The 71,069-nt window shown below is 44.6% G+C and overlaps 5 protein-coding genes and 1 long non-coding RNA gene across 7 annotated transcripts in view; 5 read left to right on the top strand and 1 right to left on the bottom strand.

The window, feature by feature from the left end:
* The window catches only part of LOC311312370 (retinoic acid receptor RXR-beta-A-like), an 8,258-nt gene extending 5,406 nt beyond the window's left edge, over positions 1-2,852 (bottom strand). The window contains exons 1-4 of the mRNA XM_084442304.1: positions 2,733-2,852; positions 987-1,186; positions 659-812; positions 170-349 (exon numbers count right to left, since the gene is read on the bottom strand). Of these exons, the coding sequence (XP_084298430.1) occupies positions 170-349; positions 659-812; positions 987-1,130 (478 nt within the window). The 5' untranslated portion in view covers positions 1,131-1,186; positions 2,733-2,852. The remainder of the gene's footprint in view (positions 1-169; positions 350-658; positions 813-986; positions 1,187-2,732) is intronic.
* Positions 2,853-13,942: 11,090 nt separating this feature from the next.
* Positions 13,943-26,779, top strand: c4b (complement C4B (Chido/Rodgers blood group)). The gene is made up of 41 exons (XM_084442140.1): positions 13,943-14,078; positions 14,312-14,501; positions 14,598-14,793; positions 14,972-15,042; positions 15,199-15,287; positions 15,417-15,499; positions 15,590-15,677; positions 15,804-15,933; positions 16,056-16,197; positions 16,847-16,959; positions 17,063-17,224; positions 17,348-17,518; positions 17,777-17,974; positions 18,130-18,276; positions 18,375-18,504; positions 18,603-18,674; positions 18,775-18,987; positions 19,395-19,509; positions 19,585-19,655; positions 20,013-20,152; positions 20,243-20,458; positions 20,813-20,864; positions 20,979-21,068; positions 21,182-21,388; positions 21,629-21,704; positions 21,869-22,061; positions 22,256-22,360; positions 22,562-22,724; positions 23,377-23,588; positions 23,699-23,857; positions 24,038-24,097; positions 24,209-24,299; positions 24,384-24,561; positions 24,803-24,890; positions 24,987-25,061; positions 25,163-25,265; positions 25,378-25,467; positions 25,554-25,649; positions 25,755-25,838; positions 25,946-26,078; positions 26,194-26,779. Exons 1-41 carry the CDS (start codon positions 14,011-14,013, stop codon positions 26,333-26,335), a joined length of 5,202 nt encoding a protein of 1,733 aa, XP_084298266.1. The 5' UTR covers positions 13,943-14,010; the 3' UTR covers positions 26,336-26,779.
* Positions 26,780-27,127: 348 nt separating this feature from the next.
* On the top strand, positions 27,128-38,319 carry LOC311312660 (uncharacterized protein). Of its 2 annotated transcripts, none has more exons than XM_084442626.1 (16): positions 27,128-27,312; positions 29,601-29,671; positions 31,098-32,000; positions 32,162-32,296; positions 32,412-35,108; positions 35,257-35,379; positions 35,478-35,621; positions 35,758-35,877; positions 35,984-36,139; positions 36,240-36,352; positions 36,480-36,612; positions 36,701-36,852; positions 36,963-37,059; positions 37,170-37,331; positions 37,441-37,604; positions 37,748-38,319. In XM_084442626.1, the coding sequence occupies exons 3-16, from the start codon at positions 31,217-31,219 to the stop codon at positions 37,844-37,846; spliced, it is 5,079 nt and encodes a 1,692-aa protein (XP_084298752.1). In that variant the 5' UTR covers positions 27,128-27,312; positions 29,601-29,671; positions 31,098-31,216; the 3' UTR covers positions 37,847-38,319. The 2 variants fall into 2 exon arrangements, with proteins under 2 accessions (XP_084298752.1, XP_084298751.1); XM_084442625.1 differs by having other exon boundaries at positions 32,409-35,108.
* A 1,403-nt stretch (positions 38,320-39,722) lies between these two features.
* On the top strand, positions 39,723-43,756 carry cyp21a2 (cytochrome P450, family 21, subfamily A, polypeptide 2; the record flags this gene model as incomplete). The annotated part of the gene is made up of 11 exons (XM_084442049.1): positions 39,723-39,747; positions 40,342-40,521; positions 40,678-40,767; positions 40,924-41,078; positions 41,301-41,396; positions 42,223-42,333; positions 42,453-42,539; positions 42,859-42,972; positions 43,077-43,243; positions 43,333-43,436; positions 43,515-43,756. The coding sequence occupies 11 exons, from the start codon at positions 39,723-39,725 to the stop codon at positions 43,754-43,756; spliced, it is 1,371 nt and encodes a 456-aa protein (XP_084298175.1).
* An 8,148-nt stretch (positions 43,757-51,904) lies between these two features.
* On the top strand, positions 51,905-55,244 carry LOC311311894. Its single transcript, XR_014630553.1, has 3 exons — positions 51,905-51,993; positions 54,776-54,866; positions 55,122-55,244. It is a non-coding gene; the product is annotated as an uncharacterized lncRNA (long non-coding RNA).
* A 289-nt stretch (positions 55,245-55,533) lies between these two features.
* LOC311312178 (sterile alpha motif domain-containing protein 3-like) lies at positions 55,534-58,424 on the top strand (the record flags this gene model as incomplete). The annotated part of the gene is made up of 4 exons (XM_084442048.1): positions 55,534-56,087; positions 56,334-56,501; positions 56,605-56,700; positions 58,122-58,424. Exons 1-4 carry the CDS (start codon positions 55,584-55,586, stop codon positions 58,422-58,424), a joined length of 1,071 nt encoding a protein of 356 aa, XP_084298174.1. The 5' UTR covers positions 55,534-55,583.
* Positions 58,425-71,069: the final 12,645 nt, after the last annotated feature.

Below are 71,069 nucleotides of genomic sequence, written 5' to 3'. Positions count from 1 at the left end.
TTCTTTTCAATTTCTTGTATTTGGTGACACACTGAGCGGATAAGTCTCTCCCTCCTCCTAAGATAACATGAAACTGTCCTTTCGAAGGCATGTGTAAAAGCACTCTTCGCAGAAACTCTCTGCAAGCCCATATAATCCAGTCGGTGAGGCTTTCCAGTGCCCACCCTACCTTCCCTCTTCATGCCCATGGCCAGGCACTTCTGGTAGCGGCAGTACTGGCACCGGTTGCGCTGGCGTTTGTCAACCAGGCACTCTTTGTTATCCCTGCAGGTGTAGCTCAGGTCCTTGCGCACGGTACGCTTGAAGAAGCCTTTGCAACCCTCACAGCTGTACACCCCATAGTGCTTGCCTACAAAAGAGCAGGGAGAGGGAGAAGTGACGGGGGGGGGTGCTGCTGAGGACAGAAAATCGAGATATGCTAAGCATCAAAGAGGACCGTTTTTTTTAGTGAAGAGAAAATATGTAATGTGAAATGTTCTGTAGTGTATTGTGGTTTCGTCGCACAAATCAAGTACTCCACTGAAGATCAGTGGTTAGACTGTTGATAGGTGGGCCACAGCAGAAGACAGCTGAAAATCCCCTCTGAAATTGCCACGGATTTAAAATAAGTCCCCAGCCAGGGTTTCACCTCTACTCAACCTGCTCTTAGTGGACTCACCAGAGGAGCGGTCTCCACAGATGGCACAGAGGCGCTTCTGGGAGAGCATTATCCCAGGGCTGTGCGCAGACATGGGCCTCAAGCCAAACGGGGGCTTCACATCGTCTGAGCTGCTGATAGAGTGCATCCCTGACACAGACATTGAAGAGTTGATCTGTATAAAAAGTGGACAAAACCAAAAAATATGATAAACACTATGTGGTGGATAACTAAACCCTTTAACCTATGATGAAGCTGCATCGTGTAAATATAGAAAAGTGAGATTATTCACATCATTAATTCAGCAAAAATGTGTTTCCTTGCCCTATTCAAGGCGGACTGTTCTTACCTGATTACTGCTAATAGGCCCGAAGCCCATAGAGGGTATAATACCAGGGGAACCACCAAGTGAAGGGCTGATGACTGAGAAAGGGGAGCCCAAGGTACTGGTGGGACTGTTGGAGGCTGAGCTGGTGGGCTGCTGTGAGGACATGGCTATAGAGCTACCCAGCCAAGAGGAGAATGATGAGCTGTCTGAAGGACACAGATCTGTTGGTGCCAGAGAAGAGGTAAATGGGTCGTTTATAACAGTTAACGACACTGCTTAAATAACGTACTTAGCTACTGACTTAAGCTTATGCTCCCCCCCAGTCAACCAACCAGGGTCATGAAGAGCCTAGTAGACAAACGGCCCGGATAAGTGTGCTGGATAGCTGACTACAGTTTCTCACATTGGCATTGGTTAGCTAACTTAATAACCACATTAACCACATATTAAAAGTGGAGGTGGATATCAGCTAGGTAGTTATTCGCAAATTAAATCAGCTAACGTTAGCAAGCTAGAAAATACAAAACGCATTGCTATGCAACCGGGGGCAGTGCTAACAACTAGCTAGCGGGACGTTATCCGTCTGGCTCCAATATAATGGTGCATTCGTTTATAACTGAGAGGTGGCAAATTGCGACTTGCTACTAGGAATGATTAAATAAAACACCTCATGAACTCACACTTCCTCGTCGCAAATTCGGATATGTTTCTCACCCCCCAGTTGCTCGAATGCACTAGATATAACTAGGTAACTGTGATATAATGGTATATAGATATAACTAGGTAACTGTGATATAATGGTATATAGATATAACTAGGTAACTGTGATATAATGGTATATAGATATAACTAGGTAACTGATATAATGGTATAAAGATATAACTAGGTAACTGTGATATAATGGTATATAGATATAACTAGGTAACTGTGATATAATGGTATATAGCTCGAATGCACACAGGTCGGAGGTAGGTATTTTGCCACTTGCGACTTGCCACCTCCGACCACAAACGAACGCACCATAACTCATCAGCTAGCGTTAACATAGCTAGCCAGCGAGCTGGAATCAATTATGTGATCGCTAATGTGCGCTAGGTACTGGCCATAACAAGCTACTCACTTCGTTTACTAGTTAGTTAGCTATCTATCTAGATAACGTTAACTACAGGCATTGAACGTTAGCTCGTTAGCCAGCAGCCAAACTAAGCCCTGGTCGGTGTTACTAAATCAATATCGATGCTGGCTAACAAGTTAGACCATTAATAGCAAGCTAATTAGCTGTTTATCTAACCATGCATTTGGGCCAAAGATTCAAACAAGCCAGCTAGCCTGGCTAACTACTACCTGACGACGTATATCACTAGTTAGCTAGCTAACGTAAATCGCACTGTAGCTAACGTTAGCTAGCCCAGTAGCCATAGTTAGCTAGCCCACTAGCCATCCGGCTCATCCGTCTCAGCCAGTTGACTGGCGACAAAAATGTGTTGCACGATGTATAATAATGTAAAGCTAACTGGCAATATAGCTTGCTAATCAGGTACGCCCAGCTAGATGTCCAGAAAGCCAGTCATTAAATCGCAGTAGTTAAATATCATATCAGTTATCTGTGTGATAACGAAGCTAACGTGATCTAGCTGTCTGCTAGCGAGCAAACTAAGATACCGCGTTAGCTCGGCTAGGACTCACGAGACACATAACGTTACTCGTTTGTGTTGTCCTCGAGTGATAATTAATACATTTCAGAAAGTTTAAATGCAATATACTTACTAGACAAACCTTCAGCACATGGTTAAATGTCACATTACTATTTTTGGTGGCGTATTATTCGTCTATTTCCAGATACTCAGTGTGCGCGAGGTAACAGGCCCAAGCTCAAGTCCCGTTTACTTGATGCTGTTGTTGTTTACACACGGAAAGGAAGCCATCTTGGCTCTTTGCCAATGTCCTCTGAGCCACAATGTCTCTGATTAAAGGTAGTTGCAGAGCTACTGCCTAGTATTGTGGTGGTGTCAAGGAAACTGTCACTTACCTCAGACTGCCTTGTTAAAATTTAAATAGAATTATTTTTGATTAGGAAGATGACTAGTATAAAATTGTTGTGACCATTATGATTAGTAATTTAGATACAAATGAATGACCTACAAAGTACACCTCTAAAGAGTTGCCATCATTTTGTAACTTATGCGCCTCAAAAAACACAGTCGATATCATACCATATGGCGGAAAAAATAAATAAATATATTTTTAGTTTTAACTCTGGGTTACGTCCTTTACTTTTCTTTACTTTAACTGTTTATTTGGACGGGATAGTACACATTGATAAGACACCTCAAGCATGAGTACATGATTAAAAGCATAAAAGTGCCGGATTTAGCACAGGTCAATACACACATAAATACACACAGGTACACAACGAATAAAGATTTGGACATATTTCTTAACTAGCAGCTAACCTAGCTGCCGGTCACACTGTAAATCACTCGCAGAGCTTTCCAGATCATTTTCCACCAAAAAGATTTTCTGATTATCCTTGAAGCCTGTGCGCATGTCTGTAAATCAATTATCTCGATATGCGGTAAGTGTATTGCTCAGGACCCAATAATGTGCATGTGTCGCATGTGAAGTTGTTTGGATAAGCGGTTCGGAATTGATGGCATTGTGCCGGTAGCAAAGTAGTTCCATGTGGCAGGATATGTTCTGGTCCAGTAGGCTCTCCCAAAAGTAGCTAGATGACGTAATCAACTAATTATCATAATATACAATTCTGATAGAGGCACAAGGAATAGAAAAGGCTGGCCAGGTAGTTTACAAACGAACTATTTACATATTTACAAACAATTGTTTTGTTTCCATATAACTATAACGTTAGCTTTTTTATTTTATTTTTTACTGATATGCAGTGGCCTAATGAATGTAGACCTACAAACTATTTACATATTTGCTGTGGGGCTGCTATCTAGTCAGTCTGGCAGCGTGAGTGCTGTGTGAGTGGTGAGGAAGAGGAGACGGCAGCCCTTGCTGTAGACCTACTCTCTTGTGAGCTCGGGTGTAATGTGAACCGCGGAGCGGGATATGTTAGATGCTTTTGCAGAGCTTCGTCAACACAATCATTCCCCAAACGACCAGAAAAACTTGCTAGATTTGTCGCTAGTCGCTTTTGACTAATTAAGTCGCAGAGGGAGTCTGAAAAGTCAGCAGATATAGCGACAAAGTCCGGTCCACTGCTCACATTGTGACAACTGGCGTACAACAACAACACATTTCTGTACTTTTGGCCACCTCCAACATTGCTATTGCTAGCTAGCCGGCTAGCAATATTTCGGGAGGAGGATGTACAATACTAGGAGGAGGATGTACAGTACTGGGAGGAGGATGTACAATACCGACCCTCAATGATACAACCTCTTGTGAGTTGTACTGTACAGGCACGGGCATGCGCAGAAGGCCAAGGGCCACAACAGGCACTGCACTAGTAGAGAAAAAAGCTTCGAACCTGAATTCTTATTCGGGCACAGTTTGCACTCTTGATTTTCTTTAATCATGAAATCAATTCTCCAAATGTTTTCAGACATCTCACTGAAATTGCAGACCAGCCCTATTTCACCAAGCACTGTGTATTTAGGAAGGAGTAAAAAGCAGTAAAAATATACTTGACTGTTTTGGAATGTGTCATCCTGCAGGCAAAAACACACATGAATACTTTCACTCCTTTTTACCTCACTAATAAATGAGCTGTCAACAAACAAAATGTACACGTATGTTGTTGTTTTTTTTATGCCTTTTTGGTTTAAGTTTCACCGCCCCAGGCCTACTGTCAACAGGTTCACAGTGTTCAGTAATTACACAATATTTGTCATTGTTTCCGGGTATTCAAAAGTCATTCTTCTCCTACCATCCAGTCCAGCTTCTCCTAGTGAAAGGCCCACTGTGAACTCGAAGAACTACTTTTGGTGGATTATGACGTGTGTGCCTTTATAAACAAGCTGAGTGACATTCTTAGACACCTACAAGTAATGTGTCAGAGAGAGCCTATTCAGTATGCTGCCTGACTTGTTGGAGCATCACATTACCGAGGGGACATTACCTATTGGTCTGAATTGGATATTAGTGACAAGACTGTAACAGTGATGTATGTTTATAGTGCAAGAAGTGTGCCTGAAAACTAAATCTGTACAGTAGTGATGAGGGGTACTTCTATTTTCTGTCTGCTGTCCATATCAGGTAAGAAATATCTGTGACTAATTCAGTATGTTTTTTTTTTACATTTGTGTATGGTAGTACACTATTACTGATGTACTATTGTACTATTTTAGCATTAAAAAAATAGCAGTTGAACAATACTGTAATTTTCATCAATAAGGCATTGTAACTATGACATTATCAGAGAGTTGTTACTTTCTGTCCATAGTTCTACTATCAAAATAATGTAATTTGTTATTTTTTACAGGACTATGTTCCCTCACTTTAAGCATCTCCCCTCAGTACAACTATGTTAATCTTCGAAAGAGGTACTTAGAGGCAAAGAGTTATTGTAGGGAGATGTATTCCGATTTGGCAACGGTCCACAACTCAGAAAATATGGATAGTTTGATCAAGGCCATGCCGGCTGGCTTAAGACTGTTTATAGGGCTGGAGAGGGGAGATGTCTGGCTGTGGCACTGGACAGATGGAGAGGGAGAGCCGGAGTTTTTCAACTGGAAGAGAGGTGAACCAAAAATAGAAAATGGTCAGAAGGATCGTTGTGTGGCAATGGATTCAAAAGGACAATGGTTTGAGGATGACTGTAAGACTAGAAGAGGTTTTGTTTGTTTTGATGGTGAGTAGAAAAATGCCATAACTTAGATTATGCATTAAGTTTTGCTATTGTATAATATTCATCCCTTGTCAAGTATGTATCATGCTTCAAAATAACACTTTACTATGTGTCAATGTACTGTGTCAATTTCCTATGTACGGACAGGAGGAGATAATGAAGTCAGTCGCATCTTCATTCCTGAGAGCATGTCCTGGAGAGAAGCTCAAACTCACTGCAGGGACACATCCACAGACTTGGTCAGCATACGGTCACTAGAGGACAACTGGTTTGTCCAGAATGCGTCCCAGTCCCAGACAGTGTGGATCGGCCTGTTCAAAGACTCCTGGAGATGGTCAGACAGGAGCAGCTCCTCAGTTCGCTTCTGGATTCGTTCACAACCCAACAATTTTAGAAACAACCAAGACTGTGTTGTTGCAGTGTTTCAAAAAGCAGGGCAATGGAATGACCGGAGATGTGATATCAGACGAAGATTCATTTGCCAGGGTGGTGAGTTGGTAAACTTCTGTTTGATGCAACACAAATGGTCACCAGTTACAAAATGATTGATGTTGGTTGATTTGTTACCTGTTCAAACATTTATGGCTATACAATTATTATGCTACTTTCTCTTTATTATTCCTTACAGCACTAAAAGCAATAAGTCCTGTGCCGACCACTGAGCAAACAACTTCTCAGGAAACGTTTACAACAGCGCGACTGACCACTTACCAGGCAGTTCTCTCACACAGTCCCTCCCAAAATATCACAGTAGCACAGCAAACAACATACCCATCAACTGGACTTGCCTCTACTAGTGGCATTACAACTTTGCAAACAACCATTGGCATTGCACAAACTCAAAACAGAACTCCAACACCTGCACCAACTACAATGAATACCTCAAACACTGAACTGCTTACTACTGAGAAGGCAGTCACGGAGATTCAGCACACACAGCCCACTATGCAGACGACTACAGAGCATGTAGGTACCTCTGCTGAACAAACAACTACTCAGGAAGTGTTTACAACAACACGACCGACCACCTACCAGGCAGTTCTCTCACACAGTCCCACCCAATATGTCACAGTAGCACAACAAACTACATACCCACCAACTGCACTTGCCTCTACTGGCATTGCACAAGCTCAAAACAGCACTGCAATGTCTGCACCAACTCAAAACAGCACTCCAACATCTGAACCAACTCAAAGCAGTACTCCAACATCTGCACCAACTCATAACAGTACTCCAACATCTGCACCAACTCAAAACAGTGCTTCAACATCTGCACCAACTCATCACAGTACTCCAACATCTGCACCAACTCAAAACAGTACTCAAACATCTGCACCATCTCATAAGAGTACTCCAACATCTGCACCAACTCAAAACAGTACTCAAACATCTGCACCATCTCATAAGAGTACTCCAACATCTGCACCAACTCAAAACAGTACTTCAACACCTGCACCAACTCATAACAGTACCCCAACATCTGCACCAACTCCAAACAGTACTCCAACATCTGCACCAATTCAAAGCAGTACTCCAACATCTGCACCAACTCAAAGCAGTACTCCAACATCTGCACCAACTCATAACAGTACTCCAACATCTGCACCAACTCATAACAGTACTCCAACATCTGCACCAACTCAAAACAGTGCTTCAACATCTGCACCAACTCAACACAGTACTCCAACATCTGCACCAACTCAAAACAGTACTCCAACATCTGCACCAACTCAAAACAGTACTCCAACATCTGCACCATCTCATAACAGTACTCCAACATCTGCATCAACTCAAAACAGTACTTCAACAAGTGCACCAACTCATAACAGTACTCCAACATCTGGAGCAACTCATAACAGTACTCCAACATCTGCACCAACTCAAAACAGTACTCCAACATCTGCACCAATTCAAAGAAGTACTCCAACATCTGCACCAACTCAAAGCAGTACTCCAACATCTGCACCAACTCATAACAGTACTCCAACATCTGCACCAACTCAAAACAGTGCTTCAACATCTGCACCAACTCAACACAGTACTCCAACATCTGCACCAACTCAAAACAGTTCTCCAACATCTGCACCAACTCAAAACAGTACTCCAACATCTGCACCATCTCATAACAGTACTCCAACATCTGCACCAACTCAAAACAATCCTTCAACATCTGCACCAACTCAACACAGTACTCCAACATCTGCACCAACTCAAAACGGTACTCCAACATCTGCACCAACTCAAAACAGTACTCAAACATCTGCACCAACTCAACACAGTACTCCAACATCTGCACCAACTCAAAACAGTGCTTCAACATCTGCACCAACTCAACACAGTACTCCAACATCTGCACCAACTCAAAACAGTACTCCAACATCTGCACCAACTCAAAACAGTACTCCAACATCTGCACCATCTCATAACAGTACTCCAACATCTGCACCAACTCAAAACAATCCTTCAACATCTGCACCAACTCAACACAGTACTCCAACATCTGCACCAACTCAAAACAGTACTCAAACATCTGCACCAACTCAACACAGTACTCCAACATCTGCACCAACTCACAACAGTACTCCAACATCTGCACCAACTCAAAACAGTACTCCAACATCTGCACCAATTCAAAGCAGTACTCCAACATCTGCACCAACTCAAAATCGTACTCCAACATCTGCACCAACTCAAAGCAGTACTCCAACATCTGCACCAACTCAAAGCAGTACTCCAACATCTGCACCAACTCAAAACGGTACTCCAACATCTGCACCAACTCAAAGCAGTACTCTAACATCTGCACCAACTCAAAGCAGTACTCCAACATCTGCACCAACACAAAACAGTACTCCAACATCTGCACCAACTCAAAACAGTACTCCAACATCTGCACCAACACAAAACAGTACTCCAACATCTGCACCAACTCAAAACAGTACTCCAACACCTGCACCAACTCAAAACAGTACTCCAACACCTGCGCTAACTTACAACAGTACTCCAACATCTGCACCAACTCATAACAGTGCTTCAACATCTGAGCCAACTAGAGTCAATACCACAGATCATGTCTCTACTGAACTGCTTACTACTGAGAAGGCAGTCACAGACGTACAGCACACACAGACCACTGTGCAGACAACAACTACAGAGCATACAGGAGCCTCTGCCCTGCACATGACCTCAGTTCCCATGCATAGTCCCTCCCAAAATATTACAGTAATACAGAAAACTACATACCCACCAACTGCACTTGCCTCTACTGGGATTGCACAAACTCAAAACAGCACTCTGACATCTGCACAAACTCAAAACAGTACTGCAACATCTGCACCAACTACAATTAATAGCTCCAGCCATGTCTCACCTGAACTGCTTATTACTGAAAAGGCAGTCACAGAGATCCAGCACACACAGCCCATTATGCAGATGACTACAGAGTATACAGGTACCTCTGCCAAACAAACAACTGTTCAGGAAACGTTTACAACAGCACAACTGACCACTTACCAGGCAGTTCACTCACACATTCTCTCCCAAAATATTACTGTAGCAGAGCAACCTACATACCCACCAACTGCACGTGCCTCTACTAGTGTCATAACCACTTTGCAAACAACCATTGGCAATGCACAAACTCAAAACAGTACTCCAACATCTGCACAAACTCAAAACAGTACTCCAACATCTGCACAAACTCAAAACAGTACTCCAACATCTGCACCAACTCATAACAGTACTCCAACATCTGCACCAACTCAAAACAGTGCTTCAACATCTGCACCAACTCAACACAGTACTCCAACATCTGCACCATCTCATAACAGTACTCCAACATCTGCACCATCTCATAACAGTACTCTAACATCTGCACAAACTCAAAACAGTACTCCAACATCTGCACCATCTCATAACAGTACTCTAACATCTGCACAAACTCAAAACAGTACTCCAACATCTGCACCATCCCAAAACAGTACTCCAACATCTGCACCATCTCAAAACAGTACTCCAACATCTGCACCATCTCACTCATCTACTGAACTGCTTACTACTGAGAAGGCAGTAACAGAGATACAGCACACACAGCCCACTATGCAGACAACCACTACAGAGCATACAGGTACCTCTACCCTGCACATGACTACAGTGGATGAAACGGCATCAACCAACACTGCAGAACCAACTACTGCTATGACAACTGGAAACAGTCGACATTTAAATCAAGGTAACTTTTCACATTCGTATGGCTATTATCAACATTTTGTGCACATTCACAATATCTTTACATCTTGATTATAAAACGTTAACTAAATGTTTGTGTCTAAATGTCTCCCCCAGACAATTTGATATTGGTACAGGAGAATATGACATGGATCCAAGCACTGGGCTATTGCAGAGACCACCACATAGACCTGGTCTCTGTTACCACTGAGGTGATTCACAATTGGGTGGCCAAGAAAGCCGCCAACGCCACATCTCCTTACGTCTGGCTGGGCCTGCGCTTTACCTGCACATTTAACTTCTGGTTTTGGCTCCAGTCAGACACAAGTTGCTACCAGAACTGGGCCCCTGGACACGAGCCAGGCGGCCAGCAGGACTGTGGTATTGTAGGTGCCATAGAGGCCACTGGGGGGCAGCAATGGGTCAGCCAGCCCGAGACTGAAAAACTCAATTCCATATGCTACACATGTACTGGGATTGGGAACAGTGATGATGTTTAGGATTGTGTGGATGATTTTGATTTTTGATGATTTTTGTGTTGTGACAAAACGTGATATATTGTGTAATTGTGAACTTCCAGCTCAATCCTGTGTGGGAATGCAGTTCTTTGGTATAGCCTGCTGTAAGAATCAAATTAGTTTCACCCTCAAATAGCAGTATTACGCTTTCAGTGTCATAGGCAGCAAAGTGATGTGAGAACATGCATCAGGCACAGGCTCCATGCCTTTCTTGTGGGGTGTTGTTAATTTGCATATTGACCCGGGTCGGTACCCCTGGGTTGGCCCCCTGGATTGTCTTCCCTTCGACCATGAGGGCATCACTCACACCCAGAGTCCAGACTGCCCGCCGCCCTCAATGACCTGACCTTCACTGACCTTCACATGGAAGTCAGGTCACTCCAGTCCAGACTGCACCTTCCTGTCTACACACTTGAAGGAAAATCACACAGTATAGTTGGTACCTCACAGTTTGACTGGCAGTGTTTGTGATTTTCAAGATCCAGAAATTGATGAATACTCTATTCTGTCAGCAGATACAGCTAAACTACTTTTGTAATGAAAGTTTGTGTGATTTTGGTTACATCATGTGTTTGTCAGTTGTTTTGTGTCCTAATTACTTTAACACTAAAATAAAATCAGTGCTACCTTGAGCATGTTTTTTTTCTTCAAATTACAGCAATATTTAATTGCAGTTGATGCTTGGCAGTTGGCACCCCTCCTAAATGGATGATATGATTTTATAAATATGAACAGAAACTCCCACAAAGCTTATCCCCACACATCAGGACCACCCACACATCTAAGAGTAAGAAGAGTGATTGTACTTGAAATTTTAATGTAAAAATAACATATTGCTTGTAACAAGATGGACATTAACGCTAATACGTCCAAGAGAAAACTATATAATTCCTATGAAAAGATGTTTAGCTTGTAATCCGCTACATTTTGAAAGCTACTTTTGCGTTTACACTGAGAATAGCTTGTCACTTGTCAATTATTACGGACCATTAGACACAAGTGTGTCATAGCGCAGGTTTTCCATGAAAGGGCATTGGTCAGTATGGGCCTCCCATCAGTTCAATGTTAATGTCCTATTGGGTCCAGTCAGCCAGCCTCTGGGTTGGGCTTCCTCCCCCTTTTCTCACCCTTGTCTCCTCTTGTGTGCTGTCCAGCTGGCTTTGACCTTTGAGCTGCTGACCCTCACTCCTGACCTCTGGAGACGTTCCCACGCCACACCCTTTTGTGTGCGTCTCTCCATGGAAACCCAGTGGTCACTCCCTCCATCACTATTGATTGAAAGAGAAAAGGTCAGGTGCACCGAGAACAGTGTAATGTAATCGCTTTTGGACTAATCCAAAAATTAAACTTCAGATGCCACACAACAGTTGATTATCAATAAAGTAGTAACATAAAACTGTGGACTATGAGGGGAAAAAAACGGTTCAAAAAGGGTTCGGAGATAGCAAGCCGCATCACTCACAGGTTTCCACATTACACTTGAAGATGAAGATAAAAGTTGACAAACATTTTCTTCCATGTAATATTTATTTGTAGTATCGAAATCATAATAAACTTCACAAATCAAGTCTTTATCATCCTGAAACCACTAAAATTGTAGTTTTGTGTATGTTTGATAGATATTTAGATATTAAGATATTTAAGATCTTTAACCTCATATCTTCCCACCTGCCATGTGCATTTCCATCTTTCCCGCTCCCTCTCTCACTCCCACCCCTCTCCTGTTCCCTCCCTCTTTGCCCTCTGTCACTTTCACAGTTAATTGTAGCAAAAGAGATTTTCTCCATTGAGGCCCAGTCTCTTAGGTAACCCCAGTCCTGCATGAAATGAGATGGATAGAGGGAAGAGAGGGAGAGAGGGAGAGAGGGAGAGAGGGCCATGGACAGGCAGACAGAGAAAGCAGCAGTTGAGGATGGACACAGAGGAGTGTGATTTCAACATGGGACTAAATTTAGAGAAATGTTCACAGTAAAGTTGTTGGGTGTAAGTAGGAGGTAGCATTGCAGATACAAAATAGTTCTACAGGTCTACTTGTTCAGTGTTGATGGTGCATTAAGCTGATGTAAGTATGAAAAGGACCTGCCTACTGTGTTGATTGTGAGTATCAGTTTAGAGGACATATGTTCATTCATTTCAAGAGTACCAAGTAAGGTTTGCATTTCTCAAATATTTATCTGAATATATTTTAAGCACGATGGAGGTTAATCTGAAGTGTGTGTTTGTGGAAGCTTTTCAATGGTCTCTTCCTCTCCTCAGGACACTAAGCCACTGATGGATTACTCATGGCCAGATCTTCAAAGAACATGATTTCATGGATTTCATGCTTTGTGATATCAATCCTCTGATATGATTATTATTGAATTTCTTCATTATTTGGTGATCAGATATCTATGAAACGATTATGTTTCTTGGTGGACTTACAGTAAATGTCTGATTGTAGCCATAATGATAAGGACATAACAGTTTAATTTAACATTTTTAAAGGAAGAGTGATAGCAGATTGTGGTATACTTTGTAATCAACTAGATGCATGTGACTCCTTTAAACTTTTTATTTTTCTGTCAATGAAATGATCCCCTAACAGTAAGTGGAGATATTCCACAGGCCCCTCAATTGTCCCTTCGGCCTGGAGCTGGGAGTCTGGAGCTGATTGTCCAAACGCAATTCTTGTGTTTTCCTTATCCACGTGCAGGAGTTGTGAATGGACATCATACCCCTGACTCTCACTGACACCAAGAGACTCATATGAGATAAAGAAAAGCCTGGAATTATGGGATTATGACATGCATCGGTGTTGAGGGCAATCAGCTGAATGTGTTGAAACTGGGATTTGATCAATGTCTGTGTGCCATGCTGATGAATAGAGATACAAATACTGTACATTGCATACAGAGACATTTAAGATTGTGAGTCTGATGTACCATGTATATGACCTTGACATTGACATGGTCTGGTACCAACATTGTACTACAACAAGAGTGTTGGACATCACAGTTACTGGAGGCAACGTCTTCCAATCCTAGAAATGATTTCCTTTTTAAAGTATGTGCAATGTATATTTTGGAGAAAATAAACTTTGAGAAATAATGTTTCGTAGTTGTCATTTCAAGTTGGGTATTACTAGGTAAAGTTTTCATTTGATATCACAGTTAACACACTCATTTAAAAAAAAAAGTATTTTACAAGAAATAACACGTCTGCTGCTTTCGCAACATGTTTAGTTTGTTGGGGTGTGGGGGGGGGGGTGAATCTGTATTGAACCTGATTGTGGGCTAGAACAGGCTACACAATTCCTAGAAATCACATGACTTAGGGGAAGACAGACAAAATTGCAACCAATGAGAGTTCTGCCAATTGTGAAATGGCAGAGGCTTTTCCGAGCATTCCTGATAAGCCTGATAAGAGTGAAATAAAAGTGTACGTTCTTCTTAGAGAGACATTATTCACTCTGTAGACAGTGAGAGCACATAAGACACAACCAGGGAGCATGGGGTCTCCAACCTGTCTTATATTTTTCCTCATCTTGGCTTTGGAATCTGCACATGCAGAAGACAGGTACAGTATACCATATATTCAAATAGCTGCATGAAACACTCTCTGCTCTGCGGTAATATCAGCCCATTTGTGCTTCAAATGTGGATCTGATGTAATATTACTGACTCAAATAATATGCTTTCTGTATGTGATCTGCATTGCACATACAATGTCTAATTATTTAACATCCAATTATTCAAAGTCACAATTTACAGATGGTTAACCATGCTAAAATATGAAAACTGTTATTTCAGCTTCTTCATCTCAGCCCCCAATGTGTTCCATGTGGGGGTTTGGGAGCGGGTGTTTGTCCATCTGGGGGGGACACTCCTGAACAGACCTGTTACTCTCTACCTGGAGCACGAGCAAACAGGGCTGCTGATGTCCCAGAAGACCAGCACTATGTGTACGGAGGAGGGACAGGTTAAAACAGTGCAACTAGAGGTATGAGAAGACATTAGAGTGAACTATATACAGGAGCAATCAAGGAAATGGAGGTGGGGTTGATGCGGATGGTTAAAGTACACTGCATTTTTGCAGATAAACAGGGACAGTTTGTCAAAACTGCCTCCTTTCAGTGCTCGACACCCCTATCTTCTGCTGGTGGCCGATATCCCATCAGTCACAGAGAGGAAGCTTGGGGGGGAGAGGAAGTCGGTGAGGGTCCTTGTCTCGCAGCATAGAGGCTATATCTTCATCCAGACTGATCAGCCAATCTACAACCCCACTCAGATAGGTAATAATGATTAATAGCAATCTATTTTAATGAGGGTAAAAAAAAAAAAAAATTGCTTTATTTTGCATGAAAATATTGTGAAAATACTTTTGCAAAAGCTGAACATTGAGGGAATGTATCAGTGATGTTATAATTTTAACCGACTGGTGAATCGTTATGATGCTTCTTTTATTTTCAGTGAATTATAGAATATTTACCCTCGACCACTCTATGAGGCCGCATGAAGAAACCGTTCACATGGCAATTTATGTGAGTATAAACACCTGCAAGTTGTAGGCATTGTCCCATATAATTGGCCGAATTACATTTCAAGAAATGTTTTGTATTATTTAGCAATTGTGTGGGTATTTAATGCTAACATTTATATGATGTTTGACTGAAATACAACTTCTCTTTAACTGAAAGAATGCTGCTGGAAACAGGATAAAGAAGGACCTGGTGAAAAGAGACGATGGAATCAACATAGGCTATTTTGACATTCCTGATGTCTCTGAGTATGTCCTGAGCTGAAATTTCCCTCAGATGAATTGACACATCTTCTCTATATCGATGATTGCAACCATGACTTGCATTGACTGATATTTCACATACAGTATACCTTCTCATATTCCTCTCTGTTCTAGAATGGGTACATGGAGGATAGTGGCACACTATCAAGGAGATGAAAAGAATGCTGCTACTCGGGAATTTCAAGTCAAGAAATTTGGTGAAGTTTCAAGTTGATTGAAGTCAGTTAATTACACATACATATTGTACCTTTGTTTAATGTCTTTCATTGATTTACTCATCACCGTAGTGCTTCCAAGCTTTGAGGTAACTGTCCAACCTGAGCAAGACTATCTCTTGTTGAACCTCGAAAAGTTCACCTTCAACATTTCAGCCATGTAAGCCTGAATTCATACATCAATTGTTTCCCATATTTCACCAGTCTCAAACAGAAGTGATTATATCATCATTTCAGGAGTGAATATGGTAATTTGTACAGTTGGCCTGACAGCATTTCTCCTCAGGTACTCCTATGGTAAAAAAATAACTGGAGCGTACCACTGCCGAGTGGGGGTCAAAGAGATCACCCAGAGACCAGTTTCAGGTGGAACAGAGAAGATTGTGTTCATCAGGGGACTGGAGCAGACTGGACCGGTGAGAAGACTCAGCAGATGCAGCATCCTCTCTTAAACTCACGCCTTGGAGCTCCAGGAAGCACGGCGGTATTGAGCATCTAACAAGGCTTTGGTTGTGGTTTGACTTCCCATTTCTCTCAGATCAAAGATGGAGAAGCTTCAGCGGATCTACAGATGTCCAAGCTAAAGGAGCGTCTGCAGGACCAGCTGAGAACAAGTCTCATTGAGATGGAGCAGAGCGGAGCGCAGCTGTACCTGGCTGTGTCTGTCACTGACATCCTCAGTAAGGACCTACATATTATCCATCCATCCATCCATCCATCCATCCATCCATCCATCCATCCATCCATCCATCCATCCATCCACCCACCCACCCACCCACCCACCCACCCACCCACCCATCCATCCATCCATCCATCCATCCATCCATCCATCCATCCATCCATCCATCCACCCACCCACCCACCCACCCACCCACCCACCCACCCACCCATCCATCCATCCATCCATCCATCCATCCATCCATCCATCCATCCATCCATCCATCCATCCATCCATCCACCCACCCACCCACCCACCCACCCACCCACCCACCCATCCATCCATCCATCCATCCATCCATCCATCCATCCATCCATCCATCCATCCATCCATCCATCCATCCATCCATCATCCATCCATCCATCCATCCATCCATCCATCCATCCATCCATCTTCATCCGCTTATCCGGGGTCGGGCTCCTCCTACATATTATAGTGGAGCACAATAACATACAGACGTGAGAACCTTGCGGGGATCAGGTAGTACTGCAGGGGCTGTGTCCAGTGGTGTGATTTCCATTACAGTGTTATCAGAGTATATCAGGGTGGGGGGCGGGGCATCTACTGTTTGTAGATGGCAGATACTGGTACTGTCTGTGCCACTTCCTCAGGCGGGGAGCTTCAAGAAGGAGAGGTGTCCCTTCCCGTTGTCTCCCAGCGTTACTCCATTGATCTGTCGCGCACGCGCTCACAGTACATCCCCAAAGTCTCGTTCGATGCATGGGTAAGGCCATAGGATAGAGTACAGTACACCATCAACATTTCAACAAATCAGATGTCTCTGCGAAAAACTCATACTGTATATATTGTTTATCTGATCATTTTAGGTGTTGGTCCGCTTCCCAAATGGTTCCCCAGCTACAGGAGTGCCAGTAGAATTTCAAGTAGCAGAAGTCCAAAAGAAAACCTTCAGTGCCATTACTAACCAGCAGGGTGCAGCGCGGGACACTTTAAACATCCCATCTGATGCTGGTGACATTATTGTTCAGGTTGACAAAATAGCTCTTTACTTTGAAAGAAACCCCCACAATATTAAAGAGTAATGGATATTCACACATTTAACAGAACTTGAACAGTGTACTTAGTGATAGCATTCCTCTTTTTTGCAAAAGGTGACTGTAGATGGCCATCAACAGAGTAAAGTAGTGAAACGTGCCTCATCTCCTAGTAACAGCTATCTGTCCATAAGTGTGGGAGAAGCCATTCAGACTGTGGGAGAGAGTCTTCGTGTTGTTTACACAGTTATCGACGGACAACCGAAGGATGGATTCATTTACTACATGGTGAGAGTTGCATTTACATTCAAGTCACTTAACACTTTTATCTAAAGTGACTTGCAATAAGTGCATTTGTCAAGAGGACGCGAACCAACTGTACATCCCAGTCATCATCAGTAAAGCATTCTATATTAGCAAGTGACACCAGACTGCAAACACACAATGAGTTACTATCTATAAGGATAGTTACTACTATAAGGATCTCCACCAGACAACAGAAAACCTCTTTGACTCAGAAAAGCTCTCTGTGTTTTCTCTGCTTAGGTTTTCAGCAGAGGGGTCCTGTCTCAACAAGGTTCTGTTCAAACGAAGACTCTGACAGTGATTACTAGTTACATCCAGATCACACATGATATGACTCCCTCCTTCCGTCTGATTGGCTTCTACTACCACCAGAATGGTGACATCATCGCTGACTCAGCGTGGGTAGATGTGAGGACTGAGTGTGAGGGTAAGATCAAGGTGAGCAAACATTGACTGATGAAGACGATGACCGTGGAGTTTGTGGGATGTTATTCAAAGTCCCACAGAGTGTTTTTGCTTTATTGAATGGTTAATAAGACACGGTATGGTTGCCCGATGTGGAGTGAAGGAGTGTTTGTCTGTCTCAAATCCAGATATCTGCAGGTGGTCCGTATAGTCCCGAAACTCCAAATATGCAGCTGGAAATAGACTTAGAAGGTCAGAAAGCCAAGGTTGCTTTGCTGGTTGTGGACAAAGCCATCTATGCTCTCAACGCCCAGAACAAGCTCTCTCTCAAACAGGTGACCCAAAACCCAAAAGCACAGAATTTGTAACTGCTGCTTGTAGAGCTCACTACCGACAACTGTCCTTGCTTAAACATGGTGTCTTCTGTGCACAGGTCTTCTCGTCTATGCAATCCTATGACTTGGGCTGCTCGTATGGTGGAGGATCAGATACAGCCTCTGTTCTCAATGATGCGGGTGTCTCCTTCATCTCCTTCATGTCTAAGCAGTCTCAGACCAGGAAGGGTATGCCAAACACATCAAATATCTATCAAGTTATGTTTGTCACAGGCGTGCTCTTTTGATTGTGTGCTTTGTATCAATCAATATTTTTGTTTTTCCAGGTTTTGGCTGTGAGTCAGGCTTCAGGCGACAGAGGCGGGCCCTGGATCTACAGCAGGAGATGATGACCATAAGTAAAAAATATTTTGAAATTCCTCTTTTGAAGCGACATAATAAAGTTGGTCAGTCCTCCTCACAGGTCCAATAACCCCTTTCTTTCAATCTCCCTCCCAGAGTCCAACTACACAGATGCCAAGTTGCAGGAATGTTGTACCCTTGGTTTCACGTTGGTCCCTATGAGGCGGACCTGTGAGGAGAGAGGGAAGAGAGTGGCGCTGACAGAGGCCGACCCTGACTGCGTCCAGGCCTTCCTAGACTGCTGCCGTCAGGGGGAGCAGCTGAGAGCCAGGAAACGACGTCAGGACGCCCAGACTGGCTTTGGCCGGAGTGAGTAGGACTTATTAGACCCATATAGGGTGCTGGTGTCTTGTGGTACGGTCCGGCTTCAGAAAGCTCTCTGCCCTAATATGCATGTGCTTTACGTAATTAACAGTGAGCAACAACAAAGGCGGAGAGTAGCATATGATCCATCAATCCCCTGACAGAGTAAAACAGATAAGATGGAGGCTGGGCTGAGGGCAGCAGTAAAGCAATAGCAAACGCTAATGAGTATCAATATAGAATACATTAAACATATTAATCCGTCTAAATAGTATTCTTTTGACCACTTCATTAAAATTATTTGTCCTCTTGTTTGCTGAAAGTGACACTGACTACTGCAATTGACACGTTTGAAGGTAGTATTATTGACTAGGGACTCAATAATAGACCTCTGCTCCTCGTCCCTGCCTCAGGTGCCAGTGAGGCTGATATTGAAGAGTTCTTCTTTGATACCTCCAATCAGAACATTCGAAGATCTTTCCCCCCAAGCTTTGCATTTAGAGTGATTGATGTGAATGGCAAAGAGAGGTAAGACAAAGGCGATTGGACACAGTCTAATGCCATACTGTATGAAACACTATTGTGATTTAGTTTTTCTTTCAGTTGTAATCTGCCCCTACCTAACTCCATCACCACCTGGGAGATTCAGGCCATCAGTTTGTCTAAATCTCATGGTACGGGGAACATTCTCCCTCACTTTGGTAGCTGTGTGGGCTATTATAGCCTAGATATTCTGTCACCTCTATATCTGTGACTTTAATCTGCCTGTATGTCTGTGCGTGTGTGTGTATGTGTGTACTGTATGTATGCGTGTGTGTATGTATGTATGTATGTGTGTGTGTGTGTGTGTGTGCGTGTATGTATGTATGTATGTATGTATGTATGTATGTATGTATGTATGTATGTATGTATGTATGTATGTGTGTATGTATGTATGTATGTATGTATGTATGTATGTATGTATGTATGTATGTATGTATGTATGTATGTATGTATGTATGCATGCATGTATGTATGTCTCTATCCTGCAGGTTTCTGCGTGGCAGACCCTCATGACGTGCGGGTGTTTAAGGATATATTTGTATCTTTGAGATTGCCTTATTCAGTCAAACAATATGAGCAGCTGTCTATCGTTCCTGTCATCTACAACTACGGGATGGAGACTGCAGAGGTATGCTCTCTCCTGAAAACACATCCAAGGCACAGCAGCCATCTTTTTTTAACGCCATTCACATCTGTGAACTGCTATGCTCCTCTGTAGCTGTCAGTCCATATGGTGCAAAGCGAAGGGCTTTGCTCACCTGGCTCCGCCTCCTCCACAACCTACGTCGACATCACTGTCAAAAATCAAACCTCTCAGTCCGTCACTTTCTCTGCCGTTCCCATGGTGACGGGTGAGATACCAATCACAGTACGCCTTTACGACCGACGGATAGAGATGGGCCGGGACGCGGTTCAGAAGATTCTCCATGTTAGGGTGAGTATCAGCCAGGCCCAAGCTCTTATTCTCGTTCAACGAGAAATGTGTGTGGCAGGGGTGCTGCTAGAAATGTTGGGCCCTAAGAAAGAATATAATATTGGGCCCCCCCATGCCAAGACCTTACCATAATAAAAATAATAATAGTGGTTTATGGGGACCCCTGTCGGTGCTTGGAATCATCCTAACTTCCCCTTACGACTCCCCAGAGAACGTGAACACGTTGTCTTTGCAAGTTTTCTTATTTGTGTTGAGCCACACATACAGTCCCTGAATCCAATAACAGTCCAATAATCTAATAACAGTCCAATAATCCAATAACAGTCCAATAATCTAATACACTTGTTGTTTTAGACCGAGGGAATAGAGGAAAGAAAGGAGGAAACTCTTGTTCTTGATTTTAATGGTGAGGTAACCTGCAGCATGTCATTTTACTCGTATCTAATATACCAAGTAACTGGATTCTACTGAATAGGTCATACAGTATTAATCATCTAGTGTTCTCCCTCTCTGTTGGAAGGGAGGAGTGGAAAATCTATAACTATTGATGGCGAGTTACCAGGCAACAGCATTCCGGGTTCCAACATCAATATCTTCATCAGGATGGAAGGTCTTACTAATGTGTCTCTAATAATCTAAGTTGCTTTTCACAATAATCTCTCACTACAGTATGTTGTCAGTTCTTCAGATCCGTTTTGATCATTCTTCTTATTTGACCCCTAGGGGAGGAGTTTGGCCACACCACAGCAAAGACCCTGCTGTCTCCTGAAGGGGTGGCAAGCTTGCTCCGGTTACCCCATGGTTGTGCAGAGCAGACTATGAAGCGCATGGCCCCCACGGCCCTGGCTCTACGCTACCTGGACCTTACCCAACGCTGGCATGAGCTGGACACTGGGACCAGAGACACTGCCCTCCACAGCGTCGAGGAAGGTAAGAAAGAAGTAGCATGAGCCTGTTAATATTAGGGTTCAAAGCATGTTTAAATCTCCTCAGTGTGAGTTATTCAGATGATTCAATTACAATGACAAATTCTTATGAATAATGATGAATACAAAATGGATGGGATATGTGTATCATGTAACAACATGAGCATCAGAAATGCAGTTCAACACGTTTTGCTTTGTACAACACACATCAGCTGTCAAAAGTCAATATATCTCTCTTTTTCAGGCTATACGAGAATTTTGACTTTTAAAAAAAGAGATGGATCTTATGGCGCATGGACCTCTCATCCGTCCAGTTACTGGTCAGTGCATCTTTTTGCTCTCCTACCAAATGAATGGGGCAAACAATATATTTCAGTGTTTGTTACGGTAACCCCCTGACCCAATGCCCTTTCACACCTCCACTCGTTTGTCTGTGTCTCTAACACCACTTCTGACACTTTGTCTACCTTCTAACCCCCTCCAGGCTGACTGGCCTGGTGGTCAAAGTGATGTCCCTTGTGGCCGAGCGCCAGACATCGGTCAATGAACAGAAGGGCAGGGCGGACCTGGTTGTATCTGAGGAGGAAATTAATCATTCCGTTAGATACCTCCTCTCAAAACAGAATGAGGATGGGTCCTTCACTGACCCTAATCCAGTCATACACAGAGAAATGCAGGTAAGTGCTCTTAGAAACGATAGTGAACTAGCAATGTTACAAAACGAGTCAACGGTGTGGCGAAGCGGTATCTCTTTCATTCGATTGTTATAAAAACCATCGATTTGCACTATTAAGTGACAACTGTATAAACAAGGGAGTTTGAATGAAGTGCAAAATCCAGCTGTTGAAAAGCATCTCTGTGTTTGCTCTAGGGAGGCGTTGGAGGCACAGAGGTAGATGTGTCCACAACTGCTTTCATAGCTCTGGCTCTCAAGCGGTCCCTCCCTTTCTTGTCCAAGGAAGAGAAGATCAATGTGGTAACTTAGCCTAAAGTAGGACCTTGGGTACACAATGATAATGGGGATATTTTCACTAATGCAAATGTATATTAAAACATTAAATGAGGTCTAGGAATGAATTGCTCTTGGGTTAGCATATTTCATCTCAAGTTCATTCCACCTTTGAATTATTTCATGGAAAGAGCTAAGTGGCTGTGTTGCTTGTTGTTTTGTGTGTAGGAAGCCAGCATCTCTAAATCCACGGCCTACCTACTTCCCCGCCTCGAGAATCTGGAGAGGCCCTATGCTGTGGCCATCATAGCGTACTGCCTCTCAGTCTGCCTGCCAGACCGCACACTGGCTAAACCTGCCTGGGAGAAACTCAAACCACTGGCAACTGAAGGTAGCAAATAACTGACCAGGAACAAAGTGAAAAGCAACATACATTATATGGAAGTTTTGGGAAACACTTCTTAATCATTAAATTCAGGTGTTTCATTCAGTCCCATTGCCCCAGGTGTATAAAATCCCTTCGTTCCAGTGAAGGGAATGCTTCAGTTTACAAGACATTTTGGACAATCCTATGCTTCCAACTTTGTGGGAACAGAGTTCCCTTTTCTGTTCTTGCACGACTGTGGCCCAGCGCACAAAGCAAGGTCCATAAAGGCATGGTTGGGTAAGGTTGGTGTGGAAGCACTTGACTGGCCTACACAGAGCTCTGACCTCAACCCGATAGAACACCTTTGGGATGAACTAGAACGGAGATTGAGCGCTAGGCCCTCTCGTCCAACATCAGTGCCTCACCTTACAAATGCTCTTCTGGATGAATTGGCAAAAATTCCCACACACTCCAAAATCATGTGAAAAGCCTTCCCAGAAGAGTGGAAGCTAGTATAGCTCCTAAGGGGGACCAATTCCAGATTACTGCCTATGAATTTAGAATGGGATGTCATATAAGCTCCTGTAGGTGTTATGTGTAGGTGGTCCAATACTTTTGTCCGTATAGTGTATTTGCTGACCTTTCAGGCAACTCTCCTGTGTCTTTGACCAATCAGAGGAAGGCGGGTGCCGTGTGTGGAGGGCCAATGCAGATATAGTGAGAACCGAAAGAGGATCGAGGGTACCTGGTACAGATGCCATCACGGTGGAGACGACAGCCTATGCCCTCCTAACAGCCGTAGCTCACGGAGACTCTGAGTGGGCAGACAATGCAACCTGCTGGCTAATCTCACAGGAGAATTACGGAGGAGGCTTCAAATCGACACAAGTGAGAGATGGCAGTTGAGCTGGCTAATTAGAGCCAATGGGCAATGGGGAAAGCCCGTACCCTTCCTCCATCTCGGTTTTCAAATTCGGATATGCTGATTCTCTCCGTAGGATACTATCGTGGCCTTAGAAGCTCTCTCTGAGTATGCTCTGAGCACACCGCCACCACCCGTCACAAAAGTAGAAGCACAATTCACTGTTCCGGGGAAGAGTGGCATTCAGAAGCTTTCACTGGAGAATAATGGGGGGAAGGTGGAAACAGAACTGAAGGTATACTGTAGCACTGTCCAAACACCCATACCCATATATAAATATATATATATATATACATACATACATACATACATACATACATACATACATACATACATACATACATACATACATACATACATACATACATACATACATACACAAACATAGAAATGTTATTTCTATCTTTTTTCTTAGAAAATGATCGGTCACAAAATCAATGTAGAACTAACAGGACAAGGAAAGGCCAAAATGAAGGTGAGTGTGTTGAGGTGGTCAATAGGTCCTTGGTCGTAACACTTCTATAGTTAGCACGGTCAGTATGGCAATATACCGCAGTAATGGCGTCTATACTGGTCTGCCTGGCAGGTTGTGAAGGCCTACCATCTCATGGAACCCAGCGACAACTGTGAACTCCTATCAATCAAAGTCACAGTGGAGGGCAAGATGGAGTACACAGGTGAACATTCTGTTCTGCGTCTTGTTGTTGTTTTGCTGTCATCTTTCACTTGGCATAGCTTTCTCATGACTGCTCTCTTATCAGCCAAGGTGACAGAAAACTATGACTACTACGGCGAGGACTACGGAGGAGAGGAGAGAAGGGAAGAAGAGGAAGTCCCTCGCTCGGCTATCGAGTGGTTTGATGCTCGTACCAGATACAGGAGAGACACGGTGCAGAGCCTCAGTGCTAAAAATGACGTTACCTATCATGTATGTGTCAGGTTAGTTCAAGACAGAACCGATTCCTAACCAAGTCAAACTATGATTATGCACCGGAATTATTATCATGTTCTTATTATATACTGGAGTTACTTCATTCATTTTTGTGGGTCTGAGAACTACACGGTGTGTAGAGCCTTTTTCTACCCTGTATTAACACACATATCTAACACATCAAGCTGTGCTTAGATGTATGATGTGCAATGACTGGGCCTGTGGGTGCCTCTCTGTGCTCCTATGTAGTCATGTGAGCAGAAATCTGTCAGGAATGGGCATCGCTGACATCACACTCCTTAGTGGCTTTGAGGCACAGACTGATGACCTGGACAAGGTTAGTCACAAATAAACACCGTAGCTCCACGGCTTCCATCGAGCGGTCTGTGAACCGTCCCCCTCTTCCTAATGACCTCGCTCGGTCTCTCAACAGCTGAAAGACCCTCGTGAGCCTTACATCTCCCACTACGAAACGTCATATGGAAGAGTGCTGTTGTACTTCAACAAGGTACTGTAAAACCTCTGCCTACACAAAGCCATTCCTGCTAGAGCGCTGTGAGCATTGTCTAAAGCTCAATATGTAACAAGCATCTTACTCTCTCATTCAAGATGTTCAATAATGAGGAGTGCATCTCGTTCGGGGCAGTACAGAGTGTTCCTGTTGGGTTGCTGCAGCCTGTGCAAGCTTCTTTTTATGATTACTATGAACCAGGTATGCAGGAGATACCTTTCATGCCTCCTCTTTATTTCCTCGACTGTACAATTTTTACCACCACTAATGAGGGAGTGCATAGACATTCAGAATCACTCTCCTTCTCTATCAGACAGAAAGTGCACTGTTTTCTACTCTGCCCCCAAGCGAAGCAAGATGGTCTCAAAACTGTGTACAGAGGACGTTTGCCAATGTGCAGAGAGTACGTTTGTATCTCTGAACACATACCAACATATTCTTACAAATAATATCATTATGTATATTAAATATATATTTATTTTTTTCTAGGGCCATGTCACAAAGAGAAGAAGATATTTGAGAAACCCGAGATTAAACAACGTGACCGACAAGAACACGCATGTCATTTCCCTGTGGTAGATTATGGTCAGTATCCCTTTTTAAGATGTTTCTAATGACAGTAATTAGGTCATAATGAGGGACTGTTTTTGTAAAGTGGTTTAGCTGGTTTGAACTCTCGTTTTGTTTTAGCCTATATTGTTGAAGTTGTCAGCGTGACTGTGAAGAGCAACTTTGAGCTCTACAGCACAAAGGTGACCAAGACACTCCGAGCAAGTAAGTACAGCTCATACACCAGTAAGACAATAAACTTTGATTAAAGAATACAATGCCTTTAAATTGAGATTTGTGCAGGAGGTAAAGCTATGTTGACCGTCCACCAGACAAAGACCTCACCGTGACGCAGGGTAAGATCAGAGTGTTTGTCAAGAGACTCAGCTGTAAAGGAAAGCTGCAGACCGGGAAGAAGTACCTCATCATGGGCAAGGATGGCCTCACCACTGACTCTGATGGCCAGTAAGTACCGTCAACATGATGGATCTTTATTTCTGAGGTGTTATACAGTGATACGACTTTTGTCTCGTCCTCCTTCTCTCATTCTCTCTCTCTTTCTGTCTCCTCTTTTGAACAGGATGCAATATCTGTTGGAATCAAATACCTGGATTGAACAGATGCCTGCTGAGAAAAAATGTACAGCAAAAATGTTCAAAGATGCATGCAGAAAACTTGATGAATTTCTGTCTGAGTATGAGTTAAATGGGTGCACCCAGTGAGAGGTTCTCTTGACATGTTGCTAATGCTCATCATTCCCAGCTACTCCACAGTAATCTACTGTTTTTATGTCTTATGTGTTTTATGTTTTATTAGGATCCCCATTAGTGGTTGCAGTACAACCACTAATTTTCCTGGGGTCCACAAAAATTAAAATAAAATAACATACATACACACATACATACAGTACGTACACATGTACACAACATATAACATACATGACATCGCATACAATCACATACAATTACATTACAACACATAGTAGGCTACACTTATACACATAATGACATGCAGCATGACATTACAACACATAAAACAATACACTATTGACAGAACATCACAACATCACAGGGACATTACAATGTTTGCAATGATTCAAATACAATGTGTAATCCCTCCAACTCAATGTTGCTATTTCTTTTACTAATAAAACCATATTTTCACTGCCCTCTTGTTGGTATTTACAATACCTGTTCAAAATCTGAAGCTAAACTATATTCTCACTATCCTTGTCTGCTGTGCTTGTAATCATTAATGCTATGCAAATAGACACTATTTAAACTGGATCACAAAGTACCTAGCTGCACATATCACTAATTTCCGTCTGCTCACGCATAAAACACACTCCCGCTAAGGTCAGAGTGAAGGGAGAAAGCACATCCACCTACACCCACTGCGCTCTTTAATGCCTAGCCAGTCATTCACATTCAGTTGAGTTTGCTGGTGTGATTTAGCTTTCCCAGCAAAGGTATTTATTTTTGATGTGTTTTTTTCACTCCTCGGGGCAGTCAAAGACCTGAGAGAGCTCTCTGTGCTCAAAGCAACCCCCCCTGGCTCACCACCACCGCGTTCCCAACATCTGCGGGGTGAGGGAGGGGGAGGACGGTGGCCCGGAGGCCGGGTTAATACAGTACATTCACACTGACTGGCTGCAGCTGACCTGGCAACGGCCGCACCAGGTCGGTCTCCGGGGCTCCAGGTGAGGCAAGGCAGTGGATTCATCACTACAACCTCGTGAAAGGCGGTGGGTCGGATAATGTCTGACATCTAACCTACACTGAGGTAGATACGCGGATAGATGCACCAACGTAATAAAACAGTTGAACAACCCTTTGTTGAGAAGTGGCGGGAAGCAGTGACGGACAGGGAGGGTGGAGGGGGGTAGTTTGGATGTGAGCGAGGGGAGGAGTGAGCGTGGAGAGGCCCGAGGAACAGGCCTGGGCTTATGCGCTTATATTATTTCAATCTCTGAAGCCCACTCCAATGTAAACAACATGCGAGTACTGGCCATCACTTCAATCACATCCAGGGTCAATGCCTGCACTGTTTCTGCCTTTGCCATTAGACTTCTCATTAAATGTGAATCAATAAGGAGTAAGCAAATACGCATACCTCAACATCACTTATTTCGGCTCAGGAATACCTTATTTGACGGTTTGTGACTAACACCTTCACATCTCCCACCTCAAATTCTTACATTTGTTTATTTAGTTTCCTAAATGGTGTTCATCTAGGATTAGCATAATGCTACCCCCTCCAGGTGATCTGATGTTGTGCCAACTGTAGTCTACTGGACTGTATAATCTAGGAATCAATCATCTGATCAACATTTAGGAATTATTTTTGTGCTGTTCAACTCAAAATTGTGTCGAACTGATCTAAAGTCTAATGATGCTTACAAATCACATCAGTAGCCCCACAGGCTTGGTTAAGGTAACATCAACTCTCTGGACGACCAGCACAGACAAAAAAAAAGAAGTAATGAATATTGATGAGGAGCTAAGGATCTGAGAGACAAACAAACAGCAGAATGTCAGAGCACATCTCGTTTCAATGTAAGATCTCACCAGCTAAGTGCTGTCACAGCAACGTCGGACTGCCTGAAGGGTCATCATGGGATATGGGTGTGCCACGGATGTTTTGTTAGGTGTGCATGTAGCCATCCATAGCTGTTCCAGGATTTGGCTTCACCTATTTTTTCCTGAGGGCAAAGTGGGGTCAGTGGTCGGAGGGTGGTCCGTGTAGAGATGGGGGGGGGGGGGGGGATAAGAAGGCGGGGTCGCTCTTGAGCCCCGCCACCAGGGGGAGGCGCTGCTGAGGTCAGACCACCCAGTCTTGACTCCACACTGGGGTGACAAGAGCTCTTTGTCTCCAGTGTGGATGGGAGGGTGACTCAGCTCAGGGGAGTCAGGCCCCTACCTGTACCAGGGGTGCTCTGAGGTGATCTAATGCACTACCAGGTCTCACCCGTTGGGGACATGACAGGCCTGGGGCCAGCATATTGTTTTCCAGTAGTTTTCCGTATTTCAGTACAGTTAATAATGTTAACCTTGACAAAGTGAGACATTCAGAATACAGAATGATACACTCAATATTCTTTACTAGAGTGATACCGATAAAGCAGTCAATTGTGAGGTAAGAAAACCATAGGCGTTTGTGCAGGTGTCTTTGTTTGGGTTATGTGTGTGTGTGTGTGTGTGTGTTTTTGCGTGCGTCAATGCGTGTTCCTGTGCATGCGTATGTGCGCACGTAGAGAGGGTGCTGTACAAGCACGTGGTTTACAAAAGGTGGGCTGGTGGGTGGTCATTTAGTCAAAGACGCAATGCAGTCATACAGTTTTCGTTAAATCTGGTGGGCATTTGGTCACTTACATAACTCCCACGTAGCTACATCTCATTACCTCCAACAAACAAGCCATTCATCTGGAGAGAGGTTGCTGTGGCCCAACCCCAGGAGGTGAATACCTGTGGTACATGGTATGTCTTCCAGCTGAATCACGGTTATCTGACAGACCAAGGGCTTTATTCAATCAAAACCTGGCGACACAATAACTAGGCTATAGGCTAATATATTCATTTTGTTTCACATGGCGGAATATTTTATATTGAGTAAAACGTGCGTTCCAAACAAACATGGTCACAGGTCAATAGGGAGTGAGGTCTTTTTCAGAAGCCAACTGGAAATTACTGGGTTTGATTAAACGAGGCCCAAACTCATGAAGTGGAATATTATGAAATATAGAAATATAGAAATCCAAAGATGTATATTTGTAGCAAAAGAAAGTCATTTAAACAAATCCAAAAACTACTACTTTTTTTTTTTTTTTTACAGGTCCTGGTCAAATATTTTCCTTAGTGGTTGAGAGAGTGAGAACAAGGCGGGCAGAGGCTGGAGGGGGGTCCTTAAGTAGCAGCAGACTTTATCACTCTCCTCCTTTCTAGTGGTGGTCCCTTCTCTCCTCTCTCTCTCCTCCTCCTCCATGCTCAGGCACTTCTCAAGACAGATGGAGGCTGCAACAGACTGATAGACACAAAGCCAAGGAGAAAAGTACTACCCTGGTAAGTCATGCCTTTTCCTCACAAAACATATATGATAGGCCTTTGTTGAAATGTTATCCAAACGCATTCTCTCATTGCAGAACTTGGAAGGTACACACTGAGCCTACAGTATGTTGCAAGGACTGTCATGAAATACTCTGAATATTCATTCATTCAAACCTTTATTTATGCTCGAGAGGCACTCTGAATATCTTCTGTGATGATCATGTTCATACCTGTAACTGTCATTGTGTGCTATTTGGAGTACGTGATCGCAATGTAAGAGGAGAATTAATTCTCAGCTATATGTTTCATTTGAAAAGCCAAAATCAGATAATACATTTCAATTGAAATAATTTCAATGTGTGGAAATAATGAGGACACATTACACTTACAATGCAAAGGCATTGAATCAGTTGTGTTGCACTGCAATCCTGAGGATCTGTGCTGAGTTTGTGCACCTGAGGTGACTCGTAGTCATGTTGGTCAGTTTGTCTGAATCATGTTGGTCTTGACTGATCAGTATCACAATCCTAAGCCTTTGTAATGACATTTGATCCTTACATAAAGGTACAAACATTTTTTTTTTAGAACTGTGCCTGGTATTCCAACCACATGCTCCTGCTCATCTAGTATCGCCAAGGCATTTCCTTATCTATTTAATTCCCCTGAGATCTTGTGTCATATTCCATATTTCTTACTGTGGTTTTCATTGGGAGTGAGTGCAGGTTATGTAACCTCCTCGACAGTCAAAGAGGTACAGTCTCCCAGAGAGCCATACAGTGCTGCTCTGTCAACCCCCTGCACAGCCTCTCCTCTGACAGGAGGCTCCTGCTCGAACCGGACACATTTTCCCTTCCTGTTAAAACTGAACCTCCCTGTAATTCGCTCAGCCAAGCCATTTGCAACTAAGGCTGATTATAATGCAATGATATTATTCCCTCCTTACGTTGGTGTATATTTCTGTTCATTGTCAGTCTGGTTGAGAATCTGTACGGTTTTGCATGGGCCTTGCTCATCATAATCATTATGTAATTCTTCAGCGTGTACTGTTGATCATTGTCAATCAATTTGTCATGTTGGTTTTGGGGGCTTTGAAAGATTTTTTTTGGATACAGCTACAGTAGTTCACGCAGTTCGTATACAGCATAATGCCTCCCTTCTTCCCAACATTGAGCTGTGACATGGAGGAGGGGGTGGTGGTTTAGGAGTGATTGGAGGAGCAGCTTAAGTGTGTGCGCTGTTGGAAAGGGAGCAAGAATGTACAGTAAAACTTAGAGCCTGTGTGAGCATCCATTATACCCAAGAACACCCTCTTGCATTGGGGTGAACTATTCTCATCAATACCTTGAGCGTATAATTACAATAAAGATATGCATAAATCTATGACCACTCTGCTGCCCTATGTTAATTAAAACTATTCATATCTTTAATTTCTAATTTCTAGTAAAACCCTGGTGGATCCACTTGTCTCTCCATCATCCGACAGAAGAAGGAGCCTATATTTTTCTCCAGATCCTCCAAAACTTGTCCAAGTCTATATCAAGTTACTGCTCTTGAGTTGAGATGTTGTTTACCCTGGCACTCCTCTTCCTGCTCACCCCATTTCCCTCCCTCCAAACACCCATCAATGAGAAGAAGAATTCCACAGGAAGTGACCCGCCCAAACCCACCGTTCTCACCCTCTTGAAACCAAAAACCACAGCCGCACTAGCCAAACCGGCAAACCAGAGCCCTCGCCCCACCCCTAAACTAAGCGCCATTAATCCGACAGTCCTGGGCACCACAGCCCCCGCCAAGACAGTTCTGAGCACCACAGCCCCCGCCAAGACAGTTCTGAGCACCACAGCCCCCGCCAAGACAGTTCTGAGCACCATAGCCCCCGCCAAGACAGTTCTGAGCAACACAGCCCCCGCCAAGACAGTTCTGAGCACCACAGCCCCCGCCAAGACAGTACTGAGCACCATAGCCCCCGCCAAGACAGTTCTGAGCAACACAGCCCCCGCCAAGACAGTTCTGAGCAACACAGCCCCCGCCAAGCCTCCCACAACCAGTGGTCCAAAGACCACCAAAGACAAGGCCACCCCTGCACCTCCACCTCAGTCCGTCAAAGTGGTCATCTCTGAAGGCTACTTGCTCAAAGACACCCAGACCGACTCCAGCAATCGGACCAAAGTGCAGCATGGCCAGGAGCTGGAGCTGAGGCTGAGGCCCGGCTCTCCGCTGGTGATGACCCACAAGATCACCCTGGAGCCTGGGGCCTGCACCGGGGGCTGTGTCTCCGAGATGGCCGCGCTGAAAAGCCGTGTGGCCAGGCTGGAGAAGGAGGTGTCCGCCATCAAGGACCAATGTACGACCTCACATCCAGACGCTCGTTCTGTTAGCATTGCTACGATCCCCTTATTGTGATTTTAAACTGATTAACACAGACTGACTGTATGCAAGAATAGAAAATTCACATTGCCAGTCTTCAGATAGTCTTGTCTCCCCCCCCCCACTGATTTCCACCAGGTCCCTGCACAAAAGTGAGCTGCCCAAACGACTGTAGCGGCCATGGTAAATGTGAGAAGGGAAAGTGTGTCTGCCTCCCCGGGTTCCTTGGTCTCGACTGCAGCAAATGTGGCCTCGGAATCGACTGCAGAAAAAGTGAGCTATCCTCGTTAGCCGGTCTGAAGTCTTGGTATCTGGTTTGATATTCTTCAATATTCCTCAATCCATTGTAGTAAGTTGTTTCTCCTCTTCTCTCTCTTATTCCCAGAAGGCGCCAAAGACAAGGTCCAGACCACAGGGGAGACGCTGACCTTGAAGGCGACACCTGAGAGCACCGCCATCAAGGAGAGCACAGCCAAGGAGAGCACAGCCAAGGAAAGCACAGCCAAGGAGAGCACTGCCAAGGAGAGCACAGCCAAGGAGAGCCCAGCCATCAAGGAGAGCACAGGCACCAAGGAGAGCACAGCCAAGGAGAGCCCAGTCATCAAGAAGAGCACAGCCACCAAGGAGAGCACAGCCAAGGAGAGCACAGCCAAGGAGAGCACAGCCAAAGAGAGCACTGCCAAGGAGAGCACAGCCAAGGAGAGCCCAGTCATCAAAGAGACCACCGCCATCAAGGAGAGCACAGCCAAGGAGAGCACAGCCACCAAGGAGAGCACAGCCAAGGAGAGCACAGCCACCAAGGAGAGCACAGTCAAGGAGAGCCCAGTCATCAAGAAGAGCACAGCCACCAAGGAGAGCACAGCCAAGGAGAGCACAGCCAAGGAGAGCACTGCCAAGGAGAGCACAGTCATCAAAGAGACCACCGCCATCAAGGAGAGCACAGCCAAGGAGAGCACAGCCACCAAGGAGAGCACAGCCAAGGAGAGCCCAGTCATCAAGAAGAGCACAGCCACCAAGGAGAGCACAGCCAAGGAGAGCACAGCCAAGGAGAGCACTGCCAAGGAGAGCACAGCCAAGGAGAGCCCAGTCATCAAAGAGACCACCGCCATCAAGGAGAGCACAGCCACCAAGGAGAGCACAGCCAAGGAGAGCACAGCCAAGGAGAGCCCAGCCATCAAGGAGAGCACAGCCACCAAGGAGAGCACAGCCAAGGAGAGCCCAGTCATCAAGAAGAGCACAGCCACCAAGGAGAGCACAGCCAAGGAGAGCACTGCCAAGGCGAGCACAGCCAAGGAGAGCCCAGTCATCAAAGAGAGCACCACCATCAAGGAGAGCACAGCCAAGGAGAGCACAGCCACCAAGGAGAGCACAGCCAAGGAGAGCACAGCCAAGGAGAGCCCAGTCATCAAGGAGAGCACAGCCACCAAGGAGAGCACAGCTAAGGAGAGCCCAGTCATCAAGAAGAGCACAGCCACCAAGGAGAGCACAGCCAAGGAGAGCACAGCCAAGGAGAGCACTGCCAAGGAAAGCACAGGCACGGAGAGCCCAGTCATCAAAGAGAGCACCGCCATCAAGGAGAGCACAGCCAAGGAGAGCACAGCCACCAAGGAGAGCACAGCCAAGGAGAGCACAGCCAAGGAGAGCCCAGTCATCAAGGAGAGCACCGCCATCAAGGAGAGCACAGCCAAGGAGAGCACAGCCAAGGAGAGCACCGCCAAGGAGAGCACAGCCAAGGAGAGCACAGCCATCAAGGAGAGCACAGCAAAGGAGAGCACAGCCATCAAGGAGAGCACAGCCAAGGAGAGCACAGCCATCAAGGAGAGCACAGCCAAGGAGAGCACAGCCAAGGAGAGCACAGCCATCAAGGAGAGCACAGCGACCAAGGAGAGCACAGCCACCAAGGAGAGCCTGCAGGGGAAGAAGACCAAGGTCGACCAGACTCTTTTCCAAAAGAAGAAGGAAGAGGAGAAGAAAGGGGCCGTGGGGAAAGAGGTCGACTCCAAAACCAAAACCAAAATAGCCACAGCCGTAAAAGCAGGCTTCACCAAAACAACCGCAAAACAAGGAGTTATTGTCACTAAGACCGCAGGTAAAGGTGTGACCCGTGTCAACGCTACTAAGATTGGACTGGGCCGTCCCACCGTTGGACAGGTCCTGCTAAAACACCATGGGGGACGAAAGCAGGAGGAAGTTCGCAAAGGCAAAACCGCAGTCCTTACTAAAAAACATCCCAAACCTGACCTCAAGGTGAAAGTAACTGTGAAGGACAAAGCTTTGAATGCCACCCTTACCCAGAGTACTGTGAAGAAATCTAACGGCACTACTAAGGGCACAGACACATCTGAAATCAAGACTCGGCCAGGGAAAGACATGGTTGAGCAGTCCACTCTGGCTGAGAAGAATGCCACCCAGCCTGCAGGAAAGAAACTCATCAAGAATGTAGATGTGAGTGTCACTAAAGTAACAACGTTGTCTGTCAACACCACCAAGATTGTGACGAGCAAGAGCGGCTCCGGAAAAGGGAAGGTTTCTCAGAGGAGTCAGTATTTAGTGAATGTGACCACCACTGTGATCCCTGAGGTGAAAACGACAACAGTCAACAAGACAGTGGTGCAGGTGTTCGTCAACACCACCAGGAAGGCTGGAGGAAATGGCCTGGGTTCCGTCAAGGTCCAAGACGTCACCACCTACGGCTTCACTCTAACATGGACGGCTCCGCTGGCCATGTTCAAGAACTTCACCGTGACCAGACGGGAGCACGGGGTGGAGGCCGAGGACGAGGAGGGGGAGGAGGCGGAGGAGGGACCTCTGGGAGGAGACGATAAAGGAGCTGCGGCCGGGAACGCCACAGAGATCCCGAGACCGAGCGAGAGCAGCAACGGAACCGCCTCCCCTACCAAGGCTCTGGGCAGCCCCAAGGCTAAGGCTGACAGCAAGCACGCCAAGAAGGTCTCCATTGTGCTCCCCGGCGGCGTCCGCTCTGTGGAGTTCAGTAACCTACGTTCTCTGACCCGCTATGCCCTTAGCATATATGGCACTGCCCCTGGCAAAAGGTCGAAAATCCACCGAGTGACCGTTACCACAGGTAAACAAATAGGTCAGATCATGAACATAGATCTCTTATTGTTGATCTCTAAATGTCTCTTTTGGGCTATGCTAACCCAAATACTCACATGTAAAGATACTATGGAATGCAATTCTTCCACGTCCCTTTCCCCTCTCTCTCTCCCCAGGGCCTGAGGCTCCGACAGACATGGTGTTCAGCAACGTAACGGAGTCTTCCATCGCTGTGTCCTGGTCCAAACCCAAGAGTCATTTAACTGGCTTCAAAATCACATACACCCATGCTGTCACTGGTAAGACTGTCACTGTTAAGAATGTCTTTCGCAAGACTCTTGTCTCAAACAAAAACGTTCATCCACACTTTACCTAATTTGTTTCCTCACTCCGACAGGGGAGAGCAGCTCTGTGTTCGTGGACTCCCAGCAGTCCCACGCTGTTCTGTCCCAGCTGTCTGCAGGGTCCTCCTACGTGATCAATGTGATATCCACGCTGGGGAGGGCCGTGAGTGACGGCCTCACATCCCAAATGACTACAGGTACGGTCAGACAGTCTGTCAAGCTTGCAGAGTCGGCACCGAGTCAGCAAGATGCGGAGGTTTCAGTGTGCCGCAGTTTTCTTGAACAGCTTGAAACAAAAACAACATGGCTGACCATAAACTCGCTCACTTGCAGTGCCCGCTCCTCCAACCCACCTTCAGGCTATCAACATCACCGACACCAAAGCAGTGGTGCAGTGGACGCCCAGCCTGGGCAAGGTTGACCGTTTCATCATCAGCTACGAGTCAGCCAAGAGTGAGTGCAGACGCATTTCTGGGAGTTTCCTGGTGAACGTCCGTTCGGAATGTACTGTTCCCTCACGCCTGTGGTGAGAGCTTCATCTTCTCTCCTCTTCCCTCAGCACCTAATGTGACGGTGACGGTGATGGTGTCTGGTAACGCGGTGGAGCACCAGCTGAGAGGACTCCAGAGGGCCACCCTGTACACGGTCAAGGCCCTGAGTCAGAAGGACAGCCTCCAGAGCACAGCCATCGCCACCACCTTCACAACGGCCAGCAGTGAGGAGCAGGACAGCGACACACACCCCTCTATCACGTCCATGCCTGTGTATTTGAAGTTAACTGGATGTGTGTGTGTGTGTGTGTTTCTGTATCTCAGTGGTGAAGGCCAGCGAGGTGGATGCTCGATCTGCCGTGGTAGCATGGAAAGTGTCCGCTGTCGCCTTCCACAGCTACAGAGTGACCTATCAGCTAGCGGGAGAGGAGACCAAGGTATCAAGACCACTCATTTAAAATTTTACTCCGCACATGATACTGGCATGTTAATTCAAACATCCGGCACAACAGTGTATGGGGTATGTATATCATACATGTCTGTTTCTTTCCTCTATGTGTCCAGGAAGTGATTCTGGAGCACAGTGTGACTGAGTACAAGCTGACAGGACTGTTGCCCATGTCCAAGTACACTGTGCTCGTCCAGGGAGAGAGGGATGGACAGTACACGTCTGTCGTCACCACAGAGTTCACCACAGGTAAGCGCTCCCATCCAGCGGCGAATTTACAGAATTCCGTTTCTCCCGACGTGCCGTAATCCGCCCCCAACGGTGTCCCGTCTCCCAGGAAAGCTGCGTTTCCCCTTCCCCACGGAGTGCTCACAGGAGCTGCTGAACGGAGCGCTGCAGTCCGGAGAGGTGGACGTCTACCCCCAGGGCAAGGAGGGAGGGGCGGTCAGGGTCTACTGCGACATGGAGACCGACGGAGGCGGTTGGACGGTACGGGTCCCGTCCATTTACGAAGCCAGCAGCCACACAGGTGGTCTAAAGGCCCGTACCGACCCCATCCAACACTGTTTTTCGAATGGTTCGCCCTTCTGATTGCTTAGGTGTTCCAGAGAAGGCTGAACGGAAAACAAGATTTCTACAGAGGCTGGAGCGACTACACCAATGGCTTCGGAAACCTCAGCGACGAGTTCTGGCTCGGTAGTTTGGGCCTAGCCTGTCTTATCGAAACGATTTCCCTTCAAAAGTTTCAATCGGAGGTAACTTTTTCTGGACACCGAGTGAACACGTTCTCGTTTCCCTCTCCCCAGGGAACGAGCTGCTGCACAACCTGACCAGCATTGGCCCTGTGAGCCTGCGCGTAGACCTGCGTGCAGGAAATGACACGGCCTACGCCCACTACTCCAACTTCACCATCGAGTCGGAGGCCAGGCACTACGCCATCGAGGTGTCTGGCTTCAGTGGCACCGCAGGTCAGAGCAGGGGACGGAGAACTGATAGAAAAGAATGTCTTGTACCCGATCTCCATCTAGAAACGGGTCCATATTTACACATGTTGTATTTTACCATCCCATCTGTCAGGTGACTCTATGAGGTACCATAATGGACGCCCATTCTCCACCAAGGACAAAGACCCCAACCCCCTGGGCATCCACTGTGCCAGGGCCTACATGGGTGGCTGGTGGTACAAAAACTGCTACAAGACCAACCTCAATGGTCTCTATGGCGTCAACAGCAACAACCAGGTACAATCTCCTTCCTCACACAGAATAGTTTCCCATTCACTCAGATGACGCTATTTGTTCAACCAATGTACCATAACCCTTTGTCTCAATGTTGCTACTTTCTGTGCTAACACTGTCAGTCAAATGCTTCTGCTTTGCCACAGGGCGTGGTGTGGATAGACTGGAAAGGCAAAGACTCCTCCATTCCCTTCACCGAGATGAAGTTCAGACCAGCTGGGTTCTCCCCTGCCACCCATGGCTAGGGCCACCCTGCCCACCCCTACACCACCCCAACCTCTCCACACCTCACCCCACCTGCCTCCACACCCCCTCCCCACCTCGCCCCCCGCGATGGAGAAACATCCAAGTGGACCACCACGAGACCAAGAGAAACAAGATTACACTCGCAATGCCGCTGTCTCAGTTTCCACTTCAAATTGCATGTGCAGCCATTTTGACAGCTGTTAAGACATCTTATCTTTCAGTATTTGTACAGCAGGTTATCTCTTCTGAACCTGATCCTTGTCATACGTTGTGAGCCGTCTCTCTTTTGGATTTATTTTGAGATGTGATGTACTAGCAGACAGGAGATATTTGTGTTTGCAGTATTTTGTTTGTATTGTATTGTTCTGACCCCATCATCTCCAACACATTGTAACATTCTGATCCTCAAGCACCTCAGATGTACATCAGAAAGGCTTGCCACCTCACTACTACTGTAATCAAATATGCACTGTCTCACTCTATTGGGAATAAATGTGGCAAACCAAGATCTGATGTCTGGTGACTTCATTTTGTTTGGCTGTCTTTGTGTGTTCTGTGTTTCAATGAAAGACAAATACTGTCCGTCCCATTCCCTTTCCCCAGAGGAGTCTGTGTTCCTGTTCCACCAAGATAAACAACATCCTATTACAAAACTATATGAGGCCGTGTCCTTCAGAGGGACCTTGCGCTGGCGCGACCAAACCTAACCAGGAGATCTATCACCCTACAACAGTGACTGAGACTCCAACTCTATTGAACAACAAGTGCACAGTAAACATGTTGTTCCCCACCCATGATGCATATTCCTTTGTGGCAACGATGGAGTGGAAACATGGAATTTATTTTTGAATTACTATGATACACTACTAGTACTAATCTATGAGACCCCTAACATGTAAAACAATGAGTAAACATGCCAGGAATCTTTTCTTTTATCTAAACTCTGGACCTGAAAGGTAGAAGTGTTCCTCAGTAGAATAGACTATACTTTCACTGAAATACATAGCATACTAGTTTCAGTCTTCAAAGCAGAATGTACTGGCAATGGGAAAAACAACTTATACTGTACTGTACTACTATGTGAGCTCTAACCAGCTCATGTGGATGATGACGCTGGTCAATCTAAAAAGGCCCCTGGCTAGAATGGGCTGTGCCTACACTGAGACATTTACAGTTTTTTGTGTAGAAAGTTACGATGGACGAGCACCGTTTTAATAGCCAACAAGTCCATGCACCTGTATGGTCAAAAGTCCTATAATGGATGTTGAAACACAAATATCAATGATTGACCAAAGTAAGCTCTCAACAAACCATGATAGAGTGAATAAGAGTACAATAACGGCTCCATCTAGTGGGCAAACAAGTCTATGCACCTGTATGGTCAAAAGTCATATAATGAATGTTGAAATACAGAAATATCTAGCACTAATAAACACATCAAGCTCTACTCTCTGCGGATGTAGAAAGTACATGGTTTCCCGAGTAAACTTGTCTGAGACTATACTGTCTGAGACACCAAGCATAGTTTTAGATGTAAAAATCTAAATGTACTTGTCAATGGAAAAATGCACTGGAAAGACGGCCCTTTTGTGGTGGGTTCTGGTACTACGGTGGGACTGACTGACTGACTCACTCACTGACAGCTGGACAGATGACGTGACACAAGCCAACGTAAAGCCCCCCAGATTCTATTCTGGTATTGAAACCTTGAAGTAATGGTCCAATTTGTAAGTGATTCTTTTTCTCTACGTCATGAAGAGATGGCATCTCGATCCCAAGGTCAAAACAATATTTACCTATCCTTGAGCAAGGTGATGCACTAACACTGCAGGGAATGGGTTGGATAAGGAGGGTATATAAGCAGAGAACAAAGAGATGGGCCATTTCTGGGAGCAGGAAGGTTTGAGCCATGGCAGATGTGTCAGTGGTCTGTCTAGCGGTCCTTCTCATGCTTATAGCACTGTGGATACTCCTGATCTACTATACTGGAAACAAATTCACACTGGGATTTACACCAGGTAATCCTTTACTATGCCCTTGGGGTGTAGACAATATGTCCGTCATTCTGTAGGTCTTCTGGAAGCCATTAGATTACTACAATGGATTATATGATTTATGAGTAGTTTCACATATCAGCAAACTCTACATAACTCTGCTTGAGGACAATTGTCCCGGTGTGCAAATCTTTCACTACTCGTTATTTGGACGAATCAATTGGCAAACCAATCAGACAGGTGAGAGGAAAAGGAAACACAGCGAGAGGTGAGAGGAAAAGGAAACACAGCGGGAGGAAAAGGAAAGGTTTTAGACAGGAAGTGGCTGGGGCTGGAGCAAAGTCCGTCATGTCCGTACCTCTGCCGTTTTCATTCCAGAAGGACCTAATCCAGAAGCGGGCTCACACCAAATTGGGGTCTGGGTTCCGAGACCTCCGGTGACAATGACAGCTCATGCGTCGTACGCATTTCTCCTTACATTCCCTCTCTTGTCCATGCAGCTGTTACACCTGGACCCGTGCAGACTCGGCTTCCTCCCCGCTCTCCCGCACTTCCTGGTCCGACCGCCCTCCCCCTGCTCGGCAACATCCTGGAGCTGGCGCACGACCATCTGCCGTCCCACCTGACCGCCCTGGCACAGCGCTATGGAAACATCTACCGCCTCAAGTGTGGCAACACCAGTGAACATCTTTTATTTTTTAACTCGATTTCACAAACATACAACATTCATTCTGAAATCAAAATAACATTGGGGAACAAAATGCAATGCAGTGCGCTTCTCAATGTTGACTCAATGACCGTTGCTGGGTATTTCAGGTGAGTGTTATTTGTTGCAGCCATCGTGGTACTCAACAGCGCCGACGTCATCAGAGAAGCCTTGGTCAAGAAATGGTCAGACTTCGCCGGGAGACCTTACTCCTACGCCGGTAAAGGACCATCACTCTCTTCTGTCAATCTAACAACAAGACTGTTAAGGGAGGAGTTAAATGAAATATAGTAGTTGATGATGACTCCTCCCTTAACTCCTCCCTCAACTCCGGCCTCTCTACCTTCTGTCTGTGGCTGCTGGGTACCCGTGTCAGGAGAGGCGGTGTCTGGAGGAGGATTCTCCATCTCTCTGGGGGACTACAGCGAGGAGTGGAGGGCGCATCGTCGCCTGGCCCACAGTGCTTTGCAGCGATGCTCCCAGCAGTCTTTGCACGGGCTCATCCAGAAACAGGCCCTCCACCTGCGACAGGTACAGAACCAAGAACAAACACAGAGAGCGGAGCCCTGTAAACATTCTGTACCAGCAAACTGCCTGAGCTAGACATGATGCAAGCTCTGCTCGTATCAACATGCCAACCCCAAAATGATGAGTCATCACTGGTTACACTGGTCGTTGATTCGTCAAGCTTTGTGATTGAAGCTTGAGCTTTTGGTGACAGCATTTATCAGGCCCCACCATCACTCTCCTCAGGTTCTGCTGGGTTATGGTGGCCAGGCGATGGACCTGTCAGAGGACTTCACAGTGGCCGCCAGTAATGTCATCACCGCCCTGGCCTTTGGGAGGGAAGTGAGTGTCTGTCGGTCATTCTGTCTGTCGGTCGGTATGTCTGTCTTTCTGTCTGCCTCCTAAAATGAAAAAGGCATCCGCACACTGTCTTCACTTGCACATTCAAACATTTGAATTGCTGCAAGATTTCCATACTTTAATGCCTGACTAAGGTCCAAGTACAGTATCTACACATTGCAGCAATGAAAATAAATGTTTTATTTTGCAATCGGTGTGTAGGAACTGTTTTCATTTCACGACTTTCACATTTCTGTTTCGTTTCTCTCCTACGTACCTGTCCAAAGACAACTCTGGTGTGTAGACTCAGAACACTTGCTCATCCAATGTCTGTCTGTCCTCCCCCTGGCCCAGTGTGGGCCTCCTGTGGACAACCAGAGAGATCTGGGATTAGAACTGGGAGCTTGTCTGTGTGTGTGTGTGTGTGTGTGTGTGTGTGTGTGTGTGTGTGTGTGTGTGTGTGTGTGTGTGTGTGTGTGTACAGGACTGGATATAGTCACATGAGCATGTATTTTTACACAGTGTGGCCACTAGCATGTCCTAGAAACAGAGACCCCCATGATCACTGTAGAAAAATGCTGTGATTCATTCACACAGGTAACACTTGTTGTCTAGGTTGGCTGATGCTGACAGACAGGAAGAAGGTCATGTGTGATATATTAGGTATCGCCAGGCATGGCCACTGTGGTCTAACACTTTTTTTTAACAAACCCTACGTTGATTATCCCTTATGTAATATGTTATATCATACCCCTACAGCATAAGCTGTCTCTGTGTGACAGTAATAGGATACCAGTCGTGTTGCAAACCCCGAGTGTTTGTGTTGCAGTATGAGAAGAGCTCGGCTGAGCTGCAGCGTCTCCACGGCTGCCTCAACGAGATCGTGTCTCTGTGGGGCACCGCGTGGATCACGGCGCTGGACTCCTTCCCACTGCTCAGAGTCTGTAACCACACCAAAGTCTACTCTACATAGAAAGATAATACAATATCAAATCATGTGTGAGTTTGAGACTTAACTACTACTATGTCTAAAGCGTCCCGTGCTCTGCGTCCTCTAAGAGACTGCCCAACCCTCCATTCGCCCGTCTCCTAAAAGAGGTGGCCAGGAGAGATGACATCATAAGAGCACATCTGGATGCATATAAGGTCGGAATGAAAGCCTAATACACTTTCCTGGGTGTTTTAGAATAACGAGCCAAGAAATCAATCCATAATGTAAAGATTATATCAGCTGTTTTGCCGTCAAATTAGATGCGGGAGAGCAAATCGGAGGATACCATCGCAGCGTCTCTCCTCCAGGGTCTTGAACAGCCGCACGCGCACGGGGTGGTGGGTACCGGCCGGCCGCTGCGCTGGTTTTTATCATTGTTGTACTGTGTTTTATCGTTGTTCTGATCAAAGTGAAAGTGTGCGTGCTGTAGATTTGTGGTGAAGCGCCGTCCGTGTCCTGCTCATGTCCCCGCAGGTCCTGACGGACACCCACGTCCACATGGCCACCGTGGACCTTCTCATCGGGGGGACCGAGACCACGGCGGCCTGGCTGAGCTGGACCGTGGCCTTCCTGCTACACAGGCCCGAGGTACGGTCGGCGGCGTCCCCAGCACCCCCCCCCCGCCACGCTCGTGCCCGTTGAAGTCAGTGGGACGCTGTCGAGCAAACACGGAACCTCCCCTCTGTCTCCAGGTGCAGTGCCGGGTGTATGGCGAGCTGTGCGCGGAGCTGGAGGGGCGCTACCCCCGGTACAGCGACAGACGCCGGCTGCCCGTGCTGTGCGCCGTCATCAACGAAGTGCTGAGGCTGAGACCCGTGGCTCCGCTGGCAGTGCCTCACCGCGCCACCAGAGACAGCAGGTGAACGACAGACGCAGCTCCACTGACGAAAGCGACCGTCGGCGTTAACGCTCAAATCGGGTATCAAAGCGGGTGTTGTGTCTGTGCAGTATCGCAGGTTATTTCATACCCAAGGACACCGTGCTCATCCCAAATCTGTTCGGGGCACACCACGACCCTGCTGTTTGGACCGACCCCTACCGCTTCCAACCAGGTGCTGAGCTGTTCAGTGCATTCCTCTCACCCGGCCCAGCGCAGTTTCAACATCGCTAACAGCCCCTCTCTTTTTCAGAGCGCTTTCTGGAGGGGGGCGGGGCATCTGAGCGCGCTCTCCTGCCCTTCGGTGGGGGGGCTCGGCTGTGCCTCGGGGAGTCGGTGGCCAAAATGGAGCTCTTTCTGTTCACGGCCTACTTGCTGCGCGATTTCCAGTTTGTCCTTCCTGAGAACGAGGCCTCACTGCCCGATCTGAAGGGAGTCGCGAGCGTGGTTCTCAAAGCCAAGTCCTACAAAGTCATAGCCCGTCCCAGACTATAACACTTCAATCTTGTACTTCTTTTTTTTTAAATATTATATCAATAAAGGCATTGGTTTGGATTTTGAGGATTTTTTTTTTGTGCTTAGCTAGTAGATACATTTAAGAATCTAGGTTGCTGTGAGGACCCTGCTGAGGTCTGAGACACAGTGGTAGCTGGTTTCAGGGGGATGACGCTTCATTTTACAAAGTAAAAGTAAAAGTAGTTTTAGAATTTCTCAGAGAATCGTTTGAGATCATTCTGCTCTCTCATTGAGGTACTACTCTTATTTCCGAGGTTTTAACAACAGTTTCCAAATGGATAATTTGATTTGTGTCGACAGCACATTGTAGCAATATATTACATGCTTACACATGTATTATTATTCTACACAATACACTACAGTATATGAACCCATGAGTCTATGCCACACTAAATCCTTAAGTAGTGTTACCATACAGACCACAACAGCTCAGACTTTAGAATGCTGACAGGTTTTAGTAAAAGGGAAATGGGATACGGAGCCGAGGAAGAGGAGGATGCTGAGGAAGGGTAGAAAGGATGGGCAGAGACATTACTGGTCCTCCCAGTAGGACTCAGACATTACTGGTCCTCCCAGAAGGACTCAGACTGGCGGTTTCTGCGCAGGATTCTCATCAGGTTTCTGGATGTGAAATAAGGCTTCTGCATAGACCCATCATTCCTCTCTAGATCCTCCACTGTCAAAGGAAGAACACAAGGGTCACTCTACTCCACTCTACTCCACTCTACTCCACTCCACTCCACTCCACATAGTGTTTGGAGAAAAAAACTGGCCAATATTTTTTTTATAACTATCTTAGATAACTTTAGCCTATGTTATTATTAGGCTATATTATACCTATCTATGCTGATACCTGAATTTGTGTATTTCAGGGCATATCTCGCCTTATGATCCATTTTTTTGTGGACCTGTTCGCAAGAGGTTTGTGAAGATTTGCTTCTGTCACTCTGCCTCTCATAACTCAGCATCACCACCAGTCAATTGAAGTTGTTATGATATCAGCCACACCAGTTACCCTCACATGTTCATTTCAGTTCATTTCCTGTCTTTCTAGGAGTTGCTATTGGATATCAATGTTTTCCATTTTCCTTATATGCACTTTATCCCTTTTCTGTCCTTCCTCCTACTTCCCTCCAGCCCTCTTGCATATCAGGAACCAAATCTTATCTCTCATTCCTACCACCTGTACCTCTACCTCTATCCCAGTTAATGGATTCTCTCGTAATTCCAAACCATAAAGTAACTTGGTTTAGGTCGAGTGCGCTTTCGTTGGAGGAATTGGGTTTGTAGTTTCATCCAACCCATAAAGTAACTTGGATTAGGCTCTGTGACTCACTCCCCTTCCATCCCTACAATTGACTATTTTATGGTTTTCCATACTTCCTCATATGCTTTCCATCTTCTCTTCCCACAGTTCCCCCTGCTCCTTCTTCTCCCAGTCTCCTAACCCTTCCTAAAACAGTTGACTATTTAATGCTTTCCATTATTCCTTATATGTGCACATAGGTTTTTAATTTCCCTTAATCCCATGATGACCTGAAGACCGTTGGGGCCATGGTCAGAAGTCTCAGCAACCTTCACTTAATAGCATAGCTCAACAATTGGCTTTAACTAACCCTTATTCCGTTTCGTTAAATCTAGCAGTAGTCGGTATTTGTGGTTTTACTTTTAGCTTTCTTTATTAAATTTTAAATGGAACCTCTCACACCTCAAGATGTCCAGAAGACCGGAGGAGCCATGGTGGATGCATGCACAAGAAGACCCAGCCACCTTCACTTGGAAGCTTTCGCTAAATACCTTATTCCGTTTCGTTAAATCTAGCAGCAGTCGGTAATTGTAGTTTTACTTTTAGCTTTCTTTATTAAATTTTAAATGGAACCTCTCACACCTCAAGATGTCCAGAAGACCGGAGGAGCCATGGTGGAGGCATGCACAAGAAGACCCGGCCACCTTCACTTAGAAGTTTTCGCTAATCCCCTTATTCCGTTTCGGTTAATCTAGCAGTTGTCGGTAATTGTAATATTTTACTTTCAGCTCTTTATTAAATTAGAATTAGGTCTCAGTATTAATATTAGTTTATTTACAACTGAAAGGACTACAAAAGGACACCAGCAAGCTTCACTTGGAAGCTTTCGCTAATCCCCTTATTATTACTGCTTTAAGCCCCCCGCAGACCGCATCCGCCACCGCCACGACACGACACAAAACGACGTTCCAAATAAATAGCTCCCATTGTTTCCTATGGAAGCCCGCACACCGGCGGCGTGCCGACAGCTGCCGACAATGTCGCCCCGGGTTGATTTCGACTCGGCTCTATTTTTTGGAATGCGGCTGCCGACACGTGGCAATCCAACTTGGATTAATGCATGTGATTTCCTGCAATGCCTGTCTATTAAATATATGTAAAAGTAAGCTAATCATTAAAAGTTAAACATTTTTATTCCCATCTCTTCCATGTCCTTGTTGTGTCGTTTAGGCCTATTGTTTTGCTAAAATGTAGGCTAGCCTACATCTATTTTATTAACGGTTATTTTAGTCTACCCAGCTGTATTACAATAGAGGAGAAAATAATTGCCGAGGTGCAGAAATATCCAATGCTATGACCCCATGTCCAAACATTACAAAAGACAACATAAGAGACCGGTGCTGGCGAGAGATTGGTGAAATCGTGGGATTATCAGGTAAAGTACTCACTATGCTGGGCAGTTTTGAGTCTTGACCATGATAACTTGATAGAGTAAAATTAGCTAGTGTTAGCTAGTTGGACTGGTGATAACTGGTGACAAGTTTGAAAAGTATCTTTAGCCACGATCATCTTCGCCTACATTCATCGTATGGAGATAGTGCTAGTAGAAACAGCACCAGTCACCAGGTCTGCGTTCAGCCCCGACAATATGTAGCTAACGTTAGCAAAACGTTTATTGAAACAGATCAGGTGGTGGATTGAATCACTGCTGATTGGGTTAAAGTGGGAACCGTAACAAAACGGTGCACACAGGTTTATAGATTAAATATGGCCAAGGTGCAGGCTGTGTCTATATGGTAGGCTACACCAGACTGCCCTCTAGTGGTGCCTACTGTACAGAATAAAATAACGTTATAACTATTATAATATTTGCTATGTGTAAAATAAGTATGAGTAGCCTACAGGTACATTGGAATTCTTGTAATCGCTTGTCCTTACAGTGTCAGTACAAACCAGTTCCTCAGTCCAGTCCTAGGTACTCCACTAGACGTAAAGGTTCCCAAACGGACAATTAACATTACTATCTGTAATCTATCAGTATCATCCTCATCTACTTATCCCATCCCTTCCCTACTTATCCCATCCCATGACTGTTTGTGTCCATGACATAGTCAGTGCAATTAAATAACATGGGTGTGTTATGTACATAGCTATAATAAATAATCCTGGGGTTGAACTATGACCAAAAAAATAAACTGCTAAATCAATATTCCTTCCATAGTAGCATAATCATAGTCATGTTCATTTTGAATAAAAAATGGCATGAGTGCATGGATTTATATAATGAATTTATTGTTTAGTAATACTACTACTGCTGGTGGTGGTGGTGGTGTGTGTGTGTGTGAGAGAGAGAGAGAGAGTGTGTGTGTGTGTGTGTGTGTCTGTCTGTAGTGGTGAGGGAGGGGTGAGGGGGGATTGGTTTGGTTACACCCTTCCATCCCCCAGTACAGACTGCCCTCTGGGGAGCTGAAGAAAGCAGTCAGCTTGTCACAGAGGTGCCAGGTGGTATAGGCTGGTGAGGACTGCATTACATTTACATTACATTACAATCATTTAGCAGACACTTTTATCCAAAGCGACTAACAATAATTGCATTTAACGTAGGAAAAGCCAATGTACTACTACTTGCCAGAACTCACAAGTGCATCTTCTCTCTAAAACAAGTGACTAAGAGCATGATCTAGTGCTGAAGGCAAAGTTCAAGAATAGCAATCTAAAGTACAGTGCAATACAATACAATAAAATACAATAAGTGCTTAGGAGGGAAGATTGTTGTAGTACTTCTTGAAGAGATGAGTTTTGAGCCTGCGACGAAAGATGGGCAGCGACTCTGCTGTCCTGACATCAGTGGGCAGTTCATTCCACCACTGCGGGGCCAGGACAGAGAAGAGCCATGACCGTGTCGATCGACCGCAGGGGCCTCGGAGTGACGGGGCAACCAGTCGCCCCGAGGTAGCAGAGCGTAGCGGTCGGGAGGGGGTGTAGGGTTTGACCATGGCCTGGAGGTAGGAGGGGGCTGTTCCTTTCATTGCCCTGTAGGTTAGCGCCAGAGTTTTAAACTGGATGCGAGCCGCTACAGGGAGCCAGTGTAGGGAATGGAGGAGGGAAGTTGTGTGGGAGAACTTGGGGTGGTTGAACACCAGGCGAGCAGCAGCTTTCTGGACAAGTTCCAGGGGTTTAATGGCTGACGCCGGGGCCACAGCGAGGAGAGAGTTGCAGTAGTCAAGGCGGGAGATGACCAGGGCCTGGATGAGTACCTGCACCGTTTCATCAGTGAGGAAAGGGCGAATCCTCCTGATGTTGTAGAGCATGAATCTTGAATTGAGCTTGAGGTGATGTGTCGTCATCCACTCAGAGATGTCAGCCAAACACCCAGCTATGCGTGTCTCCACTGCCTGGTGGTATAGGCTGGTGAGGAGGACTGCCAGTTGGTGTAGGCTGGAGAGGAGGGCTTGGTTTGCCTACACCCATCCTGCCAGGCCAAACTGCCCTATGGGGAGCCGAAGTATGCAGCCAGCTTGTCACGGAGAATGTAGGCATCCCTGGGTCCTCTGTTACACAAGTATCTGTTTTGCTCAAGGAAAAGGGACAATAATATATACGATAACAGTATCAATAGTAAATATCTAGCTTGTGTGGGAGAAAGGTTGTATGTGTCTTAATAAAATCAAGAATAATATTACCTGCATATAGGCTACACTGCTAAAATGTTGTAGGTATATGGCATTATGTGGCATGCTCATTATACTTGGATATCTTATACATAGCCTAATTTGCCTACTAACATTTGTTAACTATGTTCTTACTGTTGCCAACTTGAAAACAAACACACCAACTGCGGTTGGTGCATATTACTAATGTATACACCAGATGTTCTTGTTAGCTACAATGTTTTTCCTACTTGAAAACAGACACTCAAACACTGCGGTTGATGCATAGCCAAACGTTAGGCTACATATTAGCCTACTAACGTCTGTTAACTATGTAGCACTAGCTACGTTATGAGTGCCAGATACAATGTTTTGCCATAAAATGTTGCCTGCTAGAAAAACGTGGTGCATAGCACAACATACCTGTACTAACGTCTGTTAACTACGTTATGTTACATAACATACATACATAAGGTCCGTTAACTATGTTATCTAGGCTAACGTTAGCACAATATTGCGAGTGCCAGATAGGCTAGCTACAATGTTTTGCCACAATGTTGCCTACTGAAACGGACACAAAAACGGTTATGTGACTGATACAGCATCAAAGTAATTGTTTCTAAAAGATACACTGTAAACCCTAACAGTAACCGTCAATAAAAAAAACTGAGCCACCTAAACTCAAAACCTGTGAATAAGTGTATCTGACTCTAATGCATCGGGTAGCAGCGACGTTCAAGTATCATTTCATTAAACTGAACTATATACAAATGATTATATGTGTACATTTGAATCATATTAATAGAGTAAAGTGCCTCGCGTCATGTGCGTCAACACCCCGGTCAACACCCACTGGACGTGCTTCTCGGATATTTTCAACTGCCATTTTTTGGTGTTAAAGAAGCCACGTTTTGCCTTGGGAGAATACACAACAGTTAAGGTAAGAATCCTTACTATAAGAATCCTTACCTCCATTTTATTTTATCATTGACCAGTTTAATGATAATATCACAACAGTATATGAAGGGTTACTGTTATCGTTAAGTGCAATGTTAACCTGGTTGGCGATAAGAGCATCGTGTGAGAGTCGAGCCCGCTAGCCGCTGTGTATCCAACACTTGTGCCATCAAGAATTAGGAAGAGGGTAAAATTACGGATTATTTAATTTGGTGAAATAACTGTTTTGCAGTATCGTCACTCGCTTGGTTTATAGTTTATAGGTAACGTTACACTTAGGTGATGGGCGCATTGAGTGCGAGTCGAGCCAGTTAGCTAGCTCTTGCAAGCTGAACTTGGATTTGCTAGCTAAGCTAACGTTAGTTGATTAGCTAGAAGCTCTCCTCGGGAGTAAAGTTATGACAGAAACTAGAATATGATTCTAGTCTCTTTGGTTGGGACAGCTGTCCCTGTACGACATTGCCGCTAGTGTTTGCTGCTGTATTTGGTAGTAGCTAGCTTGCGTGTATTAGCTAGCTAGCAAGCTAGCTATCCAACTAACCAACAATCCTACCCATGTGCTAGCAGCAATCCTACCCATGTGCTAGCAGCAATCCTACCCATGTGCAGCAATTGGAAAAAAAGCGCGCTCGATTGACAAGCTATAATCAGTCATATACAACAATTGCACATCAGGAATTATACTGTAAAATAGGGAGTGAAATTACGGTTTATAATTTAGTGAAATCAATGTGAAATTATCATCTTGCAGTGGCTTTCCTCACGTGCATTTTACTTGGCAGGACAGGTGACTGCAGCATGTCAACTGAATTCAGTACCTGCAATTCTCTACCTGCAATTCTCTACCTGCAATTGTCGTCGGAAGCTTCTGCCTGGTGCTAGCTCTCGCCATCTTGGTGACATTGATTTGGTAAGAAGTTTGAAAATGCTGCGTATTATTCCTAAAGTGCTCTATATGTACTCTGTCTTAGATTTTGTATTATGTGGTGGGCCTGTCCATTGTTAATGTTTTGATTGGAGATTGTAGCTTTGTGTGTGTGTCTCTTACAGGCTCAGAAGGCTACAAGTCTAGACAGTGACAGAAGTTCTGTGTTAGAAAGGTATGTTACAAACTATAACTACTATGTATATACAGTGGCGTGCACAGACAGTTTGGGGGGCAGGTGCTCAGTGAAAAATGAGGGCACCTTGCGCTGCGAGATGTTGGTTGGGGGCGGGGGGGGGGGGGCTGCTGCCAGATAATTTGTAGGCTATTTTGATTGTCGCGCGAGTTGTTGACGGGGGGGGGGAGGGGGGTAATCGATTTGTTCGATCCACCCCTGGCTATGGGCCTCTAGTATGTAGGGGTTGCTCATTTCTCCGCGTGAGAATTGTGAAGCGTGGCGTGTGAGCGCGAGAAGAGGCTGAAATGCGTGTTTGGCAGCCCTGCTTTAAGCCTAAGGTTACTACATACTACTAAATATTCAGCTTAAGTAGGCTATACTGATAGCTTAAGCTTCACATGCTGTACCAACAACAAATTCTACCGACATTGGTCGTGTGGTGGTCACGTTAAATCCATTAATTGATTATGACTAGCTAGCATGTTAAGCAGGTGGGCAGTCGGCTAATTTAGGCTCAGCTGTTTGGCGCTGTATGAGACTTAGCCTACTTCACAACAGAGACAAATTAATGCAAGTTATAGTTTGGCAACTGAGGCTTAGGGGGCAAACAATACACTTGTTTTGTTTATTTGTTACCTGTCTGGTTAGCTGTCATCACTCGGGCACTCTGGATGGGGAAAGGAAAGGGAGGAGACGTGTGTGCAGTGCTGCTGCAGCGCGCCTCCGTTTGTATCCCCTTTTCGCATTTACTGTCGACAAAGGAAGAGAGGGAGGGGAGGGGCACGTGTGTGCCGCAGGTACGTGTGTGTGGGGGGGGGGTGGTCTGGCAAAATTACAACGCATTTTGGGGCATTATTACACGCTTTTAATCGAGAATTGATCGATGTCACCATGGGCCACATACAGTAGGCCTACACTGTAAAAAAAAAGAAAAAAGAAGTAACTTTCAAAAGGGCACTTGCCTTGTCCAGAGGGCAAAGGGCAGGTGCTCTAGCACCACCTCGTGTCTATCTGTGCATGTCCCTGTGTATATACACCTGCAATTTCTGTTAGCAATTTTATCTAGTTTCAATTAGGCCAAAATATGAAATTTGAATGTCTTGAAGAAATTTCAACTTGTTTAAATTCTTTCTCTCTTTCTCTCCCTCCTTCTCTACTTCTCTCATTCACCAGTATTTTCATCCATCCCTTTGGAAGTGACTGACTGAGTGATCCTCATCCTCCACATCGTCTTTCTTAGATCAAGCCCAGCTCAGACAGGTGGGAGCACCTACCCACGCACACACACACACACACACACACACACACACACACACACACACACACACACACACACACACACACATATCATTAGGATGGGGATGAGGACCCCCCCCCCCTCTTGTAGATGTAGATGAGTACAGGTAGGTGCCAACCTACTGTATATAGTGGTCAAGTTAAACTAGGTCTGTAAAGTCTTCATTTTTTTCAATGGAGTGGAAGTGCAAGTTGTGTGCTGTATCTGTGGAAACCAGAGCAAAGTTACTTAGGCACTATCGAGTGCAGCACAGCCATTATTCAAAAATTAGTCCACTGCCATGTCTCTATCATGATTGCTTGTGCACTTTTCAGACATTCAATGCACTCAAAATACATATATCACGATTGCACCCTCTGACGTCCAGAGATGGTGTAGGTCAGGAAGATACTAATACATTTACCTGTCCCATATGTGCATTTCAGCAACCATTCGCAACACTCTTAAGACATCTAAGGAGCCATTTAAAACAGCATGAGATGGTAGCATGCCCATTCAAGAATTGTGATTATCGCACTAATGTGTACTCCTCATTTAATACCCACAAAAGTAGGTATCACACAGAAGGTGTTAGTTCTGACGTCAGGGATGTAATTTCCAGCGTAGAGGGTAACACTCCCCCAGTCGCTAACTTAGTTGACCCTGATGAAGAGTGTGCCACTGAAAGTGCAGAAGCACTTGATGCCCCTCATAGTGAGTGTGACACTAGCCTGTTGCAAGCTCAGTTGCAGCATAATCTGGCTGGTCTATTCCTGAAAATGCAAACTGTCCTTAATGTATCTAATACAGCTACACAGGAAATAGTTGAGCACTTAAGTCACGTATTTTCATTGTCACAACCTCTGGTGAAGGAAGCTCTCAGTAATGTACTATTGAAGCACGGCCACACGATTAGCGATGAAACCCTTAATGATGCTGTTAATGCAGTCATGGCCAGTAATGTTTTTGCCAGTGCAACTGCAAGGGGTGCAGAGTTGTCAACTTGTAAACGAAGGAAAACGTTTGTTGAGACAACTTATCCTATTGTACGTCCAGTGCAGTATTCCATAGATCCCCATGGACACACAGCAGTGTATGTACCAATCCTTCAGATGATTCAGGAAATGTTTAAACACACTGATATTCTGAGAAAAATCCAAGAATCAAATGTTTCTCAGCCTGGTCATTACATGTCACATGCAGATGGCTCGTATTTCAATGAGAATGCATTGTTGTCCACGGGAGAGCTTAAACTGTCTTTACTTTTGTATATTGATGAGCTAGAACTTGCAAATCCTTTGGGAACGTCTCGGAAAATCCACAAAATCTGTGCTGTTTATTGGGTTCTTGCCAATCTCCCTAGTAAATACCGATCAGCCTCGCATGTAATTCAGCTGGCAGTCCTATGCAAGGTGCCCGACCTTAAGAGGTGCAGTTATGGAAGTGTGCTAAGACCTTTGTTGCAAGATATTTGCACTCTTGAACATAATGGTGTGTTCATTGAGTCCATTGGGCAGTCTGTTCAGGGCACTGTCTTTTGCGTTGCAGCTGACAATCTGGGGGCCCATGGGTTGGCTGGCTTTATAGAGTCCTTCAGTGCTGAATATGTCTGTAGATTCTGTACAGCCACACGAGACCAGTTTCAGACACATGAGGTTGCAGAGGGAGAGTTTTCGTTAAGAACAAAAGAAGACCATGATGTTATTGTGCAGAGTGTTGTGAATGGGGATGGTCAGAGCCAGTTTGGTGTGAAGGCAGATTGTGTATTGCGCCAGAGTTTGGAATATTTTCACCCAACCACTGGTTTTCCTCCTGATGTGCTTCATGACCTTTTTGAGGGTATTGTACCTGTTGAGCTGGCTCTTTGCATCAATAAGATGATAGATCTGAAGTATTTCACTCTTGAGTATCTAAATGAGAAAATAGCTTCATTTCCATATCAGTATACTGACAAAGCAGACAAACCAAAGCCAGTCCCAAAGACATTTGCTGCCAAAAGAACTATCGGTGGAAATGGACATGAAAATGCCACAGTGCTTAGACTACTCCCTTTGATGGTTGGTAGTAAAGTTCCAGAAGGCGATGCAGCATGGGCAGTGCTAATGGATTTGAAAGAAGTGGTAGAGATGGTTTTATCCCCAACATTTACAGATGAAACTATCCAGTACTTGCAGTCTAAAATAAGTGATCACAGACAGATTCTCCACGAGGTCTTTCCAGAGTTCAGACTACGTCCCAAGCACCACTATGTTGAGCACTACCCAGAGCTCATTAGACGGTATGGGCCTCTTGTACACCTCTGGACTATGCGTTTTGAGGGGAAACACCGTTTTTTCAAAAACGTCATACATCACACACACAACTTCAAGAATGTGCTAAAAACACTGGCTACCAAGCATCAACATATGGTGGCATATTACCTAAGTGCACCATCATTCTTCAAACCACATACACAGACATCAAGTGTTAATTCGGTCCTGGTTGCGTCACTACCTGAAGTAGCAAGAACGTTTGTTGAGCAAGAAACAGACAGCAACACAATATACAGCACATCAAAGGTTACTGTGGATGGCACTGATTACTCTGTTGGTATGTATGTGTCTGTGGGAATGGATGGTGGACTCCCTCAATTTTGCAAGATTGAGCAGATCTTCCTTGTTAACAACAATGTTAACTTTCTTTGTAGGAAGTATAGGTCATGCTATGTGGAGCATCTTCGCTCCTATGAACTTTACTCAAGCAACCTCTCTGTCAATTCATTATCAGACCTTAATGACACCGTAACCCTCTCTGCATACTCCATTGGAGGGAGACTGCTACTGACCCCCAAGAGATTCATTCCACTGCAGTGAGTACGGTGAGTTCCCCACGGTTCCACGCTCATTTGATATTAATTTACCCGAGTTTATATACTATTGGCCTTATTCTAAATAAGACTATTTCGATTAGGGTGTTCACATGAGTTGCTTATAGAATTTTAGACTGATTAATCAGACTTTTTCCCAGAACAGTTGCTGAGATAGTTAAAATTAAACCGTTGTGAGCTCGCACATCATATTGCACTGGAAACTGACCCCACCGTAATATGCTGCTTTTTTTCTCTCTCCCTCAGATGGCGGTACCTCCACACAACCCCATGATACTTCGTGTCCACATTACAACAGACATTGCACGAAAGATGACCATTGCCTCCCGCCCTCAGTCTGTGGATGAGTTGAAGAAACTCGTGCAAGATAAATTTAACTTTGATTTCAACTTTACTCTTCAATATGAAGACCCAGATTTTGATGGACAGCTGTGTGTTCTGGACGACATTGAGGAGCTGCCACAGAAAGCTGTGATTAAAGTAGTTAGGTCAGACAGTGATGCAAGCTCAAACTCAACTGCAGACACAGAAATACTCTCTACTACGTCATCCACCCCAAACCGCCTCAAGAAGTGGCCAGATTCATTTCCAGTTCCCACTTTCTCCCATGAGGTAGAGTTCAAGCTTCGACAGGGACACACTGCTTTTGACAACACTGGAAAGACGACTACAGTGACAAGATCCCAAAGGCATGACATTCTTGAAAATATGGCTGCAACCATCTATAGTTTCAAGGCATACCCAAGTGGAGAAGAAATTGGTAAGGCCGCTGAGGCTCTCATAACCACTCACCCATGTCTCAGAGAGTCAGGCAGTAGGACTGGCTTTGATGGATGGAAGACCAGCCTTAAATTTAAAATGGGAAACTACCGTACCAAGTTGAGCAAAGCAGGGTGCCCAGAGGTCGCAGTGAATGCAGGAAAGAGGAGCAGAAATAACCCGGAGCGAGAATCACCACACTCGAACATCAAGAGACCCAGACGAGCCGAAGTAAATTACCTGCCAAACTTTCCGAAAGGGGAAGATCCCACCAGTCTTCAACGGCTGAAACTGCAAATCATCGAAGAAATCGCAAAGACTGAGAGAAACCTAACACTTATAGAGAAGCTGATGCAGATGACCTTCGCTCTCCGTCGACAGGAAATTGTCAGCGACAGCCCACCAGTGAAAGAGATCCTGGAGAATTGGCCTGCTCTTCGAACAGAGTCGCAGGTAAGCACTCATTCAGTATAGCTCACTCACTCTTTGTCTCTTTAACTGTGTATCAATCTAGTATGGTTAAATACACCATTCACAGTGTTGTGTGCTAAATCAACATCTGGCTCCTCAACTTTATCAAATCTGAATCAAATCTGTTGGCACTAAATCAAATCTGTTGACACTGTGTTAGTGAGCCTGATGTGGCTTTAGGATATAACATCATTTGTGATGGTGTGTTTTTCTTCATGTTTTGTGCAGGTTTGTTCGGAGTTTCAAAGGATCACAAATATCAATCTAAGGAACCGCTTTTATAGCGAGCTGGACACACACACCCCACGCCTCATGACTTTGTACCGGCAGAAGGCAGCGCGTAGTGGAAAGACAGCAGAGGCTTTGATGGCCCTATTAAAGGTGTATGATCTTCAGGTAAGCCAGAGGACAATATGATGACATGTGGTACATCTATGTCAAATGTGAATGTATATAACACTAGTACAGAAACTCAAACACCGTATGCATCTCTTGCTAGGAGCACCTTGATGTAAACTCCAGACGCACCACTGCCCTCCGTGCCCTCCCTGTGTTTCTGCGTGAAGATGACTCCCAATTCTTCAAGACCTGGAATGTAAGTTTTGTTGCACCTCCAGGGTTTTATATACAGTAGTACTGATACCCGTTGGCACACACAATTGGTGACCTCTCTCTTCACTGCTCTCCCATGCGCATTGTCGATATGTGTGCGTAATAGTTATCTTCTATACAATCTACTGTATAGCATGTGCACGTGCCACCTGCTGGCTACTGTGGGTAGTGCTATCATCCAAGATGGCAGAGGAGACGTGTTCATGGCAAGTGCCGCACAAGTGTGATCCAAGATGGCGGAAGAGACATGTTCGCTTTGTTATGTTATCTCTGATAACTTAGACTTGCATGTCCTCGCATCCTCTGTATTCCTTATATATTTCAGGTTTATTTCACATGACTGATTACCGTATTTTCCGGACTATAAGTTGCTCCAGAGTATAAGTCGCATCAGTCAAAAAATGCGTCATGAAGAGGAAAAAAACATATATAAGTCGCACTGGACTATAAGTCGCATCTAATGTAGGAGAAAGGTGCGTTTCTCACATCTCCCGGTTAATGTGCACAATCCCCGACCTTGCGGTAGATGTGAGAAGTTGGTTAGTATTTCTCACATCTCCCGTAAGGTCGGGGATTGTGCACATTAACCGGGAAATGCTTACAATTCCCGACCTTGCGGTAAATCTAGCAAAGTCTAACCGTAGCCTATGCAAAACTTGTGCGCAGGGATGCTACCGTAGGCTTATGTGACACCTCAGAAGGGGCATCCACATTGCTGTTCAAAGCTTTTAGAATATTATTTGCATAATGACAACTTGAGAAATGTGAACTGTGTTCATGAGTGCATGCACACAATCAAATAACAGACTTTGCTTTCGTACGGTAACGTTAACGTCTGGAGTTATGAATGAAGCACTTGAAACGGAGATTTATTTTTCATTCATTCATCAATTAACACAGAGTTCCTCTCATACGGTGGTTGTAAACCATGGATGTATTAAGTTGTAAACAAACATCTGCCGAGCGCTTCCGCTTCCAGCAATGCAAAGATGCAATAGTATCCAGCTGCAGCCCCGGAGCCCTCTCCCACCACCCGGCTGCGCAGAGGTTTTGCATACGGTTGGACTTTGGTCCGCGAGGTCGGAGAATGTCCACCGTAACATATATTTTGATATATAAGTCGCACCTGACTATAAGTCGCAGGACCAGCCAAACTATGAAAAAAGTGTGACTTATAGTCCGGAAAATACGGTACTAATTATCACTAATTTGCCATTTAGTTAGCCCTAATTACAAAATGTCAGGCCGACTATGTCTGATGAAAATGAAAACAGACAGTGATAGACAATTTGCTCATTTATGTGTAGGATATGTCTAGGATACATCTGCTCCCCAGTGTTGATGTTTTGAGGCTCAGTGACAGTCTGTGTGGTTCTCTTGTTAAAACATTTGTCTTGATTTCAGATGGAGGAGTCCGATGAGCCAGATGTTGCAGAGGCTTCTGTCGCTCTTCTCACCGTTGTCAACTCAACAAGGTCAAGCTATGCCATTGTTCTTGAAGGTGACATTGTAGCAAGGGATCTTCCCACATTGACTGACGCATTTCAGATTTTGTTTGGTTTGGTGTATGCCTTGCACCTGAGTTACCCCAAGGGGATGACCCACACTTTTGAATTCATCCAAACAGTCCTGATGGGCTTGGATGATGGGAAACCCTTGAAACCCAAGCTCCAGTCTCTAAAAAATGACCTAACAGCTCCAGAGTAATGCTTTAGGCCTCTGTCAAAGCTAGGGCTGAGCCGAATGCACACAGTCCTTCTCTCTCCTTTAGCAAGGTGATATGTGAATATGTGGATGTGATATGTGAATATGAAGAATATATGTGAATTTGATAACAGTAAAAGACACGGGGAGACATTTTCTTTGCACTAGGAAAAACACAAAGTACCGTCATGTAGAATATGTTTCTATTTGCAATATCTGTGTGGTTGCAATCATTTGTGTGGAAGATTGAATCTAACGCAAGAGTATTAGAGTATTAGATGACATCAGCAGCTAGAGTATTAGAGTATAAGACTGCATCTGCAGCAAGAGTATTAGACTACATCTGCAGCAAGAGTATTAGAGTATTAGACTACATCTGCATCTAGAGTATTAGAGTATTAGACTACATCTGCAGCAAGAGAGTATTACGAGTATTAGACTACATCTGCATCTAGAGTATTAGAGTATTAGACTACATCTGCAGCTAGAGTATTGGAGTATTAGACTACATCTGCAGCTAGAGTATTAAGAGTATTAGACTACATCTGCATCTAGAGTATTAGACTACATCTGCAGCTAGAGTATTAAGAGTATTGGACTACATCTGCATCTAGAGTATTAGACTACATCTGCAGCTAGAGTATTAAAGTATTAGACTACATCTGCATCTAGAGTATTAGAGTATTAGACTACATCTGCAGCTAGAGTATTAAGAGTATTAGACTACATCTGCAGCTAGAGTATTACAGAGTATTAGATTACATCTGCAGCAAGAGAGTATTAGATTGAATCTTGGCTAATGCATTTCTGATGTTAGAGTTAGCCTGTCTGTTTGAAATGTTGACCAAAACCTGCACTTTTATTACTTTGTACCTACAGTGCCTAGAGTCTCATTATGTATGTTAGACACATTTTTAATTAGAAAAAAATATTTTTTCTTTTCTTTTGTAAAAACACAAAATAATGTGACACAAAGCATGTGTCCACTCAGGCTTTTCAAGTGCCTTGATAGTTAAATAAGAGACAGAAATGTTGGATTTAAATTAAGCTATTCTTTATTTTTTTCATTTTCTTTTGTAAAAACACAAAGTAATGTGACACAAGGCATGTGTCCACACAGGCTGTTCAAGTGCCTTGATAGTTAAATAAGAGACAGAAATGTTGGATTTAAATTAAGCTATTCTTTATTTTTTTCATTTTCTTTTGTAAAAACACAAAGTAATGTGACACAAGGCATGTGTCCACACAGGCTGTTCAAGTGCCTTGATAGTTAAATCAGCCACATGAAAATGGTGTGCACAGTTCATAATACATTTTATGTTGGTGTGCATACTGTGGTGTGCATAATGTATTTTATGTATGGTCATAGCCAGTTCGGTTTGAAAGTGTTTTAATCCATATTATACCCGTTGTGCTGAAAAGGGCACAGTCACGCTAGTTTTGGTTTAGATTATTTAAATGAAATGCCTGTTGAATTGGTTCCTTGCATCAATGAGTATTAGAGTATTAGACTACATCTGCAGCAACAGTATTAGACTACATCTGCAGCTAGAGTATTAGAGTATTAGACTACAGCTAGAGAATTAGAGTATTGGACTACTTCTGCATCTAGAGTATTTGACTACATCTGCAGCTAGAATATTAGAGTATTAGACTACAGATGTTATATAATACTCTACAGTATATAGAGAAAATGCCACAGTGCTTAGACTACTCCCTTTGATGGTTGGTAGTAAAGTTCCAGAAGGCGATGCAGCATGGGCAGTGCTAATGGATTTGAAAGAAGTGATAGAGATGGTTTTATCCCCAACATTTACAGATGAAACTATCCAGTACTTGCAGTCTAAAATAAGTGATCACAGACTGATTCTCCACAAGGTTTTTCCAGGGTTCAGACTATGTGCCAAATATCACTATGTATTCAGATTAAATGCTTAAATTATGTGCATTCAAATTCAATATATGTATTTAGATTAAATGCTTAAATTATGTGCATTTAAAGTAAATAAATGTTCACGTTTAGCCTTATCCTATAAGGAAATATGGTGGTGCTTTCCCATGTATAGAAAATGGCTACACTTACGAGCATTTACTGACTTTGAATGCACACAATTTAAATTAATAAAAAATCTATTAAATCAAAATAATCTCAAAATAATCCCAGCTGAAACAAGCGTGACTGTGCCCCTCTCTCTCTTTCAAACACACACACACACACACTTACATACAGTACACACACACACTTCTTTTTGAAGGTTTTACCAGTTTTAAATGTTCTCAAAACTGTGAACTGTTAAATGTGAATAAATGCATTATTCCCATTTGTTTGTGTCTGAGCACTGACTTCCTTTTGAGTTGCCGTAACTCAATATGTTGGAATTTTTGGATGTATTTAAGTTAGTTCTACTTTTAAAAATTTAGGTAATCTGTTTCAGCAAATTATTTGAGTACCATTTTAACATTTTTGAGTTTAATTAAAGTAAATATTTTGATTACCACAACTTAATGACACCAGTAATGTTAAGTGCTGTTAAAGCATAATAATAAAGTATATTAAAATGAAATATATTGTGTATTTGGGCACATTTATTTTGAGTTATGTCAAATCAAATTAATTGAATTGCCACACACAATTGCATGGAGTACATGTAATACAAAACATTTAAGTGTGGCTTAATTCAAATAATTAATTGTTGCTTGCTTGAAAGAATTAAGTTGAATTACTTTTTTTTTTTGTGGTAATCTTTCCTAAAAAAAATTAAGTTCATAGTACTAATCAGGGTTTACAGTGCAGGTGGTATAGGCTGGTGAGGACTGCATTACATTTACATTACATTACAATCATTTAGCAGACACTTTTATCCAAAGCGACTAACAATAATTGCATTTAACGTAGGAAAAGCCAATGTACTACTACTTGCCAGAACTCACAAGTGCATCTTCTCTCTAAAACAAGTGACTAAGAGCATGATCTAGTGCTGAAGGCAAAGTTCAAGAATAGCAATCTAAAGTACAGTGCAATACAATACAATAAAATACAATAAGTGCTTAGGAGGGAAGATTGTTGTAGTACTTCTTGAAGAGATGAGTTTTGAGCCTGCGACGAAAGATGGGCAGCGACTCTGCTGTCCTGACATCAGTGGGCAGTTCATTCCACCACTGCGGGGCCAGGACAGAGAAGAGCCATGACCGTGTCGATCGACCGCAGGGGCCTCGGAGTGACGGGGCAACCAGTCGCCCCGAGGTAGCAGAGCGTAGCGGTCGGGAGGGGGTGTAGGGTTTGACCATGGCCTGGAGGTAGGAGGGGGCTGTTCCTTTCATTGCCCTGTAGGTTAGCGCCAGAGTTTTAAACTGGATGCGAGCCGCTACAGGGAGCCAGTGTAGGGAATGGAGGAGGGAAGTTGTGTGGGAGAACTTGGGGTGGTTGAACACCAGGCGAGCAGCAGCTTTCTGGACAAGTTCCAGGGGTTTAATGGCTGACGCCGGGGCCACAGCGAGGAGAGAGTTGCAGTAGTCAAGGCGGGAGATGACCAGGGCCTGGATGAGTACCTGCACCGTTTCATCAGTGAGGAAAGGGCGAATCCTCCTGATGTTGTAGAGCATGAATCTTGAATTGAGCTTGAGGTGATGTGTCGTCATCCACTCAGAGATGTCAGCCAAACACCCAGCTATGCGTGTCTCCACTGCCTGGTGGTATAGGCTGGTGAGGAGGACTGCCAGTTGGTGTAGGCTGGAGAGGAGGGCTTGGTTTGCCTACACCCATCCTGCCAGGCCAAACTGCCCTATGGGGAGCCGAAGTATGCAGCCAGCTTGTCACGGAGAATGTAGGCATCCCTGGGTCCTCTGTTACACAAGTATCTGTTTTGCTCAAGGAAAAGGGACAAAACAATATCAATAGTAAATATCTAGCTTGTGTGGGAGAAAGGTTGTATGTGTCTTAATAAAATCAAGAATAATATTACCTGCATATAGGCTACACTGCTAAAATGTTGTAGGTATATGGCATTATGTGGCATGCTCATTATACTTGGATATCTTATACATAGCCTAATTTGCCTACTAACATTTGTTAACTATGTTCTTACTGTTGCCAACTTGAAAACAAACACACCAACTGCGGTTGGTGCATATTACTAATGTCTACACCAGATGTTCTTGTTAGCTACAATGTTTTTCCTACTTGAAAACAGACACTCAAACACTGCGGTTGATGCATAGCCAAACGTTAGGCTACATATTAGCCTACTAACGTCTGTTAACTATGTAGCACTAGCTACGTTATGAGTGCCAGATACAATGTTTTGCCATAAAATGTTGCCTGCTAGAAAAACGTGGTGCATAGCACAACATACCTGTACTAACGTCTGTTAACTACGTTATGTTACATAACATACATACATAAGGTCCGTTAACTATGTTATCTAGGCTAACGTTAGCACAATATTGCGAGTGCCAGATAGGCTAGCTACAATGTTTTGCCACAATGTTGCCTACTGAAACGGACACAAAAACGGTTATGTGACTGATACAGCATCAAAGTAATTGTTTCTAAAAGATACAAAATCACTTAGTGATTTTACAATCACAATAGCTTAGCTACTATCACCATTATTTTATTGAAGAAATTATAAGATTAACTTACCCATTGCGAGGTTGTTGGACATTTGTCATTGTCTGATCAACTGGGATTTTTTTTTATTTTTAAAGTGCACTAGAATGCGTCGAATGTCGCAGCCTTTGTGCGGGGCTAGCTGGACACGCCGTCGTGCGCCGTCGTACGACATCGTGGCGGATGCGGTCTGCGGGGGGCTTTAGTCTTCGCATCGGGGGCTTCAGCAGTACCGCGTCTGTGCTTCCCAGTGGAGCCACACCTGGAGTTCCTGCATGTTGAGGGGGCGGAGCCAAAGCGCATCTTCCCAGAGGCCAACACCTGTATTATAACACCGAGACTGCCTATCCACACCTCGTATGAAGTGTGGAGAGAGTACATGGAGAGTGGCATCTTACAATCTCCTCTCTTTGGCACAACATAGTTTGAAATGCCTTTTTTTCTTTTACCTTCCAGCCTTCCTCCTCCTGGGCAGGGTTCTATTAGTGTGTAAAATATGTTAAAGTTGAGGCGTAGGTTATGTGTAATGTTTCTGACCACAAGTTATGATGAATTGAGCTATGTAATGCTAAAAAAAATACTACTAACAAGGTTTGTGTGTTGAAGTTGAGGTGAGGTTTATTTTATCAATTAATCTTAATAAAGCAGTGTCAAAGATTTGAACAATTTGGGGGGATTTAATCAGAAAAGGTCCTCCTGCAATCTCCCCTCCAGGTAGAACCTGGTGGCGGACTGGATAAGGTTATCTCTTTCCTCCAGGCTGGCGATGTCTCTGGTCCAATCTGGCCATTAGCACACACCAGATCTCTTGACTATATCATAATGTAGTAAATTAAACCATTAAGATGTTACAAGAAATCAGTCTCAGATCAAATTAACAGCTGTATTTATTGAATTACTGCTAGTACACAAAGTACTAAGTTACATATTATAAAAAACACAGAGTGAATAATTTTTCTAAAATATTATCAAAGAGATAAAGAGGCATGTGTGAGAGGGGAGATGAAGACAGAACATATAAAACAGCTCTTCCTTGATGTGGACCAGCTTGTCCCAGGCCCACTCCAGGACACAGCGCAGGGTCACTACACCCTGCCTGATCTAGAGGCATACACACACACACAACACATACAAAGCTCATTTTAGTGACAGTGACTAGTTGGCGGTGTGTATCGGTGGTTTGTGTGCAGCCTCACCCTCAGTAGTTTACGTAAGCAATAACACACGAGAGGGAGTGCGTGGTTATTGGCACGGCAGTGCTGCGGTCGTAAGCCCTCAAATGTGTTATTGCTTTTATGCAACAGCACTGCAGTTGTTACATATTTTTTGGAAAAAGATTAAGACGATAGAAAATGCCGTGTTAAGTCAGATGCAGCCCCATGTACTTCCATTCTAGCAGGGCCCGCCTGATCAGAAGCTGCCACTCACTCAAGACTGACGCAATCAGTGAAAGGATCATCTCTACTTTTCAGATTTATGAAATATCATCTGCAAATAGGCCCAATGTCCAAAATAGCTAACTACCCCTTTAAATAGATTACATATGTACAGCATTTTTATTACACATAGGGTATAGTTAATGACCTGATGAGCTTGTGGTTTCCATCCAGATGGCACAAGGAGTTTGGCCCAGCCACTCTGTGGGTACGCCTGTGCAGTCTATGAGACATAGCTCTAAGAGCCCCTTCTGGGTTGGTCCTAAGCAGACTTTGTCAAACACGTCTCCTTTGGACAACAAAGCCCTCTCCAAAAAGACGTGCACGCAAGTTCATAGTTTCCTCGTACCAGGTCAATGATTCTTTCATCCAACTCTGCGTCGGTCATGTTTGAGCAGTGACCATGGACCAATATATTAAACAGCCTGTAATAAAAAATGAAGGACAGAACAAATTAGTCACTAATTTTCACATTAACCAATGGCTCTGTGCAACTATTCACAACTCAGAGGTTAAGTTCAATTGGACCATTCTACTACTGCAATTAGGCCAGTGAAGTAAGTTTGTGTAATGTAGGTATAGGCCTAACGTTACTCTACCAACCCAGGATAGGACCTGCACATTTGAAGATATCCTACTTACAAATCCAAGTGATTTAAATTGGGCACACTTGCTCACTTGCGCTCTTTCTCAGTAACCTGAACGTGAAGCACATCTAGGCTACAGCTAGGCCTATGCTACTAGCCTCATTACTATTAGCCTACTTATGGCTAGGGTTAAGTAAGTTAGGGTTACTTACTAACTTATAATTATCATCCGCTGCATTACTCCCAGCTTGGTCAAAAAGTTATACATCTAGGTTGTTGTTTTTTTAAAGCAAGGGGGGTAACCTAGCTATTGTTGGAATAAGAAGACCTACCTTCCGGAAACAGCACGTAATCCATGGACAGCAAGGCATGTTTATAACATTTAACACAGGCTAAATGTCTCTCGATAAATCACTGTCCATAATGAAGAGGGACCACTTTCCAGCCACATTTATATCACCCATGTCCTATTATGACATCACATTTATATCACCCATGTCCTATTATGACATCACATTTATATCACCCATGTCCTATTATGACATCATAGAGACAAACAGCTGTCAGTGCCGTGACGCAACACCCCCCCCCCCCCCCCCCCCCACTGGCCGTGTTACCATGGTGACGTCGGTTACACTCCTCTCAACCGTCGCTCAGCTCAGAAACGTTGAATCAAACCGTGTCTAACTTTAACCTTTTACACATTCATACCTTCTTACTGTCTAACTTTAACCTGATACACATTCATACCTTCTTACTGTAGCCAGAAAATAAACCCAATGAGTCCAGGAGCCAAAATGAAACAAAATAAATACTTAATAATGGTGTGAGTAATGGTGCATTCGTTTATAACTGGGAGGTGGCAAATTGCGACTTGCTACTAGGAATGATTAAATAAAACACCTCATGAACTCGCACTTCCTCGTCGCAAATTCGGATATGTTTCTCAGCCCCCAGTTGCTCGAATGCACTAGATATAACTAGGTAACTGTGATATAATGGTATATAGATATAACTAGGTAACTGTGATATAATGGTATATAGATATAACTAGGTAACTGTGATATAATGGTATATAGATATAACTAGGTAACTGTGATATAATGGTATATAGATATAACTAGGTAACTGTGATATAATGGTATATAGCTTGAATGCACACAGGTCGGAGGTAGGTATTTTGCCACTTGCGACTTCCCACCTCCGACCACAAACGAACGCACCATAACCATTCCCTCAACTGGGATACAGAACAATGGCCAGTAGCTGCCGTTACGTGAGGGAAGCAGCTAGGCTATCTGGCTTAATGACCCAGAACTCTGTAGTTCACAAGCTAAATACATACATTCATGGTTCCTACTTAGTTCTAACATGCTTGGTGACTTTACATGCGTGTTTTATATAGAAGCAAGAATAAAACGGGAGACGTTAGATGTTCGTTTTCACAGGCTGTCAGCCTGAGGAACCAGCCTCGCGCCTCACTCTAATAGGGAACCATAGCGCCCTCTGGTGGCGCAGGGTACAAACTACACAATTCATTAGAAACAAACCCCAAATAAAGATCAACAGGTTGGTTTTGGTGTCCTTCTTCCAGTCCCTAGTGTGGGTTGGGGTTAGAATAAGGGTTGGGGTTGGGACAGGATCTGACCTATAAGGCAAGGGGTAAAGGTTGGAGTGAAAGGATGAACCTGTGGAGGTTTGGGGTATAGTCCCATAAAATCATCCCCATTGGGTCTTGGCCCCCGATCTCGCGGGTGGGAGTCCAATGTTCTCACCACTACTCACTTGTGCAGTGGAGATCAGTGAGGTGATTTTGGTGTCCTTCTTTATTTTGGTGTGCTGGGACTACTGCCTCTTGTGGTGCCAACAGAGAAATGCAGGTCAACATTGACCGGAGGGAGGGAGTGATAACCGGACAAACGCACAAAAATGCTGGCAATTGACACCAAATGCCAGACTAAAAACCTAGATGTCATACTTGACTTAGATCTTAATTTCGAAACCCACAACAAGAATGTGAACAAACAATTGTTTGTGGGCGGATACACAAAAAATATGATATACTGTTAAAAGGGAGGCACAAATGCAATTTACATAATATATACAGCATGGAGTGTGGTGAGTGTGTGTGCAGAGTGTAGTGTGATAGGTGAGTGATGTTATATGTATACGGTGTGTGCTATGTGTGTGCTGTTGAAGTATGTGAAACAAACTACATGAAAGAACAACATAAAACAGAACGCACCCAAACACCATGGTTGCCATTGCAGTGCCTGCACAGCTAAATAGGCCTATTGGAATAGAACTCATTCATTTTCATGCAGACAGTATTCCCTGTTTGATTTCTTGTTGTACTTATGTTTCATAGCACAACAGAAATGTCATCTTTATAACATTGATCTGTTTTCATCTCTTTAGTGTCCTCTGAGTAAAGATTATACAGAAATGTAGCTGTGATGCAGCTGAGGTTAGCAGGGTCCTGTTTGAGGTTGAGTTATTTGACCCATTTATATGCAATGAGAGGAGAGGGTAGGTAGGTAGGTAGGGGGCATGGAGGGGTAGCTAGGTAGACAGGTGGGTGGGTAGGTAGGTAGGGGGTAGGTAGGTAGGTAGGTAGGGGGAGTGGAGGGGTAGCTAAGTAGACAGGTGGGTGGGTAGGTAGGGGGTAGGTAGGTAGGTAGGTAGGGGGCGTGGAGGGGTAGCTAGGTAGACAGGTGGATGGGTAGGTAGGTAGGTAGGTAGGTAGGTAGGTAGGTAGGTAGGTAGGGGGCGTGGAGGGGTAGCTAGGTAGACAGGTGGGTGGGTAGGTAGGTAGGGGGTAGGTAGGTAGGTAGGTAGGGGGCGTGGAGGGGTAGCTAGGTAGACAGGTGGGTGGGTAGGTAGGGGGTAGGTAGGTAGGTAGGTAGGGGGCGTGGAGGGGTAGCTAGGTAGACAGGTGGGTGGGTAGGTAGGGGGTAGGTAGGTAGGTAGGGGGCGTGGAGGGGTAGCTAGGTAGACAGGTGGGTGGGTAGGTAGGGGGTAGGTAGGTAGGTAGGGGGCGTGGAGGGGTAGCTAGGTAGACAGGTGGGTGGGTAGGTAGGGGGTAGGTAGGTAGGTAGGTAGGTAGGTAGGGGGCGTGGAGGGGTAGCTAGGTAGACAGGTGGGTAGGTAGGTAGGTAGGTAGGTAGGGGGCATGGAGGGGTAGCTAGGTAGACAGGTGGGTAGGTAGGTAGGTAGGTAGGTAGGTAGGGGGTAGGTAGGTAGGTAGGTAGGGGGCGTGGAGGGGTAGCTAGGTAGACAGGTGGGTGGGTAGGTAGGTAGGGGGTAGGTAGGTAGGTAGGTAGGTAGGGGGCGTGGAGGGGTAGCTAAGTAGACAGGTGGGTGGGTAGGTAGGGGAGTAGGAGGGTAGGAACGGTGTAGCATGGGCACCATCCAACTTAGAACCCATCATATTTTGGAGAGCGCAGTAGTTTTCCCTGTGGGGGTGTAATTTCACCGTTTCGCAGTGCCCTAATTTAGGCTACTAGTGTTGCTGAACGTTTATTTTATTTTATTTAACATAAAATGCCACTGCTCAAGGGCCCCAGAATCACTAGCCTACTAGATAGACAGGGTTATCATACCAAAATATAAACAGGAGACATGTAGGGGGACAAAAAACACCCAAACTGTTTGGTCACCTTAGGTGGTACCAAAATCTGGATTGACCCCTGTTCTAGCCTAATAGTGATTTGTATGAAATCAGCCCCATTACTAGCCTGAGATCTTCAACCCGGTCAACTTGGTGGAGTGGGCAGACTCAAAGCATGAGTCACATGATCATTGGCGGAACCAGCTATAAGGAGACTTTTATTTTGGAAAATTAACAAGCACTATTCCGGATATTCTAGATCTCCTGCCAGCCAGGCTGACAGACAGAGGAGACAGGTGGAGGGGGATATGTTTATGTTTATAAGTTCTCAGTGGTTAGGGCAGATCTTATCACACGAGTGGTAAGGAACCATAGCTGAATGAAATCACACCATGGGCCGCAATGTGCACAGGATGAGCAAGAGACTGACATCAGATGTTGATAATATAGAGGACCTACCCACAACTCCCACAACAATGTAACCAGCAACTCCTGCCAAGAACAGTATGCAACAGAACACATCTGTGCAACTCCTAGAAAGACAGGAAATGAACTGAAATGAACATGTGAGGGTAACTGGTGTGGCTGATATCATAACAACTTCAATTGACTGGTGGTGATGCTGAGTTATGAGAGGCAGAGTGACAGAAGCAAATCTTCACAAACCTCTTGCGAACAGTGTGAATGAATTTCAAGTCTCAACAAAGTGTTATGTTTTCCCCCTGGACTGTAATTACATTGCCTTGTAGTTCGTTCTCATAGATCAGTCTGTCAGAACTACAAATCCCTCCCTGTGTGACATCACTTCCCTGTATTTCCCCTGAAACTGTCACTTCCTCTTTCAATGTATAAACCAACGAACCCTCCTCCCATGTCTCACTCTTGCCTGGAATCACTTCCGGTGCGAGGGTCCGCTTCTGCAGAATCGTAACATAGAATAAACTATTGTACTTTGTTAAAACCAGCTTGATCGACCACTCAGCGTGTTCTTTGACAATCTAACTAAACAAGGATAAAAAATCCTTTCACAATATGGCGACGAGGAAAAAGTGAACTGAGTCACTTTAGGGACATCTGCCGGTTTTTCAGCGAGCTGAGGAGGAGGAACGTGGGCCCACGTCAACTTTATAGTTGCGGAACGACTCCGGGGCACCGTCGTAGCATGGGGGTGCACTTTCCCGGAGCCTGCTGTTCCGAGGCTCGCTGAGAAACCTGGTACGTTGATCGAATCTCATAGTGGTCCTGCATTTTTGCTCAGCTGTGTGAAAACTTAGACAATAGTGTTTATTCGAGCCGGTGTCGCGCACACGTGTCCTGGGTAGAAAGCCGGTTGTTGAACCGCATGTTCGCTTAAAGGCCAATATACCAGGGTTGGTTTTGTAAGTGTGCATTTCTGAGAACGGGTGTGTTTAGTACTACACGACGTCTCACTTTCGGAAAGCCTACTGTTTTGATTGTTTTTGGGATCCGCGTTGTGGAGGTTGCCGCGGCGCGAGAGAGCTTGTTATCTTGGGCTCATTATTTCTTTTTATTTCTGTTTCTCGTGTTGTGAAGGAGCACGACACGAAGATGGCTGTTTCACTTCGAAAGATTATTTGGAATCCCCGGGGGGGTTAGCTAGGTAGTCGTACCTACGACGTAATCCTTATTGTTTTGTTTGTAGACTTGGATGTCTGTTTGTGCTGCGTTTTGTGTTTCATGTGAAGCTGAGGCTTCTTCAATGTTTGGTCCATTGTATGTTTGAGTCTACGCCAAGGTAGATCTGTTTTTGTCTTGGGATTTGAGGTCCTGTTTAACTGTTGAAACCCATAGTTATGTTGGGTGTTTTGGGGTTATGCTGGGTTTTGGTTTGTGTACATTTGTGATTGATTTTCGTGCTAGCTGCGTTCTAGCTAGGCTACTGTTCTTGTTCTGCTCAAACTAGCTACAAACTAGCTTTCTCCTCTGTTCTATTGTTTCAATGCTAGCTGGTTCGTCCACATGTTGATTTACCCACGTGGTAGTTAGTTCTATCCTCTGTGCCACGTGGTTAACTTCCTGGTTTGCTGCTTGTGTGAAAAAAAAAAAAAGAGAGACTTCCTGTTCCTCTTTTCCATTTGAGGGTCGACCATTTTGGCTTCTGATGACTGCCATCTTGGGAAAAAAATATATAAAAAAAAAAATAAAAATAAAAAAAAAAAAAATATCTCTCAGCACAGCAGTAATTTGGTTGACTGAACGTGTTTAGTTTTTTTTCTGTAACTTTTTAATTACATTGTTTGTTCTCATATTTTCTTTTAAAATGGGAGTTATTTTTAGTGCACTGAAGCATGTGTGTGTGAAGTGAAGGGACAGATAGACCCTCTTCCTGTTCTGACCTCTTATCCAAACAAGAGTTTTGTTGTTTCAGGCCATGTCCCTTGTTAA

Source organism: Borostomias antarcticus (assembly GCF_949987555.1).
Source record: "Borostomias antarcticus genome assembly, chromosome: 8".
Classification (NCBI taxonomy): Eukaryota; Metazoa; Chordata; class Actinopteri; order Stomiiformes; family Stomiidae; genus Borostomias; species Borostomias antarcticus.
The sequence above is the reverse complement of the archived record's forward strand: the minus strand, read 5'-3'. Positions and strand labels throughout refer to the sequence as shown.

Bases quoted from the DNA above. Each gene is read 5' to 3' on its own strand.
- c4b (XM_084442140.1), top strand. From the start codon at position 14,011: ATGGGGTCTCCAACCTGTCTTATATTTTTCCTCATCTTGGCTTTGGAA. The intron at 24,098-24,208 runs GTGAGTGTGTTG...TCTGCCTGGCAG, and splicing joins AAGGAAAGGCCAAAATGAAG to GTTGTGAAGGCCTACCATCT. The intron at 26,079-26,193 runs GTAAGTACCGTC...TCTTTTGAACAG, and splicing joins ACCACTGACTCTGATGGCCA to GATGCAATATCTGTTGGAAT.
- LOC311312660 (XM_084442625.1), top strand. From the start codon at position 31,217: ATGTTGTTTACCCTGGCACTCCTCTTCCTGCTCACCCCATTTCCCTCC. The intron at 35,109-35,256 runs GTAAACAAATAG...CTCTCTCCCCAG, and splicing joins CCGAGTGACCGTTACCACAG to GGCCTGAGGCTCCGACAGAC. The intron at 37,332-37,440 runs GTCAGAGCAGGG...CCCATCTGTCAG, and splicing joins TGGCTTCAGTGGCACCGCAG to GTGACTCTATGAGGTACCAT.